The following is a 72,089-nucleotide window of genomic DNA, read 5'->3' as shown; positions in this document are numbered from 1 at the left end:
GGAGTTATGTTACCCTTAATGCATCCAAGGTAGATGCTACTCAAGAGGTACCACTGAAGGTGCAATTATACATTAATTGATGACACCCATGAACATTTGGTGGCCATAATTAAAGTGCACATGTTGGGGTCAACCATTAACCACAAAGAGATTCTAGATGATATAGTATCAGTGGAACTTCTTGATGTTAGAGAGCACAATGCTCGAGTTGTGTCTATAATAAAGGTTAGACAAGGGGTAAGCCTTGTGTACCTTTATTTTATTTGTTGAGTAGGTTAACTTGGGCTCACGTGCCTACACTACAAGAAAAATGTTATTTCCCGACGTTTTACTTTTTACCATGTTTTATCCTTACTTGCGCCAATTTCTGGAAAACTTTCCAAAAGGTCACCCATCCCTATATTACTTCAGGTCAAGCATGCTTAACTGTGAAGTTCTTATGAGATAAACTACCGAAATGTATATGCATGTTGTTAGTATAACTTATACAAATTAATTAATTTAAGTCATCTTCAACTATATAATCTCATATTTGTACTATAATAATAATATATAATAATTTTATATTACGAATAATAATAATAATATATTTAATTATTCTTTATTTATATGTACTTACTTTTATAATTAACAATCTACTTTTTCTATTTAAAATTATAATTTAAATTATTTAATTTTATAATTTATAATGATAATATAATTTATAAAATTATAAATATTTATTTATTACATACTTATAAATTAAATTTTAACATTTTAAATAAACTATTAATTAATTTAATATATTTATTTATCTTAAATCAAACATATAAAATTCAAAAAATGTATTTATCCTTGTTTTATTTTCTAATTATCAACCATTAATAACATACTAACTTAAAATCTTATCTAATTATATCATAATATTTTCATATCAAATTTAAAACCAGATATTAGTTATACAAAAATATTAAGATCATATAGTAAATTGTCAATAATTAAGATTTTATTTAAATAATTTAAAATAATTAATGTTTCAATTATATTGTTAATTAGCAAATAATTTATTCCAAAGTTAATTATTTTTTTATATTAATTATTAGTAAAATTTAATAACTTTTAATTTAACAATTTGATCGATCAAATTCAACAAACACCATGAGTTATTGAGCGGAATAACTTTACTAAGAGTTATTTTGTAAGTTATTTGATTCCTCATCTCTCTCTCTATCTCAATCTCTCTCTCTCTTTATATATATATATATATATATATACACAGAGAGAGAGAGAGAGAGAGAGAAGGGTTATACTAACACTGGTATAACTTTTACTAAGTATTACACACTACTCAATAACTTTATATTAAAATGTGAATTTTTTAAATTCAACCGTTAGATTACTATAAAAAATATAATAATATATAATAATTATATTACGAATAAAAAAATTAATAATAATTATATTATTATATTTAATTAATCTTTATTTATATATATACTTACTTTTATAATTAACAATCTAATTATTTCTATTTAAAATTATAATTTAAATTATTTATTTTTAGATCAAATATGCAAATTGTCAGAAAATTTGAAAATTATTTGATACTTCGTTTCATTAATTTGAATCAATGTATAGAATGATTTTATGATTATCCGTCAATTTGAATTAATGAAATGAAGTATCAAATAATTTTCAAATTTTCTAAAAATTTGTAGATTTGATCTATGCATTAAGAATTTTAAATTGAATAGTTGGATCGTTGAAATTTAATGTTGAACATGAGTTATTGAACGAAGTAAGTCTAGGTAAACTTAGTACTCTTGGAGTAAAAAGGATCTCTCTTCATATATTAAATTAGGTTATCACGTACCATTATATATACTAGGAGAAAGAGGAAACACACACTTCGTGTCTTTAAATATTTTTAAAAGTAAAATAATTAAAAATTATTTATTTATTTCTTAAGAATTAAGGGTATAATTATCCATAATTTTGGAGACAAAAATCAGTTACAAGATGACGTATATTTCCCTTTATCTATTACCGTTCTTACCGAAAATCTGCTGTAGAGCTGATCCGCCAGGTAAGATCGGTGAGCCTCCTTCACTGGTACGTTTGTGTTCCAAGATGGGGGTGGTACCTGCAAAAGAGACTCCGATGCTAAAGTTAGGGTTTGTATGAGTATGAATCTCGTATATGTAATGCACGTACCTTGGTGTGATTTAGGGTTGCTTTGGGCCTTGGGCCTGAGATAAAATATGATAAGATTAGATAGTGGATCTCGTCCGAAGCGAGATCCCTCGAGATTAGTTATGATCTGCTTAAATGCCGAGCTGACGTCGCGTAGCGCGTGCCTGACCTCATCTTGTGCTGTGATGCCGAGCTCGGAGCTCAGCTTCGTAGTACGGACAGTACACTAGCCCCCCGAGCTCCGAAGATCGTAGGTCGAGGAGTTAAGACCGAGCTCGCTGGGGGAAAGTGACCTTTCGTGTACGTCTACCTGTTGAGATGCCATGTGTCGTAACTGTTCATTTTTCGAAAACGTGCAAGTGGTGGTGCGTTAAGGGAAATGACGGTTATGCAATGATGGTCTTGCAATTAACGTGTTGTCAGCGTGCCCTTAGGCTGACACGTGGCATGGCCGTTTTGAAATTTGGGGAAAAAGCCCTTTTCTCTTTCTCTCCCGCGTCTCTCCTCATTCCCTTTGCTTCCCTCCACTCTTTGGCTTCTTGAGTACGATAGTCCTCTTTGCCTTCTCGTTCCTTGCCTTCTCGTTTTCGTTCGCTTTTCGTCTCCATTTTCGGTAACCCCGTCACTACTAGGGTTATTTTCTGAGGAGGAGTACCAGGTACTTCCTTTCTACAGTTCTCTTTTTTCTTTTCCCTAGACCTTCTCTTTCTTTAATGACTGGTGGGAGTGGTGTCGGCTCTTCTACGCCTGCTAGGGGCAAGGCGCGCGGTAAGGCGGTGGCTACCGGGAGAGCCGCCACCGAGAAGAGGGATCCGTCTCCGCCCCGGGGACCGAAGCCAAGCATCCCTGGCTACGACTGGGTCAAGCGTGAGATGGCGGGGTCCAGAGCTTTTTTTGGTCCTTTCTTGAGGTTAACGAGATCCCGCGGTCGTGCAGGGTTTGTGACCCTTCTATTTCCCGGATGATCCGGCTTGAACCTTGTCAGGCCGGTGAGGGTGTGTACATGGGGAAGTCTACTGACCCTCCCCATTTCTATATGTATCATTGTTTTTTTAGAGATTTAGGTGTCTGTCTTCCCTTCACTCAGTTTGAGTGTGATTTTTTGAACTTTCGTCAACTCGGCTCCTTGCCAGTTGCACCCCAATAGTTGGGGTTTTTTGAGGGCTTTTCAAGTCCTCTGTACAGTTTTGGGGATAGAGGTGTCTCTTCCCGTCTTCCTTCATTTTTATCAGTTGAAGTTAGGCGTTCCGTCATACGGCATATTATCTCTGAGTGGGAGTAGGGATGGGAGTTTGTTTACTCTCTACTCCCAGTCGTACAAAAATTTCAAACAAGAGTTTTTCCGAGTTGCTCTTGTGAACGTTGACCCCTTGGAAGATGGGGCGTTTTATTTCGGGGGGTTGCCGAGATTTCCCTTCTATTGGTGCCCCCGACCTTCTAGGTTTCATGGGGTAGGCCAAGTGAAGCTGACGGCTTCGAAGGCGGCTGCCATCGGGAACCTCGTCGCGCTTCCACGTCCGTTGGATTGCAAGCTTGTTTTGTCGCTTGCGAACTCGGGGTACAGGGAGAGGGGCTTGGAGAGTGAGTATTTCGTTTTTTGGTGGCTTGGAATTTGTGTAGCTTACTTTTGCTGATGTGTTTTGTTTCTTGTCTGTAGGTATCATGGGGAAGAACTTGTGGCGCGAGCTTAAGCATCGCTACCACGTCACCGAGCTCGAGGTCCCCGAGCCCCAAGAGGAGGATAGCTCAGGCTGCTGAGCAGTTTGTTCAACCTGCCGAGGTGGTGAGTTCCTTGTCTCTTCGACTTTTTGTTGTCTTTTATTGTGCTTTTTCTGTTTTCTGACCTAGGGCTGTCTTCCGTAGGCAGGAGAGGCTGTCGAGGCGGCGACTCAGGCTGCTGAGCAGGCCGCTCGGGTTGCCAAGGTGGCGACCCCAACTGCCGAGCAGGCTGCCCACGCTGTTGAGGTAGGTAGTGTACCCTGCTTTTTGTGATTCCCCGTATGTTGTCCTTTTCCTTTTTTGACATGGTGCTGGTTTTTACAGGCGAGGTCAGATATTCCTATCGCCGACCCTCCAGTTGCCGAGCAGGGGACGCCAGCTTCTGCCTCTGCCGAGGCTCGTGGCAAGGAGCCAAGTTTTGAGGTCCTCGCGCCCACACCTGCAGCTTTGGCGTCGCCGTCTGGTTCGTCGCAGGGGGCTTCCCGGAGCCGGTATATAGCTCACCGCTTCGGGAAAGGTCTCTCCAAGGTGCGATTGGATCATGTGAGCGCTTCGGCTGACATGGGGTCGTTATGGGGCGCGGGGGCGACCGCTGAGAAGTTCTTCCCTCCAGGCTGGCTAAGCTCTGAAGACCATGGGCTGATAGATGAGGCCGGGCCTGTGGATGGCTTTGACGCTGCCCAGGTCCTTTTGTAGAGGGCTATGGCCATTATGGGCCACTGGAAGCCTCACTGGTCCAAGTAGCAGGAGGACCTAGCCAGACTGAGGGGCCGGGTTCAACCTCTGAGGGATGAGAACAGGGTCCTGAAAGGGGAGAATAAGGTCCTTAAGGAGGAGAGCAAGGTCTTAAGCTCTAAGCTGTGAGCCGCAAGGGGGGATCTTGCAAGGGTGCAGAAGTCCCTGGAGATTGCTCTACGTTCAAATGAAAGCTATGCTTCTCAAGTGGGCGAGCTGCAGGGGCTGGCCTCCTCATCCCGAAGTCGGGTGCGCTTCCTCGAGGATGAGGTGACGTCTTCCCGTGGTCGGGTTCTCTCTTTGGAAGACGAGGTAACCTCTCTGAAGAGCGAACTGGCGACGGAGGCCGAGAAGCGCCTCTGTGACGAGGTCGTGATTGGGGGCAAAGAGGAGGAGGTCACCACCCTGAAGGCGGAGCTGGCGAGGCAGGAGGCGGAGAGGAAGGTGCTGGAGAAGAAGCTGGAGGAAACTGAAAAAGCTATCATTGTCGAGCATAAGCGAGGTTTCCTCAAGGCAGCTCGCCAGGCCAGGCTTCTCGCCCTGGGGTTCGACTTCTCTACCATGCACGTGGAGAAGGTAGTCCGCTTTGGGAAGTTGGTGAAGGAGGACGACCTCGAGGGTAGCTCAAGTGAAAACGCCTCTGCGTAGGGCGGTTAATATTTTTGTGTTTTATTTCTCTTTTGTTTTGTTGAATTCATGTAGTGAACTCTGTAAACATGGCTTTGTATATACGTATTTTCTTTGTTTGCTTACGTTTGCTCTTGATTTTTTCTGTTTGCGCATTTTGAAGCACGCGTTTGATGTCTGTTGTATGTTTTTGTATGCGGTGATGCCTTCGCCTTGTGTTAATCAAGTCAAGGTTTGAACTCGCCCTTGGTTTTTCGTTAAGTGAGTGTTTCCGTGAAGGTTCGAGTTCGACCTTAATTTATTAGCGCCGAGTGTTCAAAGTCAACCTCAAATTGATGTAGAGTGAATTGCGCTAAGGTTCGTACTCGACCTCATAATTTTAACGAGGTTCGGACTCGGCCTCGGATGAGCGTAATAGAGTTAAGTGAATTTTCATGAGGTTCGAATTCGACCTCGGATGAAAGTGTTAAGGTTCGTACTCGACCTCATAGTTTTGACGAGGTTCGGACTCGACTTCGGATGAGCGTAATAGAGTTAATTGAATTTTCATGAGGTTCGAATTCGACCTCGGATGAAAGTGTTAAGGTTCGTACTCGACCTCATAGTTTTGGCGAGGTTCGGACTCGACCTCGGATGAGCGTAATAGAGTTAAATGAATTTTCATGAGGTTCGAATTCGACCTCGGATGAAAGTGTTAAGGTTCGTACTCGACCTCATAGTTTTTGCAAGGTTCGGACTCGACCTCGGATGAAAGTGTTAAGGTTTGTACTCGACCTCATAGTTTTGGCGAGGTTCGGACTCGACCTCGGATGAGCGTAATAGAGTTAAATGAATTTTCATGAGGTTCGAATTCGACCTCAGATGAAAGTGTTAGAGGTTGGTTCGATTTCGTCCTTTATAAAACCAATAAATAAGAATGTGGATTGAGCAAAATGGGTGATTTTATTGATCATTTTTGTGTGCCTCTTTAAAAACCCTCTCAGTCAAGGACTGAGGCGGGAAAAGAGTGCACAACTTCGTTTATACAGAAAAGAGAAATGGAACTTAAGGAGCTACTGTGGAGGGACCCCCCTTGCTTTGCTTGCCGGACGAGGAGATCTTCAGACTCTCGACATAACACTGCCGAGCTATCTTCTGATTTGCTTTGATGGAGATGATCTTACCGTCATTCCCTGGGAACTTCATGGTGAGGTGTGGAGTGGATACCACCACTCCGAGCTGATTCAAGGTTGGCCTCCCGATAATGATGTTATAGGAGGTGTTGGCCTCCCCGAGGAGGTATCGAACCATGATTCTCCTTGTATGCGGAGGTACCCCGAAAGTTGTTAGTAGGTCTACGTACCCGCGAGTGTGAACTCACTCTCCTGCGAAGCCAACTAGGGGCTCCGTGTGAGGTTGGATGAGAGAATGAGGGATGTCTAGCTTGAGGAACGTCGGCCAGTACAAGAAGTCGGTCGAACTCCCTTGGTCAATGAATGTCTTCTGTACCTCCCAGTTGGCGACTTCCACCATGATAACCATGGGATCATCTTGGTTGGGGCTGACACCCGCGTAGTCCTCGTCAGAGAAGGAGATCGGCGGTGAGTTTTGTGTGAGGTCGAGGTGGTAGAGTGGATGCAGTTGACATTCCGTAAGTGCCTCTTTCGGGCCGAGCTGCTGGCGCCTCCCCCAGCGAAACCACCTGCGATTGTGTTAATCACTTCCCGTAAGGGGGCTGTCCCTGTCTCCTGGCTTATCTCGGCCTGCACTACGCCGCTGGCATTTTGTTGGGAGCCAGAGGGTTGGTCCGTGCGAGCTCCCGAACCTCGGCCTCTGCCACGCCCCCGACCGCCATAGCCTCCTCGATGACCTTGCTATCACTGGATGTATTGGCCGAGGTGGCCTGCCTGGACGAGCTCTTCGATACGGTCCCAGAGTGTTTGACACTCCTCCGTGGTGTGACTGTGGTTCCTGTGGTACCGACAGTGCTTGGACTTGTCGGCGTTGTTGGGTGTGTGACCTAGTGGTGGAAGGGCGAGTAGGTTGTTGTTGCTGGCTTCTTCCAGAATGTGGACTCTGGGTGCGTTCAGGGGAGTGTAGAAGTCATACCTCCCTCCTCTGTTTGCCCTAGCCGACTTTTTGAACTGGGTGTCATTGTTGACTTTGACCTTATCGTTGTGTCCCTGCTCTGGCTTCGCTGGTCCTTTTTCGCGAACCTGGTCACGGAAGGCGGAGTGCTCCTCCATCTGGATGTAACCTGCAGCGCAGGCACGGAGCTCGTCCATGTCGCGGGGAGACTCACGACACAAGCTGTCGACGAATGGCCCGGGCTTGAGTGCCATAAGCATGGCATGTAGGGCGACCTCGGGATTCAGGTTCCTGATCTTGATCGAGGTGGCAGCGAACCGTTCCATGAATGCCCGGAGCAATTCGTCGTCGTTTTGCCTGAGACTGGCCAGGGCGGCTGAAGTGACATGGTGAGGTCGGCTCGTCGCATATTGCGCGGTGAACCTTCAACCTAGGGTGCCGAAGCTGTCGATGGACTCGGCAAGCAGTTGGGTGTACCAGTTGAGCGCGGAACCCTTAAGTGAGGTCGGAAACACCCTGCACAAAATAGCATCGTTGTTGGTGTAGAGATTTACCTGTGTTGTGTACAGGTCGATGTGCTCGTCCGGGTCCGTCGTGCCATCGTAGCGGTCGAGGTGGAGAGGCTTCCACCCATGAGGGAGTGGTGTCTCCATAATGCCATCCACAAAAGGGTGGCGGCGGAAGGTTGCCTGATCCCCTGTGGCATGAGTAGGAGCCTTGCTGACTTCATGGGTCGGCTTGTGCGTCGGTGCATGGGACCGATGTGAAGCAGGTCTGGGGGTTGGAACCCTAGTTGCAGTCCGGGATTGGGAGACTGAGTGCTCCTCCTCCTCATTGTGGTTGCTCGTATGAGGAGGATGATCGGAGTGGTGTCGAGGGAGTTGAGCGCGGATTCGCTCGTTCTCGGCGCATAGCGTCGCCAGGTCGGCTTCATTAGCGGTACGCATTGCCGCTAGGTCAGTGTCGTCCTTGGCACGCATTTTTTGTAGGTCGGCGGCGTGTTGTTGTCGCATCTGTTCGACCTGGTCGATTAGTCTCCTCAACGCTGCTTCGTTATCCATGGAAGTTGAGTGGTTTGCGTCGTCTGTTGTGCGTCTACTATGGCTTCTGGTGAAAACCATAAGCGTGGCCGATAAGAGCTGTCTTGATCGGCCCCACGGTGGGCGCCAAATGTTCTTACCGGAAATCTGCTGTAGAGCTGATCTGCCAGGTAAGATTGGTGAGCCTCCTTCACTGGTACGTTTGTGTTCCAAGATGGGGGTGGTACCTGCAAAAGAGACTCCGATGCTAAAGTTAGGGTTTGTATGAGTATGAATCTCGTTATGTAATGCACGTACCTTGGTGTGATTTAGGGTTGCTTTGGGCCTTAGGCTTGAGATAAGATATGATAAGATTAGATAGTGGATCTCGTCCAAAGCGAGATCCCTCAAGATCAGTTATGATCTACTTAAATGCCGAGTTGACGTCGCGTAGCGCGTGCCCGACCTCATCTTGTGTTGTAATGCCGAGCTCGGAGCTCGGCTTCGCAGTACGGACAATACAATTACTATATATAATCAAACAATTATTTAACTATTTATCTTCCATTCATTTTCTCTGTCTCTTTGTCTCTCTCTTTATATATATATATATATATATATATATATATATATATATATATATATATATATATAAAGAGAGAGAGAGAGAGTTTATTATACTAACACCGGTATAACTTTTACTAAGTATTACACACCGCTTAATAACTTTATATTAAATTTAAATTTTGTAAATCGAACCGTTAGATTACTATAAAAATATAATAATACCTAATAATTATATTACGAATAATAATAATAATAATAATAATATATTTAATTAATCTTTATTTATATATACTTACTTTTGTAATTAACAATCTACTTATTTCTATTTAAAATTATAATTTAAATTATTTAATTTTATAATTTATAATGATAATATAATTTATAAAATTATAAATATTTATTAAATACTTATAAATTAAATTTTAACATTTTAAATATAAATTATTAATTAATTTAATATATTTATTTATCTTAAATCAAACATATAAAATTAAAAAAAAATGTATTTATCCTTATTCTATTTTCTAATATATAATTTTGTATATATGATTTAAGAGTAAAGAATTTTCAATTTAACAGTTGAATTTACAAAATTCTCATTTAATATAAAGTTATTGACCGGTGCAATATTTAGCAAAAATTATACCGGTGTTATTATAACCCTCCTCATATATATATATATATATATATATATATATATATATATATATATTTAAAATTTTATTAATTTTTTTTAATATATGATTGTCAATTTTTGTAAATAAATTCTTATATTTTTAAAAAATATAAATTTGTCGGGAATATTTCATCAGTAATTTAAACTTTTCCTATGAATTTTTTTTTCATCAAAAACATAAATTTTCTGATGAATACAAATCTATCAGAAAATTTATATTTTACGATAGAAAAATCCGTTAGAAATTTTTGACAGATTTTTTTCGACGGATTTTTTTGTCGGAAATTTTTTGTTGAAAAATTTATATTTTCCGACGGATCCAAATCCGTCGAAAATTTGCTTTTTTCTTGTAGTGCCAAGGTAATCAATGTTTCAATTTACTGCAATATAAATGATATCCTTAATTATGTTTTACTAACTTAATAATTTATATTTTATAATATTTAGGTTGATTTTGTAAAGGGAAAGCAATTGCTACAACAAATGTAACACCTTTTGAGCTTTCTCCTCTCCATCGGTTGGCTTTGGTAGTACTGGTTCACAAGAAGAGTGACGTACAGCTAACCATACCTCCCGAAGTCGTTGGTAGAAAGAAGCCTATCCCTTTCTTTATATGTTAGCATGATGTAGTGGACATCGTTTCTAGGGATGACCTCTTTTGCATATCAATATTGTAGTTATGAATGTTGTAACTATTAATTGTAATGGTTTTTATTTTAATATATTAAATTGGATATTCCTTACATTATGTTTATTTTCACAATTTGAGGTCTCTTCATTACATCTTTGTGGAGATGCAAAATGCTTTTTTATTATGGTTTCATAAACTTGTTTGTCATCTAGTGTGTTGGGAATAAAGATACTAAGGTGAAGGAGCATTTCATATACTAACTTAAGCGAGGAGGAAAGAAGTTCTACCTACCACCTTATTTGAATGGGTAACCACATCTATTATAGTTTATTTAAAAACAATGTAGAAAAAACATGTCATCCTCCAATTGACTCAAAACAAGTCAATGTCCATCTTTGGTAGATATCTTCCAACTCTTTATTGACAAATAATGTTGGATTTTTAAATACCTATAATTAATTAAAAATAGAAATAAGTTAAACATTAGTCAATCATTAAATTATTAAATTATCATTTAAAGAAATTAAATTATTTTTAAAATGTATTACCTTCCTCCATGAGTCCATAATGTTGTTGATGACAATGTTGGGCACGTGCTTCATCACGTAATAGCCACACTTATGATTACTCAATTGACGTGGAAAATATAATTTAGTGAATATAAAATATAGTTACCATATATTTTCATTCTGACTATAAGTATTATGTTGATAGTTGACTTACTTTTAAGATAATATATTGAAGTTTTTTTTCGAGCTATCGAAGGTAGCCCCTACAAGATCAATCATGCATCCAAAGACCTATGAAAACCAATTATAAATAAAAAATAGTTAAAGAATGAAATTGTTATTTTTAATATAATTATAAAAAAAAACTAATAAAGATTTAAATGAAATACTTACGAGTCAATAAAGTGTCTAACAGATATCTCAATAGTTTTTTGTGTAATGAACACAAGAAAACCACAAGAAATTGTCTCAAAATTATAATAAGAAACTTCTAATATGCCCTAGATTTTGTAATAGTTTTAAAAACTTGTTAGTTATAAGCCAAAGTGACGACAAGGATGTTGTCAACTATGAATGCAAGAAGCTTAGACGAATGAAAGTTAACTGCCCTTATAAAAAAAGGTGGTATTCCATAAAGCAGGCCAAAAAGAGCCTAATGGCTACCTAGGAGGATCTGGATAGCAAGAGTAGTAGTAGTTTAGACAATGAGAAGGCCAACATATGCCTCATGGTAGATGCTAAGTCAGACATTGTTGACATAAAGGTAAAAACTGACTCAAGCTATTTTTTTTGAATCAGATGATGATAATATATTATGAGATTCTCTTGGCCAACTTTCACACGATCTTCCTCGAGTACAAGAAATTAAAAGAAAATCCAAAGATTCTCAAAAAAGAAAATCTTGAATTGAGGAAGAATATGTCAGACACAGAAAAAGAGATAAAATCTCTCAAGGACAAGATCACTAGCTTTGCTCCACTTGAGGTTACAGCCTTATCCTTTTAGGGACACCAAGAACGTCCAAATCCGATATTGGGAGTTCCATATATGGCTTGCACAAGAATAAAGTGTAAAAATGAGTCAAATTGCAAAAATTAATAATAATGTATAATCATCAGTAATTAAACCCACTAATACAAATCACATATAATATATCAATTATTTACACTATTAAATGTCAAATCATCTCAAATTAGTGCATTGAAATATGTGTCCCAAATGCATTATCATGATATGATAATCTTCCATAGGCTATATTAAGTGAATTTTATTAACATCTTTAACTTATCTATCTAGTAAGGATAATCCTCATCATTAAAGGTTGGTACGTAGTCTTGTGAGAGAAACTCCACCAAGCAAGAACTATTCGTTTATGTTGGCTATCTTGGATCCTTTCCTTTAGCATATGTCAGAATGCTTAACCCCTTAAAGGTCGAGATTCGGTACCACATAAAGACACTAAAAGGGGGTTTAATAATGTCATAAATGTATTCATCTTCTCAAATTGTCAACAAACGATACACTCAGAAGATATGAAAAACTAGTAGTAAGGTAAGAAAAGATAGAGGAAAGGTCAGCACTAGAGATTTTATATTGGTTCTTCTTTAACATTATGACTAAGTTCGGATCTTGATTCAAATAGATCAAGTTCCATTAAAACAATTTTACTTATAAACAACTATTTTTTCTTCGCGTCATTCTTGACTCACCTAAGAAAAACCTAAGTATTGTTTAACACAAAGCCACTTTTTGGGCTTCGAACTTAAGTGTTGTTTGCACACAAAGCTTCTTTAGGCTTCCCATAAAAATAAGTAAAAAAAAAGCTACACAAACTTTTTTTCTCTCTTAAAGATAGATACTGTAGAGTAAGAGTAAAGGGAAAAATTTGAGATAGAAAATACATATAGATCATGAGTTGTTGTTCTATATCAAGAGTTCTCTGGTATATATATATAGTCTTCGAGGAGGAGATGATCATTGGAGCTTCAATATCTATTTTCTTCTTCACCTTCAATCTTTTGCAATTTCATCTAGAGATCCATTTTGAATTTTTATTTGAGCAATCAATTACAACATTTAGTGTGCCTCCTTGTCATGTCTTGTCTTATTTGATAGAAGAATGTTCTTATAGTTTTTTTTTTACTTGAGAATGACGTTTTTTGGAGGTTTGGTTGCTCTATGGTAGCTTTTATAGAGAAGTCGATACAAGTTTTGATATTTCCTCCAATCCTTGAGACAATCTCTCTCTCATCTTACTTTGTTGATCCCGATGAAGATATAAGTTGTTATAAGCTGAAGAAAATAATATGATTGAGGCATCTTCAATTCACTAAATGCAAAATAGATATAGCCTATTTGGTTTTGTATGATTAGACAATACCTTCAGATGATGGCTTTTATATGTTGTACTATCCGTATCGCAAAGCCGAGCTCCCAGCTCGGCATCATGGCGCATGAAGACCTTGGATACGCACTATGTGACGTCAGCTCGTCACTTAACCAGATCATAACTGATCTCAGGAGATCTCGGTCCAGACGAGATCCGCTATCTAATTAGATCACAACTGATCTCAAGCCCAAGGTCCAACGCAACCCTAATTCACACTAAGGTACGTGCATTACTTATATGAGACATACACTCATACAAACCTTAACTTTAGCATCGGAGTCTCTTTTGCAGGTACCACCCCCATCTTGGAGCATCAAGCGTACCAGCGAAGGAGGCTCACCAATCTTACCCAGTGGATCATCCCTACCTCGGATTCTCGGTAAGAACATATGCTATACTGTTAGGATATAAAATAAAGGGTAGAAGGATATATGAGTCAAGCCCATCATATCTATAAATAGGTTACTTGGTAGAGGGGAGGTATTTATATCTTTCAATTGTAAATTGAGTTTTAAAGGAGACATCCTTGGTGAAGGGAAAACTGTTAAAGGAGACTTTTCTCTCATATTCTTTGTTCTTTTCCTATCAAGAAATAAAAATTCTTTCTTTTATTTTTCTAATTCAAGGTTTCTAACTTCTACTATACTTTGAAGATGATTCAAAGACATAGATTATGTATATTAGTTTAAAATCATCTATGTCGAAAACACACACGTTCTAATATATATATATATATATATATAAAGAAAAGTAAAAGTTTATGACTGTAATTTTCTTTATCTTCAATTGAGATCCCAAATCCACCCTATGTTATCATCAAAATATCCTTTAATTGAAGGATACCAATTCATCCTTTGAACTAATTAATTAACACTCTTTACTTACATTTCATTATGATAGTAAGTTCTTCAAGAATAAATCCCTTAAAATTAATTCAACTCTTAATTTTTCATGTACATGCGACATTAATAATTGGAAATTTGGATTGATTATGCGAGAATTCCTAATGAAAAGTATCTATATAGCCATATTGAACTTTAAGTAAGCACTTTGAAACTAGAAATAGGGAAGAGATGAACTCAAATATAAAAAACTAGGCATATGGCATTATTTTCTTTATGTCTATTATTATTAACTAACCATTAGATGAATTGAATTTGAAGTAAAAATCATGAACTCTGATGTTACATCGTCTTTGTTGGCCGAATGTTGTAAATTTGGTTCATTATTCATTGATCTTTAAGGTTAATTCTGATGAATCCTCGATCGTGCATCGTCTAAACTTTCATGGAACAAAACTAATTTGGGGGCATGTAACATTGGTGGGTGAGCATGTGTGGTACATAATTGGCTGATGTATGTCTATTCGTGATATCCCCTTCTTGTTTTCTTATTATCTCTTTTTATAAATAAAATTAGTAAAGAACAACGTTACTACACCTATCTTTTTTTTCTTTTTTCTTGATCGATTCTCTCACACACCACACCTGATGTCGAATATATGGTAATGACATTTGTAATAGTACAGGGAAGATATTCTTGATTGATTACTTATATATGTTATATAATATAAACAAATATCAGGGTATCTTAATTAAACTATTTAAATACTTAACTTTACTAGTTATGAATGGATATACTTGTCCATTGTAAAAAGAGAAATTTATTAAAAGAAAATATATAATATTAGTGAATTTCACATCCTATTTTACGAATTTCTCTTTTAAGTTTGTAATAATAAAAATAAATGTATTAGAGTGTGGTCCTAGCTAACAATGCTTTTATAATAAAAATAATCTAATGCCTATCTCTAGACCAATAAACAATCGAAATGCAAGTTGCAATGAAAACAAGAAGATTGTAATGATATGGATGTGAATTGATTATTTGTTAGCATCCCATGAGATCCCCATCAGAGATATGGTGACTCAGGTGCCACCTTTCCTTAATGGACAAACCACGTGCCAAGAAATCATTACATAATTTTTGTGTGCAATTAATAATATTCCTGCACCATCAGGACCACATGTTGAACTATGATCGCATATCTTACAGGTATATCAATTGGTTGGCGGTGTTTCCTGTTGCAGATCTTGTGTGGACTTTGCCAGAAAAGCACTTATTTGAAGCAAGAACGGACATAAAATAAAACAAAATTGTTTTTTGTTTGGTTGTTTTCCATTGGTTTAAGTAGGATCGATTTTGGGGAGAGTTTCCGATGGTTTAGGATGAGTAGAACATGTATTTTATTATTGTTTTTTGATTGTGTGATCACCACTTTGGGGAGAAGAGTGAGATTGAGGGAATAAAATATGTAAGATACCAACAATTTTATCCTTGTCTTTTTACTTGTGTAGTAATAGGAATTAAATGTTACCAAATAACAAGAAGTTTAACACGAAGAGTGTTTTTTTTAACAAGTTTAACACTAATCGTCTCAACTAACTAGAAATCAACATTGATATAATTTTAAATTATTTATTATAAAAGTTAGAAAATATGCATTAAAGGTATTGATGTCTAATTTAGATAGATATTTATTTATTGTTTGGCTAAGCATATCACGTAGCCTTCATGCCCGATTCCTATATTAATATTTTGAGCATTGTGTGATGGTGTTGTTAAGATGAATATGTGTATACATTGAAGTTGATAAGATAAAAAATAGTAATTAAGGAATAAAATTAACATTTTATGGAAAATGAAACTGAAATTTAATGGAAACGAAAATAAAATTTTTGTTTTTATAAAGACAAAATATTCTCAAAATATCGTAAATCGTTCATTGTCACCTGGCATCCATGTGGATATATCACACAAGTTGTCATGTAGCTAACATTTTCCAAATCATAAAAGATGTCTACCTGTATAATATATGCTAGCTTGTAGCCTTATTAGTAAGGTATCCTGTAGTTTTTCAATCATTATTAATTATAAAAATTTGGTTATATATTGTAATAAAACTTAACTCATTTTAAAACTAATTATATTTTTAGTTTCATTCTCATATATTGTTGGTGTAATATTAATGTTTTTTTGGGTCCACTATTCCAAAAAATCATTATAGGCACATTTTTAAAATAATTACTATAAAAAATAATAAAACTGATTCATAACAATCTATGATTTTATGAAAATATCAAAAATATATATAGTGGTTTGTATTCCAATTAAATTGTAATATTTTATATTTTTATTTATAAAAACTTTTAAAAAATTATTTTTTAAATTAATTTTATATTTCAAAATTATTTAAAATCTTGTGTATTATATATTGTTTTGGCATAGAGCCTAAGGTAGTCCTATTTAGAACATAAGAGTGAGATTATCAGTAGAAAACCTAATTCTTTCTTCTTAGTTTTAACCTTATATAGTAGTTGGGTTATATATTTTGATCTTATTAAATCGGATTTATCTTTATTATTTAACTTATTATGGTATTTTTTTTCTTTTATTTTATTTGGATTCACATTAATGATAACACCGGTTAAGCTGATAAAATTATAATAATATATATAGATTTATTGTGGATTAATCGTTATTAAAATGATTAATTTTTCAAATCAATTGGTCATTGACCTAGGAGGTGGATAAACCTTAGAATATAGAAGGATATGCATAAAATTTTTATCAAATGATAAAAATTAATAAACACATATATAATAATTAATATATCACTTTAAGAAAGCAAAAACAAAATAGTTACATAGTTGATAGTTATATCTTAATTAGGAACCTATTAAGTGTAACCAAAAAAAGCAACCTGATAAAAACAAATTTTTTTTATAATTTTGAAAACTATTTGCAAACCAAATTATATAGAACTATTTAAATTTAATTTGTTTAGATACGAATTATTTAAAATTTTCACACTAAATCAAAATATTTAGTTTGCAACCTAAAACTAAGTTACAGATTGAAATTAAAAAACGGGTATGCCTTATTTTATTTTAGTTTTAATGGTGTAACTTTTTATTAGGGTCGAACGGGGTAATTAATGCTACTAAAAACAGTAAAAGTAAACTCTATTAAATAATCTAACTATATTTTAAGATTCAAACTCAAACCTGCTAAATAAGTCAGGAATCCCAGTATAACCTAAAATATTTAACCTCAAAAAAGAAAAAGAAAATACAGCCTTACGCTGTAGTTGAAATAGATACATAATAGGTTAAATATTGTCTAAAAAAAAAAAAAAGAAATCCTGGATCGAAAGAATTTTCAAACATTCTATTACTCTGTGTCCCATGCATGCGCAACCGAACCACGCGTATGTCCAGTGCTTAAGGTTATCTGATGCACATTGTTTTCATTTCCATTCCTTCCTTCGCACGTGGATGTTTCCAAAATCTTTCGGATCAGCTATACTCTGAAGTCAAAATCAACTCATAGTTTCAATTGGGAATCACCAAAAAGGCCATAAACGATCACGGGATCAAATCTTCTTTAATTATAGTAGTTGTTGAAAAAGAAATTCTTCTTTAATTATGTTATTCGTTGAAATTTGAGATTTTTAAATCAACGTTTCTTTGAAGTTTTAGTTTTCAATGATTTAATCGGGCAGGTATTTTGTGATTGAAGCAAAATAATATATGGAGAGAAAGAAAGGAAGGTGGGATCTACTTACTTTTAAGAGTAAGTCTTGATATATTTATTCTACTTAATAATTAATGTTCTACCTCAAATTTCAACAATTTAACTATTAAATAAAATATTTTTCATGCATAGATCAATTATAATTTTTTTTCTAAAATATTGAAAATTGTTTGATATTTTGTTATATAAATTCATATTAATATATAAAATATTTTTAATGATTATCCATTAATTTGAATTAATAAAATGGAATATCAAATAATTTTTAAATTTTTTTAAAATTTGAAAACATCATTTATATATTAAAAACTTTTAATTTAATAGTTGGATCGTTAAAATTTAATGTGAAACATGATTTATTAACTAGAGTATGTCTAGGAGGACTTACTTGATTCAACTATTGAATTAAAAGTTTTTAATGCATGAATTAAATTTACAAAAGTTTGAAAATTTGAAATTATTTGATATTTTGTTTCATTAATTTAAATTGATGGATAATTATAAAAATATTTCATACATTGATTTGAATTAATGAAACAGAGTACTAAATAGTTTTCATTTTTTTTAAAATTTTATACACTTGATCTATGAATATAAAAAATTTAATTGAACAGTTGAATAATTAAAAATTGATGTAAAACATGAATTATTGAGTGGAGTAAGTATAGGTAGACTCACTCTTAGAGTAAGCAGATTATTTCTTTATATGTATATATATATATATGATGGGGTTATTTTATGATATTTTTCTGATGGAATATTTTATAAAAGTTATTTTTATCAGAGGAGCATAATATAATTTTATTCATGAGTCTATTTATAGAGAAAATTTGTTATACAAAATCAAATATTAATATTATCCTATTCTAAAAATAAGGAAACAAATCCTAAAATAATCAAAACAGATTAAATATAAATATTTGAAATATAATTTTCCTAAAGATATTTAGGCATATTCCCAACACTCCTCCTTGATTGAATATCTTTATCACCTAATTTGAATTTCAAAATCTGCCTTTTCTCTTTTTGATTTGTTTCTTCTTTTTCTGATTTTTGTTGTAATCCTTCTTTAGTGGGACCACTTTAACATTTGTCTCGAACGTTTCTTTTGAGGGTGATTTTTCATCATCGTCATTCTCCTTTTGATCATCAAACTTCTTTTGAAGATATGCATTTTTATGTTCTTCACTTATCTTCATTTATAATTGGCTCCTCCTTCTCCAAATTTAAAGCAAAACTCTTGCCTTTCATATGAACATTGGACATTTCTTTGTTGTGAATATCTTTAATCGCACAATTTTTATTTTCAAATATTAGATATAAAAAACTCAACAAATTTTGATTAATATCAGGAACATATAAAACATTAGATATTAATTTCAAACATGAATGACTTTTAATAACCACTGTTCCTTTGCCTTTTACTGTAAGGTGTGCTCCATTCCCCGTTTGGACTTTAAAGATATTAGTTTTGTTGAGTTCTTTGAAGAGTTCTCAGTTATAAGTCATATGGTTTGTACAACCACTATCAATAATCCAAGCTTTTGAGGGTTTTTTGTCATAAAGCATGACATTGAAAGTAGTTGTTCTTCTTTCTCTTCTTGTTGATCTTCAACAATGTTGGCTTCTTCTTGTTGCTCATGAGATTTGCATACATATTTTAGGTTTCCTAATTGTCTGCACTTGTCACATTTTAAATTAGGTCTCCACCAACATCTCTATTGTGGATGATTAGTCTTTTTGCAATAAGGACATGGTGGGAATTTTTGAGTGCTATTATTTTAATGGTTCGATTGGAACAATTCCTTCTTCTTGTTTTTGCCACCATTGTTGTTCTTCCATTTGGCTAAATATACACCCTCCATAGATCCTTCTTCTCTCATAAGTCTCCTTTGTTCTAATGTTTGTAATGCATGTAACACCTCTGCCAAAGTTATCTTACTAAGATCCTTTTTGTTCTCTAAGGCCACTATTGAAGCTTCATATCTTTCAGGTATAGTTACTAGAATTTTTTTCAATAATTATAGAATCAAGAAATTGCGTTCCTAGTAATCATACCTTATTAGCAATGCCAAGCAGTTTGTCAGAGTATTTTTCAGGTATAGTTGCTAGAATTTTGTTCTTCTTGTTTTTGCCACCATTGTTGTTCTTCCATTTGGCTAAATATACACCCTCCATAGATCCTTCTTCTCTCATAAGTCTCCTTTGTTCTAATGTTTGTAATGCATGTAACACCTCTGCCAAAGTTATCTTACTAAGATCCTTTTTATTCTCTAAGGCCGCTATTGAAGCTTCATATCTTTCAAGTATAGTTACTAGAATTTTTTTCAATAATTCTAGAATCAAGAAATTGCGTTCCTAGTAATCGTACCTTATTAGCAATGCGAAGCAGTTTGTCAGAGTATTATTTGATTGTCTCGGTCTCCTTCATTGTTTGTATTTCAAATTCTCTCATTAAATTTAATACTTGCATGTTTCGAATCCTTTCTCTCTAGCATATTCTTCCTTTAGATAAGGGACTTTGTTTATATCCCAACAATCCTCCCCTCAAACATGGGACCTAATCTTTCATGCAGCGGAATCTGTGGGTTGTTACCGCATCCAACCTTGCGGCTCATATACCAATGATGAGGTTATTTTATGATATTTGTCTAATGGAATATTTTATAAAAGTTATTTTTATCAGAGGAGCATAATATAATTGTATTCATAAGTCTCTATTTATAAAGAAAATTTGTTATACAAAATCAAATATTGATATTATCCTATTTTAAAAATAAGGAAACAAATCCTAAAATAATCAAAACAGATTAAATATAAATATTTGAAATATAATTTTCCTAAAGATATTTAGGCATATTTCCAACAATATATATATGTGTGTGTGTGTGTATAAAACCCATGGAAGTTGTGTGTTATTTGGAATTTGAAAGTGCATTAGTGAGAAAAAAAACTGCCACATAAGTTGTTTTGTACCCATAACATCAATTGTACAACCAATGTTGTTTTTGTCATTGTGGTCTCTAATCACGTAAAACATCTAGTGTTGGTCAATGTTACATGCACACTTACAACATTGGTTGTCTCATACCTAATGTAGTATATGCAACATATTGTTGTAGAGTTCACTAAAAAAATGATAAAATAAGCATGACTTCCTGAGATGTACTGAACATTGTCCTAAAAGGCTTATCTACTTATGTAAGTCGTAGGATACAAGACGAACCTCTTAGTGATGTTGACTAAGACTCTAGAATTGGAAAGCTCTCAAGGCTCGAAACCCATAACAAGATGAAAGAAGAGAGGCGAGAAAGAGTAGAGAGAAGTTGTGCTTACTTAGAGATGTCTGTGTCTCTTGCACACACGAGGCAAATCAACTAATTTGTAGTGCATCAAGGCTACCTGGCCCATGTTCATGGGCATGAGACTCACCACTATTTCTAACCTCTTTGTATACCTATATTACAAGTTCATATATAAACTATTCTCTAAAGGCAATACTAGCCAATGTGGGACTCCATGTCACTAGTGGAAAATTGATCTTTAAAATCAGTTATTTTAGGGTTACAAAATTGATTGTACTTCTAATTTTATTTCTCGTGATGTTGTATGTGAATACTTTTGAAATAAGGTATTAATCGATTTAAAAAAACAACATGAAATTGATTGTTACAACTAATTTTATATATACACTTTAACCTAGCTTGACCACCCTCCCCACACCCACAACCCCAACAACCCCTAATGTGTATTCTCCAATCAAGATGGTAAGGAATATATATTGAACAAATTATTCACTATAATAGCCAAATCCATGTTCAAGGAATCACCAACATACCCAACTAAAGGAACACTTGACAAATACAATAACTTTTCATAAAGAAACATCCCAAAGTGGATCTAAAGGATTAACACGCAGAAGAAAAAAAATTCACAGTGATTGCATCTACAAGCTTGCATTCAACAAAATGAAGCATCAAGATGTTAATTATGGTGGCATTGGAGAATGTGGTGGAAAATCTCGATGATCACAATTGGAAAGAGTGTTGCATCGCATTCCTAATTGCCTCCAATTAGAGCCTCTACTTCATGAGTCATTCACATTCAAAGATGACCACATAACTCTCGTATGTTTGATATGGACAAAGACACGAGGGGTCGCATCAATAGAGGAACTAGCAAGAGGGGGCAACATAGAGAGCAAGGAAAATGGGCAAGGGTGAGGAGGCTATCAAAATGGCACCATTATCGAATTACTATAAAAAAAAAACTACTAGATTTTCCCTTAGGTTTGTAATATAAAGAACAATCTAGGTCATTCTTCTTAAAAACACAAATCAATATGATCCAAAATTATCAAGTAAGGTTAGAATGAGGATTTTGTGAATTTCGAATGGAAATAAACAATTAAGAATGTAAGCAACAAATTGAATGGAAATTTTAATCAAAGATTGCATCGATTCAAGATTTCAATTCTTATGGTAAAATTTCCATGATTCAAAATATAATCCAAATTTAATCGGCCTAAATCAACATGAACATAATTAAAATATAAATCTATATCTATATCTATTGAATTTCATAAAAACATGAAACATAATCATGGTCTCACAATTTTTGTAAAACTCAAGAATGGTGTATAATTGATTTAGACAATTTAGGTTATTTTAGGTCTAGATCTAAATCTAAATCTAGATCCAAAAATAATCTTCAATCTTTTAAGATCTAATTAAAATGAAATTCATAATCATGAAAACAAAAATTAAATCCAGAATGAAGAAATTATAGATAAAGAGAATTTATAGTATAAATAGACTGGGAACTCAAATTTTACCATAATTCATGAAACTTTGAATCGAATCAAAGGTTTAGCTATGCATCTTCATAGAGTTGTTGCAATCAATTCATGTAAAAATGTGGAGAGAAAATTGAGAGAGAGGGAGAATTTAGAGAAATTTGTAGAGGAAAAAACTTTAAAATTTGAAAAATGAGCATAAAGTGTATATAACAAGTCTGACAACATCTATTATTAGACCAATATAGGAGGTCTAATCAAAATATTTGTAAGGCTTAACCCATTAATCAACTAGTTAACAATGTTAGACTACTAATACAATAACTTCTTAAAGTAATTATCCAAAATGAAATGCAGAGGTGTAACATTGAGATGCATTTTTGGACCCTTAAACATTTGAATTGAGTGAAACTCCCAACAAAGAAGTCGTATAGCTCTGTCTTAGCTTTCCAAGGACACCAAGAACTCTGATTCTGAGTTTGGGAGCTCTAGATATGGTCTACACAAGACAACATGTCAAAGTGGAAAGAATTATGAAAATTAACTAGAATTTAGAATTGAAACCAAAATAGTCCACTAAAACAAATGTCAACCAATTCATCAATTCAAGACACTTTTAAATGTCAAACAAGCCTATGTAATGTACTAAAAATATGTATTAATTAAGCCCTATCAATGATGCATGTACAGAAATATGTGTGTGATAGTGTTATCAAAACACTTCTCAACATTTAAGGAAAAACAAAATATAATAAAACTTTTTATGGCAGGTGTTGATTCACTTGTCATAGAAGTTCTTTCTATGTCTCATTACATTCATCATAGAATGTGTTGGATAGGGTTAACTTTCTATGACAAGTGTAATGACCCCAACCTTTCTATGATAGGTGTAATGACACCCAACATGATAAAAAAAAATTTTGACAAGTGAATCAACACCCGTCATAAAAAGTGTTTTGAAATTTCAAAAAATGCAATTCGGGTTTTTCAACACCAAACCCTTGTTTTTGGTTTAGTTACCTTTCCTTTTTCTGCATTCTCTCCTCCTCACACATTTAGGTAAATAATTTCCCTCCTTTTCATTCTAATATTATATCTATACTTTATTTATTTTTATTTTATAAAAAAATTACCTTTGCCGGTGAAAGAAACCAAATCCAAAAATTACAAAATTCCAAAGAGATTTTCATGGACAACATAAGTCCTTAATATTGTTGTATAAAATTGCGGATGCAGCTATGAGCAATTTGAAACACCGAATAAATGTTAGTAAAATTCCCCTGAGGCGTGTGATGGCACTGACCTTAAGGACTTATCCGCGGGATACGCGCAAGCCCTCCAGGATACAACAGGGTCGTCTCAAGGAATTGAGGAGCAGAACTGGCAATTAGAAAATTTGAGAACTCATAATGAAGGAAGAGAGAAATGAGTTTTGGGTACTAAAAAATCACGTAAAGCATCCGACAATTAAAGAAAATTAATCTGAATAATTAAGGAAAATAAATCCGAATAATTAAAAAAATTAATCCGGTAATTAAAGAAAATTAATTCGAATTTGTAACGGTAAGATTTTAATGATAAAATCAAATTTGAATTTGAAATATAAAAAGCTGTCATTTTCAGATAAGATTTCCTTAATTAATTAAAATTAATTTAATATAATCAAAATAAAAATATTTTCAGATCTCATTTTCGTTTGGAATATCATATATGTACAACAAGGTAGTGGTGTTAAAAAATGAGAAAGGAAAAATGCATCGTGAGAACGTATAAGTGTGCATTGTGAAAAAAATCAAAATATATATATAAATTTAATATAAAAATAAATAAAATAATAAAAAAAAATAGAGCACCCCTTTTTATTATGTGAAATTCACATAAAAAAAATGAAATAATCATTTTCTCTTATAAATTGTTATAACTTAACTTTTTTCGTAAAATTCAAATTATTATATAACCAAGTATGTAGATATCCTAGTAGCACTTAAACCATGTGTGATCCCACCAAGTGCTTGTTAAAGTTCTATCTGAATTGGGCCTATATAATTCAATTAGGGCAGATGATAAACACACCTCCGCTCTCGTATAAACACACCTCCTTTTTAAAAAAAAATATATAAAATATCTAAATTACCCTTAAAAAAAATAAAATTCCTAAACTTACACCTCCCTTCCCCGTACCCCCGTTCCCCGCACCCCTCTTCCCCGCACCCCACACCCCCTTTCCCCGCACCCCCACACCCCACACCCCCTTCCACTTGTGATTTGTGGCAATTATTTTGGCAGTTTCTGGCGGTTAAAAACCGCCACAAATTGCATTACCCGCGTTTAACCGCCGGATCTACGATCCACACAAATATAATGTCAAAAAAAAAGTATTGTTTAGCAACACAGATCAAAAGGAAAAGTGTACTTGCCTCCTCTACAACCAGCACCTCTTGAGCCATATCCAAGTTCTGGAGGAATCTTCAGTGTACGTTTCCCTCCTATGTTAGGAAAAAGCAAAACAATTTTACCTGGGCATGTCATAAAAAATGAATTCCACTGATAAAAAAAGTACCTGCAAGCATGGGGGGAACTCCATCACCTCCTAAAATGCCTTCATCCCAACCTTTAATGACCTATTTGGTTCATGGATAACTTTTAATTCCTGAACATGAGAACTCTATAATATGACTTACTTGTGCTCATTAAATAAACATGGAAATTTACTCTATGGTTTTCATTAACAATTCTTAAGAAGCAATCCCAAATGGGGATCCACCCAAATGGAAATTTACTCTATGGTTTTCATTTACAAAATGTCCACCCCAAATGGTTTTTGGCGATCGTAGATCCGGTGGTTAAACGCGGGTAATGCAATTTGTGGCGGTTTTTAACCGCCAGAAACTGCCAAAATAACCGCCACAAATCACAAGTGGAAGGGGGTGTGGGGTGTCGGGGTGCGGGGAAGGGGGGGTGTGGGGTGCGGGGAACGGGGGTACGGGGAAGGGAGGTGTAAGTTTAGAAAATTTATTTTTTTTTAAGGGTAATTTAGACATTATATATATATTTTTTTAAAAAAGGGGTGTGTTTATACGAGAGTGGAGGTGTGTTTATCATCTGCCTTCAATTAGCCCTATGGCCCACCATTCTTTACCCGCTCCGCCATGTCCAATTAGCCCTATGCACCCGCTTTCATCCACCGCTCACTTTGCTTATGGATGATCCATCCTCAATTATTTGTCAAGAATATACAATTACCTGGATTTATTGTCCATTGTACAAAGCCGGGCTTTTTGACCTGAGTAAATTAAAAAAAATTAAAAATACACGAAATAAATTAAAAAAAAAATTATTTACTGAAATAGGTGATTTTGGACATGTCAGCGTACATGTGGCACTGAAAATGCCAGGGGGGTGGGCGTTTTTCAGAAAAAGCCTCCCCCCAGGCGCCTTCTATTGCTGATGTGGCAGGGGGCAAGCGTTTTGCACAAAGAGCTTCCCCCCAGACGCCTTCTATGCAACGTGGCCCTCTCCAATTGAAAGAGCAAGGGGGCAGGCATTTTTAGAAAGAGCCTCCCCTCTGGGCGCTTTCTATTTGTGGCAAGTTTGAAAAGAAAGAGCCTGTGGGGTAGGCGTTTTCAAGAAACCACCTCCCCCTGTTGCCAACTGGGTACGTGCTTGTTGTTTGCAATGCGCCTCTCCCCTAGGCGCTATCAAATTCAAAGTAGTTAAATGTGGAACGTGTTATTAGGTTGCACAAAATTCATTTCTTCGGTGTGGTCCAGCTGATATTTTATTTGGTGGTCCAGGATAGTGTGCAAGTAAGTAATATATTTAATTTTTTGTAATTTTAAATTTTAATTTTTATAATATATTGTATGTTTGTATCGTTGTTGATTTTGTAAAGTAGAGTGGTGTAATAATTTTAAATTTTTTTAAAATAGGAAGTTCAATACGTAAGTTATAAACGTGGAACGGTCCGTTCTGAAAAAGTACGTAATCAGAATGGGTCGCTCCGATTTTTAAAGAAAGGAGGTTTATGTACAATAAGAACGGGCGTTCTAAAAGCAGAATGGGCCGTTCTAATTATATTGAAGAATTGTTAATTTATGCTGTCGAACAGCCCGTTCTCCTTTTAGAACAGGCCATTCCGGAACAAAAATTAACCTCTGATGAGCTCTCTGAGAACGGGCCGTTCTGAAATCAGAACGGCTCGTTCTGGATTCATAGATAAGACACCTTTGTTGCATGAGAACGACCCGTTCTGAAATTAGAACGGGCCGTTCCAGTGACCCAATTAAATTTTTTTGAAATGAAAAAGTTATATAATTTGATTTTTATAATTGAATATATGTATTTATTGCAGTGTTAAAAATTATGATATTATACTGAATATTTGAAATTTTAAAATTTGAGAAAATATTAATGGAATATTTATTTTGATTTGTATTTTATCAGGAATGTCTCGTAGAGGTATTGATTATGTACCTGATAGTGACGAAGAAGCAGAAATTGTTCCATCAAATGAAGTATGGACAGATGAACAATTTTTGTCGTCAATGAGAAGTGCAATGGCAGCTAGACAGGCTGAAGAAGCTCGAGAACAGGAGCCATTGTCTCCGTTGTCACCCCCTACACCAAAACTTGGGGATGATGACGAAGAGACATCTAGTACACGTTACATTGGCCGTGTTATTCCTGGTCCAGCTGGTTTGGTCCAAGCTACAATGAGGAACAGGGAGTCTGAAAATCCCTTGCCAACACAACAGTGTTTGTCTGATCTTAACGGACCTGTGATGTTGGTGTTCAACTCTAACCCTTGGCGTTATGCTATTCATTATGTGAAATCTAGAGGTTTGTTTAGCATATTAAGTTTCATGTGCGTAAATTTAATGATGCAAATAATCTTAACTTTAATTTTTATTTTTTTAACAATAGGTCTACCTGAAGTGACAATATTGATTAATATCAACCACAATTTAGAAAGAGTCCCAACAGTTGTTGCTTTTGAGGAGTCTATGACCCCAACTGGACAGGGAAATTATACTATTAATTTAAAGGTATGGTTAGTGAATTTGTTATACATTAAAAGAAATTGTTTTGTAATTAATTGTAAATATTTATTCCAGGACCCAACTGCAACGATTGGTGCAAGCTTACATTACAAAGTTAAGAAACACCAACAATATGGGGAAGACATTGTTGTGGGGTGTGTGTTAATTCTGAAACAGGTAAAATTTGTTGTATAAAATTAAATTATATGTTATTTATGTGTTGAATTGAATTTGTTTTTTTTTTCTTCAGGTTGTCGTGTTTGTCCCCAGGCGTTTCCGTGGTCCTTACTTGCTTAATATAACTAAAAATAATGTAAAATGGGTGAGTAGTGTTAGTTAAATATAATTTATTTTGTAAGTAATATTGTTTAACAAATGTATGTTACATTTTTTGCAGGTTATTCCGAAAGATATCTGATTTGATGAGAAAAAATATTTGTAATTTAGTTTTAGGTTTATTGTTAATTCGGATGGTTGTAATGTAAATTTTATTGTGGATTGTAATATTTAAATTTGGATAATATTATTATTAAATATTCGTAAAATTATGCACTTTAGTTATATGTATTTGTTGTTGTTGTTTTTTAATTTTGTAATGAAAAAAAATTGTTAAATTATGCACTTCATATTATTTTATTATTTTAGTTAGGGTCCATCTGCCTATAAATATAAGTGTGTGTGTGTGTGTGTTTTATGTTCAGACATTTTCTCTTCAACTTAAGATAGAAATATTGTAGTAGTGATTTCGAAGAATGGGTTCAGCAATAGTGTTTGCTCTTGTGTTTCAAAATGTTCAGATATTTGAAACTCAGTACGGTCTTGATTATGCCATACAAATGCCATCTAGTGGGAGAGTTATCAAACTTAACGAAGACATGACACTTGTTGATTTGTTGAATGAGGTACATAGGAGGTTGATCAAAGGGGATAGCAAACGCATAAGTCAAGTTCATTATCGTTGTCCAGTTAGATACGAAGATAGAGGAAAGCAATATACTCCATATCCTTTAACCTGTGATGAAGATGTGGCATTCATGTTTCACAAATTTACAGAAGACCCGAATGAATTTCTACTGAATTTGTTTGTTACTTTTGAAGATCTGGAGCCTCAACAATTGCAGATGTGGAACATGGTTAATTCATTTGAAAGACAACTAAACTTCATGTAGGTTACCGTATATGTTAACAATCAATGTTTTCTTGTTTGTATCGTTGTTTATTTTGTAAACAGTCAGTGTTTACTTTGTTAACTTCATGTTATTGTTGTCGTTGTTGTTAAACGATAGTTAAGTGTTTGTTGAATTTTAAAAGTATTGTCTTAATTTGAATGTAGTACTAAAGTGTTGAAGTATGAATAATATTTACGTGTGTGATTAAGAAATGTCATAATATTTTCCTTACAATGAAAAATAACAATTGAAAATGTAAAGCATAAAGTAGGTTAAACTAACGGCCTTGATCGCACCGACAGAATGAATGGTGTAGATCATCTTGAATTTATAACAAACACTGTTCATGGGTCAGAAGTGTTGTCTCCTAGTAGAAGGGGAAACGAAAGGCCTTGATCGCACCGACTGAATGAACGGTGTAGATCATATTGAATTTATAACAAACACTGTTCATGGGTCAGAAGTGTTGTCTCCTAGTAACAGCGAAAACGAACGGCCCTGATCGCACCGACAGAATGAACGGTGTAAATCATCTCGAATTTAAATCGATCACTGTTCATGGGTCAGATGTGTTGTCTCCTAGTAGCAGGTGAAACGAACGACCCTGATCGCACCGACAGAATCAACGGTGTAGATCATCTCGAATTTAAAGCGATCATTGTTCATGGGTCAGATGTGTTGTCTCCTAGTAGCAGGGGAAACGAACGGCCCTGATCGCACCAACAGAATCAACGGTGTAGATCATCTCGAATTTAAATCGAGCATTGTTCATGGGTCAGAAGTGTTGTCTCCTAGTAGCAGGGGAAACGAACGACCCTGATCGCACTGACAAAATCAACGGTGTAGATCATCTCAAATTTAAATCGATCACTGTTCATGGGTCAGATGTGTTGTCTCCTAGTAGCAGGGGAAACGAACGGCCCTGATCGCACCGATAGAATCAATGGTGTAGATCATCTCAAATTTAAATCGATCACTGTTCATGGGTCAGATGTGTTGTCTCCTAGTAGCAGGGGAAACGAACGGCCCTGATCGCACCGACAGAATCAACAGTGTAGATAATGTATTTTGTAGACAGATGCACTGTTCGTGGGTCTATAAATATACGAATTCCATTGAAAATATTTCACCATCCAACTTATTTGGCTTTTGTTTGTTTTGTTATGTGATTTGTTGCATAGCTGCTGTGTTTGTTATTTAGTATCTGTCAAATTTTGTTTAAATCATGTCTTTCATTTGTGTAGTGTATTACAATGGTACAATTAACCAAACTGCTGAGGGTTGTTCATTCGTGGGTAGTCATAAAACAATACGTATTAGTCGTGGTATTGATGTTGAATATTTAAAGAATAAAATTCATGCAAAGTTACATCTTAATGCTAATCAAATTATCTCCAACATACAATGTAGATATTTACGTTCTCTTGATCCTGTATCATATGAAAATGTTGATGTATGTGATGATGAAGATCTTGAGTGTATGTTTGATAGCTTTGAGAGACAATATAAAATGAATATGATTGAATTGTATGTTCATGTAGATGTGGTTGTGCCATCTTCAATTCATGTTAATGAAACTCAGGCAACCACTAGTCATCATGAATTTGAACAAACAACATCTTATCCGACAACTAACATCCCTAATTTTCAACCCAGAAATGTTTCAATCTCACCACCAATAAATCATCCTGACTCAAACATTGATTTTGAGACAAACTTGAGTGACGATGATATCAATCTGGGACAAGGTGATGAAGCTGACGATTTGAATTCATCTGATATAGAGGATGAAGAAGATGTCAATGCAAACAACAATGTGAGGGTGCAATCACCATATGAAGTTGAACCTCCCCAGCCAACTGAATCAGGTTTATTTCAAGTTCTATTATTTTGATAAATAATATGGGTACTTACTTAACATTTTTTTTCCATGTAGGACCTTCAAATAATCCATTTTGGACAGAAACTCCACATTACAGTTATATTGACTGGACTCATCCAGATCAAGAGAGTTGGTATCTTGGTTTAGATGTCCCTAATTCTTGGAGAGTTGGCGACGAGCTGTATATTAGGCTTCGTTTTCACACAAAAAATGATGTACAAATGGCTGTTAAACATTATTCTATGAATGCACATCAAACTTTTTTTGTTGTTAAGTCTGGCCAAAGGGTTTTCTCTGTCAAATGCCCTAACAGCAATGAAGGTTGTCCTTGGAAACTAAGGGTAATTATGTCTAGTAAATTGAACAACAAATGGGTCATCAAGAAATGGGGCGGGACACAGACATGTATTAACCCCATGCTATCTCAAGATCACAACAAATTGGACTCTGAGTTCATATGTTGTTGTATATTAGGTAAGTGCATATTTAACTTTGCAGTTAAAACTTATCATATCACTTTTTCTAACATGGTTAGCATTTATTTGTAGGCATGGTTAGGGAAGATGCTTCCATTTCGATTTCTCTAATTCAAGAACGAATTAGTGGACAATTCAACTATAAGGTGTCATATCGGAAGGCATGGAAAGCCAAACAAAAGGCAATTGAGAGGGTTTATGGTGACTGGAGTCACTCATATGATCTTCTACCAAGGTGGTTGGACAGGATGGTTGAATGTTGTCCTGGGTCTGTGTATAAACTTGAAACCACTGAGTACGTGTCAAATAATATAGTGGATCCAAATTTCCGTCAATTTCGTCGAGTCTTTTGGACATTTAAACCAGCATGTGATGCCTTCAACTACACTAAACCCATTATACAAATAGATGGGACATTTTTGTATGGAAAGTACCGAGGCACACTACTAATCGCTTCGACACAAGATGGAAATGCTCACGTGTTACCACTTGCATTTGCAATAGTAGAAGGAGAAACACTAAGCGATTGGTCATGGTTTTTGTCTAACATTCGTCGGTATGTTACGAGAAAACAAGGTATTTGTTTAATAAGTGATCGACACCAAAGCATCAAGTCAATAGTGGCAAATGCCCAAGGGTGGCAACCACCTCAAGCATATCATGTATATTGCATTTGACACATCGCTAGCAACTTCAGCCACCGATTCAAGAATACTAAACTTAAAGAAGAATTGATTAACATAGGTACTAAAGGATTTATTGTTTTTTATATGGTGTACTATTTAGTTTAATTTTATAAATATTAATACATAAACTTCATATATGGCAGGGTACACAACCAACAACCATAGATTTGAAAGAAGGTTGGAAAGGTTCCGTGAGGTGAGCCCTGAAATTTGTCGTTGGATTGATGGCATTTCCCTTGAAAAATGGGCAATCGCACACGACGAAGAAGGACGTCGATATGGACAATGACAACAAATTTGTCTGAGGTAGTGAACAAAGTCCTTAAGGGTGCACGAAACTTGCCTATAACTGCACTAGTTAAATGCACGTATGCTAGGTTGGTGGAGTATTTTATTCAAAGGTTAGGTTAGGCAAACACTGACCTTGCTCTGGGTAAACGTTACTGTCAGAAGTTAAAGGATGCTATGGAAACAAATCAATAACAAGCAACCTTTCATTTCGTTCGCAGGTATGATTATGAGTGTACAAGATTTGAAGTTGAAGAAATCTTCAATGCAGTAACACAACGAGGTGGAAAGGTTTTCAATGTTTTTTTAACTGAAAAAAATGTGAGTGTGGTGCTTTTCAGGCATATAGATATCCATGTTCACATGCAATAGCAGCTTGTGCACACGTTCATATAGATCCATTAATTTTTTTTGATGCCGCATATACTAACGAATACATCAAAGCGGCATATTCAGGTCAATGGTTCCCACTTGGAAGTGAAGAAAATATTGAACCTAATAATGGACCTCGTATACTCCCAGATGAGACAATGATACGTGCAAAGGGACGCCCAAAATCCACCCGCATTAGAAATGAAATGGATTGGACTGAATCCTAAAGGAGGCAACGATGTGGACATTGTAGGTGTGAAGGGCATAATAGAACCAATTGCCCTGTGTTGGCTGAAGATATTATCAATAACGCATGAAAAGTTTGTATTTTGCTGTGTATTTAAAGAATAAAATTCCTCCAAAGTTAAATCATATGTCAATTCTAGTTCAATTAAACTGTTCTGTTATACAATAAAATAATGACAACAACGTTTACAGTAACTATTAAAAAAATACAAATTACTTCTTCAACGTATTATCGTATTTCTGGAGCGTGTAACCAGCATGGTCCGGTGGCATATCAACTATAAATAAAAGTTAATATTAGTAAACATTTAGGTAAAAAAATAAATATAGAACGATGAATTACGTTTAAGTACTAACAACTTATTATTCAAATTACCTATTCATTTCTCCGTATGTGCTGCTCATGGGGACTTAGTATACATTGTCGTTGTCTATGGCGAGCACCACGATCTAGGTTCCTTCGAACTACCATCACCATCTCCCTCAGGGCTTCCAGCTTCCACTGCTAATGTTGTATTCAGATCATGCCCTAAACCTGGATGTTGGGAAGACGTAGCCCCACCAAAATATCCTCCTATCATAACTGAGGGCTGTCTAAATCGATAATCTCGATAATCCATCATAGGTGCTGATGGAGAGATCATGTCTGGAACATATGGAGTAGGTGTAAACTGGAACATACTACCACCCGACATACTCGGGACATGACCCATCGACTCCGATGCTGGGAAATTACTTGCACCAGACACTCTTGCTGTGTCAAACCCAAAAGATGTGTCTTGTGCAGTACCATACACATATTGTGTCACATCTGCATCCGGGGTCAATGTAGTCGGATAATATGTCCCAGTTGGTGGCTCAATCGGAGGAACTGGCATATGTAAACCCTGGTGATCAACTCGCCTTCATCGACGACTTAGCCCCTTTCCTTCTCGTTGACCCGCCCCAATGTGCTCCACCTGAACTGCGTCTGGTTGTGGTAATGTTGTAGCTGGAGCCGGTGTAAAAGGGAAACTAACCCTGCTCACCTCGTCTCGCAACTGCAAGCAGTGACCGATCCTCTCATGCATCATGGTAAAATCGAAGGAATCCCTATATTCTTCACTGGTGCCATGATACATGTGTTCCAGAACATCGGTCTACAAATAACATAATAAATATCATCAAAATACTAAATTTGTAAATATGTCACAAGTAATTATTAAAATACATGCGTAGATTTGTACTCACCACATATCCTTCCTTTGCACTAGAAGGAGAAATCCATCGCCTTGTATGTTTCCTATACCACACCATGTATTCTGAGCTATTGCTCAAGTGTGGTGTATCACACGCAGGTTGTGTCCATACACGATGATGTCGTGACTGCCACTCCTGCACAAATTGAACGTGCATGCGTGACCAGTCCGTGTTATCCTTGCCTCTCAACGAAAGATCATGCAATTTCTCCGGATGAATAGGAGGCGCAGGAATGTGTTGGACCATCCCAAATTGTCGCATGACACGATCTGCGTAATGATACTCGACGATGTAGAAATTAATCAATGGGACAGTTGACCTCCATACTTGTGAGTCCTCAAAACAGTAAGGAGGTAATGTAAGGAGTAACTCCAAGTATGGTTGCCATACAAACTGCAAAACAACAAAACAATTAAGTACTTAGCAATTATCATTTATAATCATAATTTTTTAATCTAAATCTTCAATATAATATTATAAATTAAAACTTACATCCTCTCTTTTTAAACGGTCAAAATACTCTCTATACTTCACAATTTTTTCTTTTGTTTCCTCTCTAGGTTTATGCAAGGCATAATTCCACCTGTTATAAAAACAAAAAAACCATTAATTCTTCAATTTACAAATTAATTCTATATATATTTATTCTTAAATCGATCACAAGTAATATAGTTACTAACCTTGCCCCTAGAGGAACATGAAATGTAGATAAAGGTGGATGAGGTGGTGCAATAAATGGAAACCAATACCATGCCCATAATTTGCAGTAAAATACCTGAACCACCAATTTCCTTGTGATCATAATTCGTGGCCACGCACAACTCCCTGTACATATTCGCCAGGACGCATGACCCCCAACTCATTTGACCACAAACATCCAGGTCTTTGAGGAAACTCAGGTATCTGAGGGATACAAGCGAGCTAGAGTGATCAGTTAATAAATATCCCCTGATTATGCGTAAAATGAACGCTCTAGTATAGCGTTCCAACTGTTCCTGGCTATGTATATGCTCAGAAACATTAGAAAAGTGTCGGTCAATCCAGCTCATCCTCAATCAACCGCCAGCAAGCATTGACTCAGGGGGTGTCATGCCAAGAAGGCACTGCACAAGAGCTCCCCAATCCATAGTTGCCTATCCAGTAATGGGTGCCCTGGAGATCTTCAACCCAAGTAACATTGCAACATCCTCCAACGTGATAGTACACTCGTCGAAGGACATGTGAAACGTGTGGGTCTCTGGTCTCCATCGCTCAACTAACGAAGAAATTAAATGATTGTCCACAGGAAAGTAACTAATCTGCGCCATCCCCATAAAACCAGCCCTCTATAGAAGATCCTGAATAGTAGCTGGAATCTCACCACCACGCAACTCTGATTGTTTTGCACTCCTAACCTTCAAAAGCCTATCTTCAGCTCCATTCCATATATGCTCAGATATATGGAATGGTTGAAGCCTTAATAATGAATCATCGATAGGTCCTGCATGAATCATCTGTGTAGACATCCTGATATAATTAAACAAACAAACAAATTAAATATTAAACTCAAACAACTAATTAATTATAAATTTTATAAACGCCTAAATACCTAATTTAATCCCTCATAATGATTCAAAATTTTCAACTGAAATCCTTCATGACTGCAATCAGAACGGCCCGTTCTGAACGGGCCGTTCTCATTGCACAAAACGTGTCTAAAATTGGGTTCTGGAACGGGCCGTTCCGAAAGCAAAATGGGTCGTTCTGATCCCTTCCATTTTTCACTAAATCAAACAACCAGAATGGCCCCACAATGGCCCGTTCTAGATCCAAAATAACAACCAATTTGTTCAATCGGAACGACCCGTTCTGTTTTCAGAACGGGTCGTTCCACACCCAGAAACCATTAATGAATCATCCCTAAACATTTTCTATTTTAATATTTATTTCTAATTTTAAAATAAATAAAGTAAAAAACATACCTGATAACAACGTGAAAAAAAAATTTTGTGGGCGGATCAAATTTTTCAAAATCAACTGGTAGAACCGTTTTCTCAGAGCGTCGGGACTTCAAGCGTTTTCTCAATCAAAAATGTTTCTGCCCCTTTACTCTCTCGGATAGCACTTAAACACAAAATGGGGGGAGGTCTGCCACGTGTCAAATGGAGAACAGATGGCGCCTCCCCCCCATGCTCTTTCAGTTGAACACTGCCATGTGTGTAGAAGGCGCCCAAGGGGGAGGCGCTTTCAGTTAAAACCTGCCACATCAACAAAACGCCTAGGGGGAGGCACTTTTAGTACAAAAATGCCACATCAGCAAAATGCCTAGGGGGAGGCTCTTTGTGCAAAACGTTTGCCCCCCTGCCACATCAGCAATAGAAGGCGCCTGGGGGGGAGGCTTTTTCTGAAAAACGCCCACCCCCCTGGCGTTTTCAGTACCACGTGTCTGCTGACTTATCCAAAATCACCTATTTCAGTAAATAGTTTTTTTTTTTATTTCATGTATTTTTAATTATTTTTTTTAATTTACTCAGGTCAAAAAGCCTACAAAGCTGTATTTAAAGTTTTTGTCCATTGATAACCAATTCCATGTCGACACCTTTATATCCTACAATATTTGTCAATACTGAAAATTTTTTCCTTTAAAGACACAATTGTTCCTAGTTTGCCAAATATTCCATATTATTGCACACCAAATGACAACCCACTTTCTAGTTACCTCTTTGGACGGACTTGTAAATGGCACCTAGAGAAAATGTTGCAATGTGTTAGATGGTAATACAACTAAAAAATAACTCCAATCGTAACACTCTTTCCATAAAGTGTCTATAACCCTACAAGAGAAGAAAATATGAGAAAGTGGTTCTGTTTTCTCATTGCAGAATTTGCATGTACTGTCAGCTCCCTGTGCATGTATATGGATTTGCCTTCTTAATTTGTAAATTTTCCCATGTTGCCACCCCATTCCACCAAAGTCTCCATATAAATACTGCAACTTTTGGGGGATAGTCAGTCTCCATATCCTTTGCATCATCATGTTAATTTGTGTAGGAACGTGTATGAATATTAATAAAGAAAGAGAAAAGTGAGAGATTTGTAATTCATGGAGGATCAAAATGCAAACCCTTTCCCATGAGTGTAGACCCCTAAAATTGTCCGGGTCGGAAATAAGACTCGAAGACTCTCAAAGATCAATGGAAAGTCAGCCAGAAGGACTCCCAGAAGACCATAGGATGACTATCTGTAGGTTTAGAGGTCTTAGAGTAGCTAAAAATAAGAAAGTGAGAGGAGTGGAGCTCAATACGGCCTCTTTGGAGCTCAGTACGGCCCGTATTGCATTTTTGAACTGCAATACGGCCGTACTGAAACCAATACGGCCGTATTGATATTTTTGAACCTCAATACGGCCGTATTGAATTCAATACGGCCGTATTGAAGTTCAAAACTTCAATACGGGCCGTATTGACACCAGGGGCCGTACTGCGCCTCACCCCTATAAATAAGACGTCATTTGGACGTCATTAGACACTTTTTCACACTTCTTGGACTCTCTTCTTGAGTATTCTGGGGTTTTTGAGCAGTGTTCTGCCCTAGAATTCTCTCCGAGAGCCGATCCGACGAAGTTCTTGAGTTCTGAGCATTTAGCTTGAGAATTCGAACTAGTCGAAGGGAAATCTTTTTGATTTCCATAGTAAAGATTAATTTTTAGGGAAGGAGCGAGCGAGCGTGTAGTGGGAGGGAGCGCCAAAAAGCCTCCTAACATTTGAATATATAAAAGCACGCTTCAAAGGTTTCTTCTTCAAAATCCTTGCTTTTACTGCTTTCTGATTGTTGCATCGCATGTTTAATTTATTCATCATGTAGATATCTTATTCATAGCCGTTTCTAATAAATAGGGGTAATTTAGTAATTTTACACTGTTATTTATAAAATAATCCGTCATAGGGAACCCTAATGGGGCGTTGTGGGGTGCTAACACCTTCCCCGCACGTAACCGACTCCCTTACCCAACTCTGGTTGTAATGGCCAAGGTTGATTTATAAAAATCAATTGCCTTAAATCTTTTTCCAATGTTTTGAGTAAAACATTGGTGGCGACTCCAAGAACCCTACCTTTTGCGAAAACCACTAATCCATGGAGGGTCCCGCTTGGGGTTAACATGGATTGGTGAACCATTTTAATAAAATTGTTAGTTCGACAAGATCTCAGTTTGAGAATAAGTCGTTCTAACAATCCATCATTTTTCAAAACTTTAAAAGGAGTCCGACCATCGTCGCGAATGCCAAGGTCCGTTTCGGCGGGTGGCGACAATGAGAATAGTGTTAAATGAGGATGTTATGAATGAAAAAACTAGTGAATGTGTTGTGCGTGTCAAAGAAAAAGGTGAGTGGAGTGCGATGTTGAGTGATGAATTTGAATGTGTGGTGTATTAGACCACAATTCTACAATTAGCAAAATTAGTTAAGTTAATTATTTTGTTTGTGTTGTTTTTTTTCCTTCAGTTTTGCTGGCTGCCCTTATATATATACATATCCAGCCTATCTTTTCTTTATGTTTTTTTGTACAAACAGAACAAACATTTAATCAATAAGAAATTTTCCTTTCTTTACCACTTTATGGTATCATGAGCCTCTCAATGTGAGAGCTCTGCCACTGCTTCCATAAGCGGATCCTGCTATCCACAACTATGGCTGAAAAAGAAACCATCAGCAGCAAAGGAAAAGATGAAGATCCCCAAAACCCTACAAGCCCTTATTATCTCCACCCGGGAGAAAACCCAGGCGTTGTTCTTGCTAGCCCAATTCTTGATGAGTCAAATTACCATTCTTGGAGCAGAAGCATGATGAGGGCTCAGCTGCCAAAAAACAAATTCAAATTTGTTGACGGGTCCATTCAAGAACCACAAAAATCTGATCAACTCCATGATGCTTGGGTAAGATGCAATACCATGATTCTTTCTTGGATAACAAAATCTGTTTCTGAAAAAATAGCACAAAGTGTCATCTACATCAACAATGCTCAAAGGCTTTGGGAGGATTTGAAGGAAATATTTTCAAAAGGGGATTACTTTAGGTTTTCAGACTTACTATAAGAAATTCATTCCATCAAGCAAGCAGACCGCACTATATCAGGCTATTTTACTGAGCTAAAGATCCTATGGGAAGAATTAGAGTCATTAAGGCCAACGCCAACTTGTACCTGTGATGTTAGATGCTCATGTGACCTTTCCACCAAAGTAAAAGACTACAAGGACACCGAATATGTCATATGCTTCCTCAAGGGTCTTAATGATCAATACAACACTGTCAAGAGTCAAATTCTTATTATGTATCCTTTGCCTATGATCAACAAAGTTTTTTTTCTCTAGTATTGCAGCAAGAAAGACAACAAAACACACCCAATCTTGGAGACTCAAGAATCTTTAGCCTCAACACACAATCTGGGGGGAGATCTCCTTTTAATGGTAGAGGAGGAAGCTCAAGAGGAAGAGGAAGAACAGGTGGTCGAGGACCTTTCACTAATGCAGGGAAGGTCTGCACCTTTCACTACAAGAAATTTTGAAATTACAGACGACCAAAATTCATGGGTAATCCAAAAAATCCGTGGTTAACACTTCATTTTCGACGGATTACATACGGACAATAATCTGTCAAAAAATTGCTCGTCTGAAACATTTACCAATGGATTATAATTCGTGGGTAACTTTTCGACAGAATTACCCACGGATAATCCGTGGGTAATGACCATCTCTCATATATGACCTTTCAACAGCTCCACTCCATGACACTTCACGCAACTCCTCGTTGGTCAGAACCCTTCACCAATCGAAGCTCTCCATGGGTAACCCTTTTTGAGATATTCGTATGCTTTTGGGATCAAAGATTGACCCCACAAACCCCATGAATTAACACAAGACTTTTCAGCATGCCTTGTTGTCACTTGCAAATTTTTCTGGAAAATTTTCCAGAAGGTCACCCATCCCTAAATTACCCCATGTAAAGCACGCTTAACTGTGAAGTTCTTAAGGAATAAGCTACCAAAGAGTAGATGCATCTCATTGGTATAAATAGTACAAATTAATTCCTTTAAGTCATCTTCAACTATATAATCTCATACTTGTACAATCTTTGGATCCCTCTCATTCCAATATATTTCACAAATTACAATATAATATAATACTATAATTTTTTATCTAAATTAAAAAATATTAATATTTTAGTTTGTGTATTTCACAAGTGACATTTTTATTTATTATATTAAAATTTATACTGAATTATATATAAAAATAAATATTATAGTTAAATCAATAAATCATATTTAAAATTTGTATAAATATATATTAAATGAAAAATAGTAACTAATCAAAGAATAATTAACTTTTATATATAAAACACAAATGTCTTTCTTGTATCATAGTGTTTTTAGAGACTTTTCTTTAACTATAAGAATTTTATATATTTTTAAATTTTTTTTATCTAATTTAGTTTTTATTTATCATTATTACTTATAAATTAATTTTATTATTTTTAACATAAATTATTAATAAAAAATAATTACCCACGGACACATCCGTGGGTAATTATCTAATTTAATTTTTATTTATCATAATTACTTATAAATTAATTTTATTATTTTTAAAACAAATTATTAATAAAAAGTAATTACCCACGGATTTATCCGTCGGTAATTACTCACGGGGTAATTATCTAATTTAATTTTTATTTATTATAATTACTTATGAATTAATTTTGTTATTTTTAAAATAAATTATTAATAAAAAAATAATTACTCACGGATACATCGTCGATAATAACGTCAGTAATTTTGTGGGTATTGTTGATATTATTTTTAAAAAATTATTTTAAAATTGTATTAAATATTAATCTTGTTTTATTAAAAATAATATAATGTAAAATTGGTAAAATTATTATAATGTCAATAAATTATCTTTTAATTTTAGACTATCATGCATCAATATATCATTTCACTAATTATGTATTTCTCAATATAAATAAAATTAACTATATACTATTAAAATATATTGATAGTAAATTATTATTTTATACTATCATTTAATTATAAATTATATATATATAATAGTTGGTTTGGTAAATTAATTAGCATGAGAAAATTAGTTAAGTATTTAAGAATTTAATTTGTCAATCTTTTATCATTAAATTTGTTCTTACCGGAATTTGGTCGTAGAGGTGACCCGTCCAGTAAGATCGGTGAACCTCCTTTGCCTGATGTATTGGTGCTCCAAGATGGGGGAGGTACCTGCAAAAGAGACTCTGATGCCAAAGTTAGGGTTTGCATGAATAATAGTCTCATATATATAATGCACGTACCTTAGGGTGGTTTAGGTTTGCCTTGTGCCTTGGGCCTGAGATAGGGTATGTTATGATATGATATAGTTGAAGGGCGGATCTGGTCTGGGGCGAGATCATCGGGTTCAAGTGTGATTTGCTCAGATACCGGGCTGACGTCGCGCAGCACGTGCCCGGGGTTGTTTTGTATTGCTAATCCGGGCTCGGAGCCCGGGTGCGAAGTACGGTTAGTACACTAGCCCCCCGAGCTCCAAAGACCGTAGGTCGAGGAGTTAAGACCGAGCTCGCCAGTGGGAAGTGACCCTTCGCGTATGTCCGCCTGTGAAGATGCCAATCGTGCAAAAGTCATTTCGTATTTCGAAACGCGAGGTCGGCACGTTAGTGGTCATGACGGTTATGCAATGATGGGTTCCTCTGTCATAATGGGTCTCATTTAATGTGTGGTCAGGCGCGTCCCTTGGGTGACACGTGTCGTGACCGTTTTGAAATTCTACGGGAGAGTTTTTTCTTTTCTCTCACTCGCGCCCCTTGGCCTTTTTCACTTTGCTCTTTTCCATTCTTGTGGCTTCTTGTGCACGCCGTTGCTCTTGCTTTTCTGCTTGTCTTCCGTCTCCGTCTTCTCCGTTTCAGTTACCGTTTCCGATAACCCCTTCGTTGTTAGGGTTATTTTCTGAAGAGGAGTACCAGGTACTTCCTTTTTACTGTCTTCTCTTCTCTTTTTCCCGGTTTTTCTTCGATTCTTTCTTTTCTTTTTCATGGCTGGGGGGAGTAGTGCCGGTTCTTCTGTGCCTTCTCGGGGTAAGGCGCGTGGTAAGGCGGTGGCTGTCGGGAAGGCTACCGCCGAAAAGAGGGATCTGCCCCGGGGCCCGGAGCCAGGTATTCCTGGTTGTGACTGGGTCAAGTGTGAGATGGCGGGGGTCCAAAGCGTCTTTCGGACCTTTCTTGATGTTAATAGGGTCTCTAGGTCGTGTAGGGTTTGCGACCCTTCTATCTCCCATATGATTCGGCTTGAGCCTTGTCAGGCCAATGAGGGTGTGTACATGGGGAAGTCTACCGACCCTCCCCATTTCTATATGTACCTGAGCTTTTTTAGGGATTTAGGTGACTGCCTTCCTTTCACCCAATTTGAGTGCAAATTTTTGAACTTCATCAACTCGGCTCCTTGCCAGTTGCACCCCAATAGTTGGGGTTTTTTGAGGGCTTTTCAAGTCCTGTGTACAGTACTGGGGATAGAGGTGTCTCTTCGCGTCTTTCTTCATTTTTATCAACTGAAGCTAGGCGCTCCGCCTTATGGCACTTTGTCTTTGAATGGGAGTAGGGATGGGGGTTTGTTTACTCTCTACTCCCAATCATATAAAAACTTCAAACAAGAGTTCTTCCGGGTTGTCCTTGTGGGTACTGACCCCCTGGAGGACGAGGTGTTACACTTTGGCGGCTTGCCGAAGTTTCCTTTTTACTGGTGTCCCAAACTGTCTAGGTTTCATGGTCTGGGTAACCTGGAGGTGACGGCTTCAAAGGCAGCCGCCATCGAAAACCTTGCCGCGCTCCCTCGCCCGTTGGATTGCAAGCTCATTCTGTCGCTTGCGAATTCGCCCTACAGGGAGAGGGGCTTAGAGAGTGAGTATTTTGTGTTTTGGTGATTTGCTAGGGTTCGTGTAATTTCCTTTTGTTGATGTGTTTCCATTTTTGTTTGCAGGCATTATGGGGAAAAACTTGTGGCGCAAGCTTAAGCACCGCTACAACATTACCGAGCTCGAGATTCCTGAGCCTCCGGAGGAGGATGTTGCCCCCCTGAAGGCTAGTCGGAAGAGAAAGAGGGGGGGGGAAGAGGCCGAGGGAACCTCAGTCCCTCCAGGTGCCGAGGAGGTGACCTCCAAGGTCGCTGATGCTGATGCGGTGGATCTCACTGAGAGTCCACCACCCCAGGTGGCTTCTGAGGAGGTGGCTCAGATTGCTGAGCCTACTGGGCAGGCCGCCGAGGTGGAGGCCCTGACTGCCGGGCAGGCTGCCCGAGTTGCCAAGGTGGTGAGTATCGTCTTTCTCGGACTTTCCCTTTGCCTTTTGTTATGTTGTCCGACTGTCCGATCTGGGTGATTTTTTGCAGGCAGGAAATACCGCTGAACCTGAGGTGCAGGCGGGAAATGCCGCCGAGCTGGTCGCCTAGGCTGCTGAGGTGGGTGGTGTTTTGTCTTCTTGTGTTCGTGGTTTCTCGTACATCACATTGTTTGTTTTTGACGTGGGACTGACTTTTTGCAGGCGGGGCCGGGGGTCCCTAAAGTGGACTTTTTGGGTGCTGAGCGGGGAGTACCGTCCTCTGCCACGAATTCGGCGCCGCAGGCGGGCTCGTTGCAGAGGCCTGCCCGGACTCAATACCTATCCCATCGCTTTGGGAAGGGTATAGATAAGGTGCGGCTGGATCACGTGAGCGCCTCCGCCGACCTGGATTCATTGTGGAGCGTGGGGGTGACTGCGGAGGGGTTCTTCCCTCAAGGTTCGCTGAGCTCCGAGGACCGGGGATTGATAGACAGGGTCAGTCCCGAGGACAGCCTTGATGCTGCCTAGGTCATGCTGCAAAGAGTGATGGGTATAGTGAGCCACTGGAAGCCTAAGTGGGGCCAACAGCGGGAGGATTTGGCTAAGCAGCAAGAGGACCTGGCCAAGTTGAGGGGCCGACTTCAATCTTGGAAGGAGGCAAACAAGATCCTGAGGGAAGAGAATAAAGCTCTTAGCGCAGCCCTTGGTGAGGCGAAGTGGCACGAGGCTGAGCTCCGTTCTGCACGTGGCGACCTTGCCCGGGTGCAGAAGTCTCTTGAGATTGCGTTGCGATCCAATGAGGCTTATGCCTCTCAGGTGGGAGAGCTGCAGGAACTCGTCGCCTTCTCTCGAGGCTGCGCTCGCTCCTTGGAGGATGAGGTGACCTCTAGTCGTGGCCAAGTACAGGCTTTGGAGGACATTGTGACCTCTCTTAAGGGCGAGTTGGCGGCGGCGGCTGAGGAGCGCCTCCGTAACGAGGTCATTCTTGGTGGTCGTGAGGACGAAATTTCCACCTTGAAGGCGGAGCTCGCGGAGCTGGTGGCGGGGAGGGCGGCCACGGACAAGAGGCTCGCGGAGGTCGAACGCTCCGTTGTGGTTGAGCACAAGAGGGGCTTCCAAAAGGCTGCTCGTCAGGCTCGGCTTCTTGCTCCTGGATTTGACTTTTCTTCCATGCATGTGGAGAAAGTCGTCCGCTTTGGGAGGCTAGTCAAGGAGGATGATGCCGACGACAGTTCTGGCGGGGATGCTTCAGCCTAGGCCGCCTTTGTAATAACTGGATTTATTTTTCTTTGGCTTGAATTGATGTACTGAATTTTGAGAACTTTGTTTGTATATATATATTTTGCTCTATCTTGTCCGTATTTGCGTTCAATTTTGGCTGTTCGCGCTGTTTGAGGCACATGTTTGGTGTCTGCTATATGCTTTTGTATATGGTGATACTTCTACCTTGAGTTGGTGAAGTCGAGATTCGAGGTCGGCCTTAGTTTTTGTTTAGTAGGACTTTTCGTGGGGGTTCGAACCCGGCCGTAAATGAATGTGTTAAGATTCGTATTCGACCTCGAATTTTGACTAAGTAATTGTTGTGAAAGTTCATAAATGACCCTAGACTGGAGTCAAGGTCTGAATTCGACCTTAAGTTGGTCGTGCCGGGGTTTGAATTCGACCCCGGTATTGAGAGTGGGGTGTGCTTTGCCAGGATTCAAAGTCGTCCTCAGGTTAGCGGTTTGGACTCGACCTTTAACCTCGACCTTTATCGAGAGTGTCGGAGCTCATATTCGCCCTTACAGTTCGATTTTGAGCAACTGAATGATTTTATTGTGGTTCGGATTTTACCGATTTGATTAAGGTTTGGGTTCGACCCCGGACTTCTATTTGGGTGAACATTTCTGTGAAGGTTCGATGACCTTGATTTATTGGTGCCGAGGTTCTGAGCTGACCTCCAACCGGAGTGTGGTGAATTGGATAGGTTGTCCGTATCTGCCCTTAGGTTTAGGGTCATGTATGTTTCGTCACGATTCGAACTCGACCTCAAGTATACGGCTCGTACTCGGCTTTTAACGATAGTGTCGAGGTTCGTACTCGGCCTTAGATTTAGAGTGGTGCGTGTTTCATCGCGGTTCGAACTCGATCTCGGATATGTGGTTCGGACTCGACCGCCGAATAAGTTATTAAGGTTCGAACTTGGCCCTTGACAAGAGCATCGAGGTTCGTATTCAGAATTCGAGTGAAGTGATTTGATTAAGGTCCTGAATCGACCGTTAAAGAAAGCGTCGGGGTTCGTACTCGACCTCGGAAATGTCGAGGTTCGGATTCGACCTCAAATTTGGGATATGCTATTTAGCTAAGGTTCGAACTCGACCTTTAACGAGAGACTCAAGGTTCGTGCTCGACCTCAGGTTCTGAGATAGATTATTTAATTAGGGTTCGAACTCGACCTTAGACGGAAGCATCGAGGTTCGTACTCGACCTCGGATTTGCTATTTGATTACGGTTCGGACTCGACCTTTAACGGAAGCATCGAGGTTCGTACTCGACCTCGGAAATGTCGAGGTTCAGACTCGACCTCAAATTTTGGATATGCTATTTAGCTAAGGTTCGAACTCGACCTTTAACGAGAGGCTCAAGGTTCGTGCTCGACCTCAGGTTTTGAGATAGATTATTTAATTAGGGTTCGAACTCGACCTTAGACGGAAGCATCGAGGTTCGTACTCGACCTCGGATTTCCTATTTGATTACGGTTTGGACTCGACCTTTAACGGAAGCATCGAGGTTCGTACTCGACCTCGGAAATGTCGAGGTTCGGACTCGACCTCAAATTTGGGATATGCTATTTAGCAAAGGTTCGAACTCGACCTTTAACGAGAGACTCAAGGTTCGTGCTCGACCTCAGGTTTTGAGATAGATTATTTAATTAGGGTTCGAACTCGACCTTAGACGGAAGCATCGAGGTTCGTACTCGACCTCAGATTTGCTATTTGATTACGGTTCGGACTCGACCTTTAACGGAAGCATCGAGGTTCGTACTCGACCTCGGAAATGTCGAGGTTCGGACTCGACCTCAAATTTGGGATATGCTATTTTGCTAAGGTTCGAACTCGACCTTTAACGAGAGACTCAAGGTTCGTGCTCGACCTCAGGTTTTGAGATAGATTATTTAATTAGGGTTCGAACTCGACCTTAGACGGAAGCATCGAGGTTCGTACTCGACCTCGGATTTTCTATTTGATTACGGTTCGGACTCAACCTTTAACGGAAGCATCGAGGTTCGTACTCGACCTCGGAAATGTCGAGGTTCGGACTCAACCTCAAATTTTGGATATGCTATTTAGCTAAGGTTCAAACTCGACCTATAACGAGAGACTCAAGGTTCGTGCTCGACCTCAGGTTTTGAGATAGATTATTTAATTTGGGTTCGAACTCGACCTTAGACGGAAGCATCGAGGTTCGTACTCGACCTCGGATTTGCTATTTGATTACGGTTCGGACTCGACCTTTAACGGAAGCATCGAGGTTCGTACTCGACCTCGGAAATGTCGAGGTTCGGACTCGACCTCAAATTTGGGATATGCTATTTAGCTAAGGTTCGAACTCGACCTTTAACGAGAGACTCAAGGTTCGTGCTCGACCTCAGGTTTTGAGATAGATTATTTAGTTAGGGTTCGAACTCGACCTTGGAAGGAAGCATCGAGGTTCGTACTCGACCTCGGATTTCAGCGTTTGCACAGTTAGAGTTTGTTTTCGTCCTTTAGATAATCAGGAAAATGAAAATATGAGATGAGCGAAGGGAGTAGTTTTATTTATGGTGCTTGTGTGCCTCGTTAAAAACCCTCTCAGTCAAAGGCTGAGGCGGGAAAAAAGTGCACAGCTTTGTTCACACTGGGAGAAGAAGAGAAACTTAAAAACTTAAGGAGCTATGGCGGGGGGATTCCCCTTGCTTTGCTTGCTCGACGAGGAAGTCTTTAGGCTCTCAGCGTAGTATTGCCGAGCTGTTTTCTGATTAGCTTTCACGGAGATGACTTTACCGTCCTTGCCCGGGAACTTCATGGTGAGGTGTGGGGTTGACACTACCGCTCCGAGTTGGTTCAAGGTTGGCCTCCCGATGATGATGTTGTAGGAAGTGTTAGCTTCCACGAGGAGGTACCGGACCATGACCCACCTTGTATCCGGTGGCGTTCCGAAAGTTGTCAGCAAGTCTACGTATCCCCGGGTGTGAACTCGCTCTCCTGCGAAGCCGATGAGGGGCTCCGTGTGAGGTTGGATGAGAGAGTGAGGGACGTCTAGTTTGAGGAACGTTGGCCAGTACAGGACATCAGCCGAGCTTCCTTGGTCGATGAGTGTTTTCTGCACTTTCCAGTTGACTATCTCCACAATGATGACCATGGGGTCGTCCTGGTTAGGGTTGACGCCGGCGTAGTCTTCGTCAGATAAGGAGATCGGCGGTGAGCTTTGGTGCGGGACCGAGGTGGTAGAGTAGACGCAGTTGATGCTCTGCAGGTGTCTTCTTCGGGCCGAGCTGCTGGCGCCTCCTCCCGCAAAACCACCTGCAATCATGTTGATTACTCTCCGTAAGGGAGCCGACGCTGTTTCCTGACTTATTTCGGCCTGTATCACGCCGTTAGCATTTTGCTGGGACCCTGTGGGTAAATCTGTGCGAGCTCGTGACCCGCGGCCTCTCCCGCGTCCCCGGCCTCCAGAGCCACCTCGGGAGCCTGGCTGTCGCTGGATGTAGTGGCCGAGGTGGCCTGCCTGGATGAGTTCTTCGATGCGGTCCCGGAGCGTGCGACACTCATCAGTGGTGTGGCCATAGTTCCTGTGGTACCGGCAGTGTTTGGACTGATCGGCGCTGTTGGGGGTGTGGCCGGGTGGTGGAAGGGCTAGTAGGTTATTGTTACTGGCTTCTTCTAGGATGTGGACTCTTGGGGCGTTTAGGGGAGTGTAGAAGTCATACCTCCCGCTTCTGTTGGCTCTGGCCAGCTTCTTGAATTGGCTGTCATTATTGACTTTTACCTTATCTTTGTGGCCCTGTTCCGGTTTTGCGGGGCCCTTCCCGCGAACTTGGTCACGGAAGGCTGAGTGCTCTTCCATCTGAATGTAGCCGGCGGCGCGGGCACGCAGCTCATCCATGTCGCGGGGGGCGTCGCGGCATAGGTTGTCGACGAACGATCCGGGTTTCAGTGCCATGAGCATGGCGTGCAGGGCGACCTCTGGGTTTAGATTTCGGATCCGAACCGAGATGTTGGAGAAGCGCTCCATGAAAGCTCGCAGAGATTCATCATCGTTCTGCCTGAGGTTGGCCAAGGCGGCCGAGGTTGTGTGGTGAGGCCGCCTGGTGGCGTATTGTGCCACGAATCGCCGCACCAAGGTGGCAAAGCTGTCGATGGATTCGGCTGGTAGTTGGGTGTACTAATGAAGCGCGGGTCCCTTGAGTGAGGTCGGAAAAACCCTACACAATATAGCGTCGCTGTTAGTGTAAAGGTTTACCTGAGTTGTGTACGAGTCGATGTGCTCGTCGGGGTCCGTGATGCCGTCGTAGCGGTCGAGGTGGAGGGGCTTCCACCCGCGGGGCAGTGGGGTCTCCATGATGCCATCCACAAAAGGATGACGGCGGAAGGGTTCTTGGCCCTCGGAGACATGGGTGGGGGCCCTGCTAGTACCCTGCCCTGATCTGTGCGTTGATGCATGAGACCGGTGCGTGGCGGGCCGTGAAGTCGGTGCCTTGGTCGTCGCTCGGGATTGGGAGGCTGAATGTGCCTCCTCCTCATGAGTGTCGCTCTCGTGCGGAGGTTGTTCGGAGTGGTGTCGAGGGAGCTAGGCACGAATGCGCTCATTCTCGGCACGTAACGCTGCAAGGTCTGCTTCATTAGCGGTCCGCATCGCTACAAGGTCATTTTCGTGCTGGGTGCGCATGTTTTGAAGGTCGGCGTCGTGCTGTTGTCGCATATTCTCAACTTGGTCGATCAGCCGCCTTAGGGTTGCAGCGTCGCTGTCCATGTTGATTGAGTGGCTTGCGTCGTCTGTCGCTCGTCTGATATGGCTTCTAGTAGAAACCATGCAGGTGCCCGATAAGAGTTGTTTTGATCGGCCCCACGGTGGGCGCCAAATGTTCTTACCGGAATTTGGTCGTAGAGGTGACCCGTCCAGTAAGATCGGTGAGCCTCTTTTGCCTGATGTATTGGTGCTCCAGGATGGGGGAGGTACCTGCAAAAGAGACTCCGATGCCAAAGTTAGGGTTTGCATGAATAATAGTTGAAGGGCGGATCTGGTCTGGGGCGAGATCATCGGGTTCAAGTGTGATTTGCTCAGATACCGGGCTGACGTCGCGCAGCGCGTGCCCGGGGTTGTTTTGTATTGCTAATCCGGGCTCGGAGCCCGGGTGCGAAGTACGGTTAGTACAAAATTTTTTAAAGTTACCGATTTTTTTTTCCATTTTTTACGAGTAATATTTTAGACAGATAATCCGTGGAAAAAATTCGTCGGTAATGTTATTTTTCAGAAGGATATTTATCCGTGGGAAGAAGTTCGTCGGTAATAAGTGTTTTTTTTTGTAGTGTTTTGTGGTAAGGAAAATCATACCATAGACTCTTGCTACTTCAAACATAGATTCCCTCCCAATTTCAAATTCAAGAACAAAGGGAACTCTACTTCCCTAAACACTCTCAGCAGTAAGGCTCCCAATACCCAAGCTAGTGAGATTTCAGGAAAGCAAAACAAAGAGTCCACCTCAAATTTTACCCATGAAGATTATGATCACCTCATTGACATGCTAAAAAGGGCTAAGTTGCAATCACCAGAACATAGCATTAATCAACTTGTCCATCAAACCACTGTTGAATCAGTAAGTTCTTCCAACTCGCAGCAAAATCAACCAGGTAACCCTTTGGAACACACTGATTGGATTCTTAACACTGGAGCCACTGATCATGTCTGTAATTCGTTATATTTTTTTACTAAATATCATTCTATAGATCCAATTCATGTTAAATTGCCTAATGGAATTACCTCCACTGCTTAGTTTTCTGGAACCATTATTTTTTCTGAAAAGCTTTTCCTTAATGATGTTCTAAACATACCCAACTTTCATCTCAACATCATATCTGTGCCAAGGATTGCTGCCTCCTTAGATTATAAACTCATATTTAACAAGAATTCTTTCATCATATAGGACCTCACTTCCAAGAAAATGATTGGGCTTACTGAGGTCAAAAATCACCTTTACATTCTACAACCTTCTTCCAAGGATAATTCTGTTTCAGCGTGTAAATCTAATTCTGTTTTGAATGTTCAACCAAAGGCCACTACTTCTTCCTTTGATCTTTGGAACTATAGGCTTGGTCACCCTTCTCATGTTGATTTACAAACTGTGAAAAGACATTTTGCTTATGTGACTTACAACAAAAATGTTACTTGTGATTATTATCATTTTGGCAAGCAAGCTAGATTACCTTTTCCTACTAGCACTACTAAAAGTTTATCTTGCTTTGATCTTGTTCATATGGATATTTGGGGCCCCCTTGTTATTCCCTCTATACATGGTTATAAGTACTTTCTTACTATTGTAGATGACTATTCTAGGCATACTTGGATTTATTTCATGAAATCAAAAAGTGAAACCAGAAATCTGATTCAAAACTTCATTTCCTATGTCCAAACTCAATTTACTAAACACATTAAGGTAATAAGATCTGATAATGGTGTTGAATTTGCAATGGATCAACTTTATGCTACCTATGGGATTGTTCATCAAACCTCTTGTGTTGAAACTACTCCACAACAAAATTCTGTTGTGGAAAGAAAACATAGACACATTCTAAACATAACTAGAACTTTTCTTTTTTCCATTCTAGTGTTCCTAAATCTTTTTGGTGCTATGCTGTTAGTCATTTTATTCACTTGATAAATAGGCTTCCCTCACCTGTTTTAAATGATTTTTCACCTTATCAAATGTTGTATGATAGACCACCTACATTATTAGACTTAAAGGTGTTTGGTAGCTTATGTTATGCTAGCACTTTGGTTAAAGGCAGATCCAAATTGGATCCTAGAGCCACTAAAGGAGTTTATCTTGGTTCCAAACAAGGCACTAAGGGTTTTGTGGTTCTTGATTTCTTAACCAGAAACATTTTTGTTTCTAGAAATGTTGTCTTTTATGAACATATATTTCCCTTTTTTGAAAAAGGTTCTACTGTTACCACTAATTCACAACAACAAAATGATGCTTGCTTTGATTTTCTATACTTTGATTCATCATCTCATCCTGTCACTACTGTTGATAATTCTTCTCTCCTTGATATTGATTCTGCTCATTATGAAAATGATCTTAATGACATTGATGAATCTGCTCACCCCTCTGAAACATCATCTCCTTCACAACTAAGGAAATCTACTAGACATAAATGTCATCCTGCTTATCTCAAAGACTATCATTGCAACTTGTTGATTGGTGTGCCACCACCAAAAGATAAACACATCAGGTACCCTCTTAATTCTATTTTGGCCTATGATTCCCTTTCATATTCATATTCCAGGTGTGCTCTCTCAGTCACTACCCATGTTGAACCTCATACTTTTCATTAAGCTGTTAAAAATAAGGTGTGGGTTAAAGCCATGCAAGCTGAACTTGGACTATTATGCCTTTACCTCCTAGAAAGACACCCATTGGTTCCAAATGGGTATATAAAATTAAGTACAAATCTGATGGCTCAATTGAAAGGTATAAGGCTCGGTTGGTTGTAAAAGGGTATACTCAAATCCAAGGTTTAGACTATTTTAATACTTTTGCCCCAGTTGCAAAATTAAGCACGGTTAGAATGTTACTTGCTATTGCTTCTTGTCAACATTGGGAACTTCATCAACTTGATGTTAATAATGCTTTTCTTCATGGGGATTTGCTTGAGGAAGTTTACATGGAGATACCCCAAGGTCTTAACATTGATAAACCTAATCATGTTTGTAAACTCAACAAATCCCTTTATGGTTTGAAGCAAGCTAGCAGACAATGGTTTGCTAAACTTTCTTCATTTTTACTATCTTTGCATTACAATCAATCTCACCATGATCATTCTCTCTTCACTAAACATCATGGAACTCGTTTTACTGTGATTTTAATCTATGTAGATGATCTTATCATTGTTGGAACAGATTCTGACGAAATCAATCACATTAAACAATCTTTAGATGTCAAATTCAAAATTAAAGATCTTGGTCCTTTAAGATATTTTCTTATTTTGGAAATTGCTAGGTCCCATCTTGGCATTTCCCTTTCTCAACAAAAATACACGTTAGACTTACTTGATGAAACTGGCTTTCTTCCAGGTAAACCAGTTCTTACTCCCATAATTAAAGCTACAAGACTCAGCCACACCACTGATTCTCCTTATAAAGATCCAGCTGGGCATAGAAGGCTCATTGGAAAACTTTTGTATCTCACCACAACTAGACCCGATATCAGCTATTTTGTCCAGCAACTAAGTCAGTTTTTATCCTGTCCTCAACAGTCTCATTATCAAGCTGCCATCAGGGTACTCAAATACCTCAAGGGCAATCCTAGACAAGGCTTGTTTTATCTAGCAGATTCCCCTCTTCAACTCAAAGCCTTTACTGATTCAAACTGGGCTTCTTGTCCGGATACTAGAAGGTCTCTCTCTAGCTATTCTGTTTCCTAGGAAATTCCCTCATCTCTTGGAAGTGCAAAAAATAGTCCACCGTTTCAAGATCCTCTTCCGAAGTAGAATATCGTGCTCTTGCTGCCACAACTTGTGAAATTTAATGGTTAACTTACTTGCTTCAAGACTTCTAGGTTCCCTTTACTGCTCCAGCCCTCTTTTATTGTGATAACCAATCTGCTAGACACATAGCATTTAATGTTGTTTCCCATGAACGAACCAAACACATTGTGATTGATTTCCACCTTGTTCATGAGAAGCTTCAAGCTGGCTTATTTCACTTACTCCCTGTTCTTCTTCTCACCAATTAACTGACATATTTACCAAACCTCTTGATCTTTCACCTTTTCAATATTTATTGTCCAAACTGGGAGTCATCAACATATACTCTCCAGCTTGCAGGGGGTATTAGACCACAATTCTACAATTAGCAAAATTAGTTAAGTTAATTATTCTGTTTGTGTTGTATATATAAAAAAAAAAAAACACACCAAACAGAATAATTAACTTAACTAATTAATTTTTCTAATTGTAGAATTGTGGTCTAATATGGTGTACGTTTCCTACCCTTGAATTTCGATTTTATGTATGCCTATGTAGGCCTTGAGACCATGCATGAGAAATAAGATAGTGCCATGACATGATGATGTATGGGAGAGGCTAGAAGTTCCTCTCATCTCCGACGCAATTGATTGCTACCTTTCGAAAATGACCTCCTTTGCAGGCAAATCTGTCACCATTAATAACCAAGTCCTTCCAATTCAATATCAAAATATCTCTCTCTTTTTTTATTTTTTATTTTATTTTTTATTTTTTATAATGCTCTTTGAAAACTGATACATGCATGTCAAAGATACATTGCATTCATGTTACTATTATTTGTATTTTCCCTTTTTTTAAGTTTATTATTTTCCATTTTATTATATATTTGTCAAAAAGATTAATATCTTTCTTGGTGAAATTGGATACTTACAATTATATTTAAGATTAGGTATCAAATTTTACATAATTTAAATTTTTAAAAATATATTATTTGACAATAAATATTTACACATATTTTAAATATCATATTATATATTAAAATAAAATAATATAATTAATAATAAATAATTTTAAAATCATAAAAAATTTGATATATATAATCTTGAATATAATATTACATATTTATATTATATAATATTACATATTTCAATGTTAGATTGATTAAATTTATATTATATAAAAAATTATTAAAAATATATAAGATTTGATGTAAATTTTCAAACTTATAACTAGTGTTAATGAATTCTAAATCTCTCTCTTTTTCTTTCTTTATATATATATATATATATATATATATATATATATATATATTATTTTTCTTTTTTTTGGGTGTAATTTTAAATAGGAAAATGGATGAATGTTGACTTGTTTTATTTCAAATACAAGACGCCGGTCATGCAAAGTTGTTATACTATACAAATCTGCTGACTAATTAACCCTTAGAATTCAAACTTTGACACAGTCAATAGTTATGATGTGTTGCGATTTTTCTACTATTATTTGTGAGAATTTAGAACTTAAATTGAAGGCAGTTGAAGTTCAATAGCTATATATTATTAATTAACTTAAAAAAGAAACTATCGTTATCTGAAATTAATTTTGGAATTGAAATGTTCTTTCAACATTTTACATTTTTTTTTCATAACAAAAGTTACTTTTAAATTCTTTTTCTACACACTGAATTTTTTTTTTCCCTTCAACTCTCAACATTTATTCTCTCAAATTAACGTGATATATATTTATATTGAACGACCCAAATTGACATTTTAATCCATGTTAATACCTCCGTTGCACATAAGATATTTCCAAAATCTGTTTAACTTTCTCTCCCTCTCTCTATATATAGCCAACTTCCCATCCAATGCTCACATATTGTAGAACAACAGGTTAAATATATATACGGTTTAGCTTTCTATGTCATTATTATTTTTTAGTTGGGCATCCTTTCTATAGTTTTACCTTCTAAGATGGTTAACTTTAAGAAGCTTCTCTTAAACATGGTTTTGCTATTTTTGATTCTCTTATCAATGAATCTTGCAACAGCAAGGCAACCCCTTTGGATATCTGAGCCTCATCACAAAGCATGTAAGTGAAACTATTAAATCTTGAAAATTAAACTAATTGATATATATTTCTGATGTAGCAAAAATCAAGAATGAGTGCTTCAACTTTCAATTGCTTTATTGTTTCTAAAAACCTTTAATTTCATTATTTGTGTTGTTTTATTTGAATATTTTGTGTATAATGGGTTACTAATTATCGAGTTCCAATTGTTTGGGAACCATTTAGATGGACGACTCCTTGAAGCTGCTGATGATCCACAAGGCCACAATTATCATGGCCCAAATCCATGAGAAGTGAAGGCCCAATTAGTTTTGCTGCCAAAGGCATATGCAAGTTGAGTAGCAAAAACATAAAACTAATAGAACCAGCCTGAGGCAGAACAGGTTTGGGTTTCATGGTCAGAAAACTTTGTCGTGGAGAAGCAGATAAATAACTGCATATGTATTAATAAATTATTTTAGTTTGGTTTGGAATTACGATTTTGTGTGTAATTAATTATATTGATAAATTCAACTGCACTGTGTTAATTGCATACATTTTTCTTTTGGTTTCTACAGTTCTATCATCTGCGGTGTTATTACCATACTAGTGTAAAAATATTAATTGTTCTACCTCGCAATTCTATGTCGGTAGTTTTCTTGTCATTTTTTAATTATTTGCAATTAAATATTTAGTTTGGATGATAATCAATTTTTGTGAACTATATATGAATGAACCAGTCTAGGATATCAATTGTAGTACCTGATTTGAGCCTAAAACAAAATGAAGATATATATATATATATATATATATATATATATATATATATATATATATATATATATATATATATATATATATATATATATATATATATATATATATATATAGAGAGAGAGAGAGAGAGAGAGAGAGAGAGAGAGAAAAGAGAGAAAAGAGAGAAAAGAGAGGATATATAGATTAAATAAGATTGGTGTAATTTTTACTAATTATTATACCGTTCATTAAATTTCAATTAAATATAAATTTTGTTAATCTAACTATTGAATTATAATTTTATATTACCTTGTATGTGTATATCAAATTTTATTAAAATTGAATAGTTTAAAGGCACTAGTAAAAAAAGGGTAATTTACGTTACTATATTCTTGTCGGACAAAGAAAAATCCGACGATAAAAAATTGCGGTAGCATTTTTGTAATTATAATCAAGTTTTTTACGTCGGACCTCATAGAGACCAACGTAAAAAAGAAAATCCATGTCGGATATAACTTGTGTCCGACATAGATTTTCCAATTTACGTCGGCCCCTACGAGGTCCGACGAAAAATATCTACAAATTTCAAATTTTTTCGCGTGTGCGTCAATATTTAAACAAGAGAGCTTTGAGTGTATGTGCAATTCAAGTCTTCTGAGTTAAGATTTCGTTTGAGTGTATTGCATCTGAGTGTACGTTTGCGCGTTTCGGTGGTTCTTGAGTTTTTGACCGATTGCATTGGCTCGCGTTTGAGGTTAGTTTGGAAAATCCTTTCTTAATATATTAGCTAATATGTTGAAAATAAATGTATGTATTGATCTATTAATATATTAGTTAATATTATCCTCTTCTTCGCGTTTGGGTGGATCATCGTTTGTTAATATATTAGTTAATATTAAGTAGAAAATTCTTCGCGTTTGGGTGGATCTCCAAGCAGAACGGATCGTTCTCCATGTAGAACAGGTCTTTCTGCTTGGAAAACGGGCCATTCTGCTTACACGCATTATGTTTTTTTTTTTTGGTTTACAACTTTTTTATGTCGGCTCTTGTGAGTGTCCGACATAAGTTTACATCGACTATCACAACCGACGTAAATTTACGTCTCCCGCATTTACATCAGACCTTTTTTGACATAAAAGCTTAAAGTAACCGACGTAAATTTAACCTTTTTATACTAGTGAGATAATCAAAATATTCACATTTTAATATATTTTGTCAATTAATTTCGTTTTGTAAAAATAAGGTATCGCAAATCATCTTCAACTAATATAAAATTTTATACATATAATCTAAGAATAAGGTACTTTCACAAATTTTAAAAAATTCATATTTAATCAAAAGTTATTAATCAATATAATAATTGATAAAAATCATACTAATATCATTTAAATCTTTATATATATATATATATATATATATATATATATATATATATATATTACATCTATAATTACAATAACCGACATATAAAATTTTTTTTTTTATGTTAGTTATTATAAGTTACTCTTTCTTTCTTTATTATATAATTATAAATAAAACACATTTTAGCAATTAACAGTATTAGTGAATAATTATGGGAAATCGGATGCTAGACTTTTTAGCGACCGAAATCGAGATTGAAATAAGGTAGTCACGAAAATGCTAGTTGTTAAGTCAATTTGCGATTGATTATAATTTCATCGTTTTAGCGATCAATACTTTTGGTTGTTGACAAAAATAATTCCATCACCAAGATATTGGTTGCTTTAGTTTATGGAGATCATAATAGATACTAATTATTTCGGTCACAAAATTAGTCGTTGAAAGGTTACACATTATAGGAAAGGGATTTGAAGAGAATATAAAGTTAATTAAAATTTACTTATATTTTAAAGACATATTTTTTTTCTTATGATAAAGAGTGGGAAAAAATACTTAACATAGGAAGTTGATTTGAAACTTAACATAGAAATAACCAACATTACATGTTGCTTGTAACTATGAGTTCTTTAATCAACATAAAAGAACTAAACTAACCGACACAAAAGGGCCTTATCCCACTAGTGTCATTTTCATTATTTGGCTTATATTTTTAGTTTCTTAAATTTAGGATAAATTTATTTTTGGTCTCTTAAATTTAAAAATATTATTTTTAGTCATTGTAATTTTTAAAAAATCTTGTTTTAATCTCTTAGGTCACTAGTAATATATTTGAAAGTGATAAATTGGGACAATTATACACAATCAATTATATTTAATATAATGTTTTCACTAATAGAGACACTAGTAGGTAGAATTTATGTGTGATACCTTCTACCTTGCATGTATAATTAAATAAATATAATAATTGTAAAAGAAAAAATTGTATTTGAATAGCTTCAAACAAAGTTAAAAAACATCACATTTGAAATTCAAATAAGATTAAACCAACGCCTAGCTATTATAAACGTAAAGAAGATATGTTTTAAGGAAAGTAAATTGTAATTCTTAAAATAGAAAGCATAAAACATAATCCAAGATCCCCTTGTATCATAGTTATCAAAGCTATCCTTACAATCAACTAGATTCCTCCGAAAAAGAAGCCTCCTACAACCACATAAAAAAACATCAACAAGGAAAACAGTGGAGTGAGAACATATCTCACTTTGGCTACCAGTGTAGAATGAGACTAGGTAGCCATACACAGTCAAAACATAGTTCAAACACAAGAAAAATGTTATAGTCATACACAGTCTAAACTCTCGTAAATTATATGCATGTGATGCCAATAAAATCATTTTTCCTTGTCCAAAGGTTGAATAGTCTAGGAGTATCGGTTCAAATTATCACAATACTCTCACTAAAAGGATATACTATTAGAGTCTCATTGGGATAATTGAGCCTTGAAAGATATGTCTCATGCACACAATGAGCAAGATTAGGGCTTTCAAAACCAAACTATCCCAATGACTAATCTCCAAGCTTTTACACAAGGGGGTTTTCCCTAGTAGTGTATTATGCATCATACCCATCACAAAAACACAAATGCACATGATGCATGACATTCAAAACTCAATGTATTTACCACACATAATCACTTATCACTTATAATTCATAGTACATCATGTTTTGTCATTGATCGCTTTATCACTTCAAAATTCATCACTTATCAGTTTATCACTTATCATAATAACTTATGTACATAGATCCCTCACACATACACACATAAGAAATAATTTCAGACATAGGGCGCGCCTGACAAGACACATACTGCGCTTGGCACACTCGAGGCCATGAGCCTCTAGAAGGAATCAGGCCTGACATTATCCTCTCTCCACTTGACGAGATGCATCTAGAGGACCTCTAGAGATCTCATGCCTAGGCAACTACACTCACGCATAGCATCAATAATGTCGCAAGTATTTTGGGCTTACACGCCCAACAAGGCCAAGCCCAGGCCTAATGTGGTCAGGGCTACAAGCATTTTGTGTTACTCATGCCCAACAAGCCTAAGCTATTACCCGATGAGATATCAGTAAAGAGATTTTTTTGCATAATTTGCGATTTTTCAAATATAAGACTCTTAAGATTTCTACAATTTCAAACTGTTAAATGGGTTTCTATAGTATAATTGATCCGTGTTTTAGTCATGCAATTTACAATTATTTTGAATTCACTCTTACTCAAGGGTTTAGGTACATCCCTAGGGTTCACCTAGGAACCCACAAGAAGTCATAGGTTCATGATCACATTCAAGTATTATAATTAACACATCAATACTCACTTTTAACATGTTCAAAACATCTAATTTCATAACAAATTACACTTGGTTTGAATGTAATCACTCACCCGGATACATATGCACATAACCTATGGATATTGGGGGCCAATCCTACTATTCAATAATTACCCTACACCCTAGAGCGATGCTCTCATTCTCACCCTTACCTTGATTGATGCTTATTTCAAGATTCTGATCTTTGAGTTCCTCTCTTGTTGCCTCTAGTTTGCCTCCTCTTTCAGATCACAAAGTACAATCAGACCACATGTGAGGCAGACCTAACACTACTATATTTAAATAAAATCCTGACTATCCCCCGCACACATAGTTTGTCAATAAAAAAACAACTAATTATCCTAACATATTTGAATTTGAAAAGATATTTACCAATATCGCCTTATCAAATCATCAAAATTTTTATTTTCTAATTAATTAATTATAAAATCTTTTATTAATCTATTTGAAAAAAGGTGGGATGTCATATTATGCGACATTTGACGAATTTCATAACAAATTTTGAATATAAAAACTAAAACAAAAGATTTTGCAATCACAAGAATTATAAATACTAATTTTAAATTTGAGAGAAAAAAATAAATTTACCTTAAATTTAAAATACTAAAATCATAATTAATCCTTTTCATTTTATCTTTTGAAATTGGTGCAGTAAATCATTTCACAGCTGCTATGAAGGATCCAGACCAGCCAGGCACTGGGTCAGTGATTCGTGGCTCTAATGTAGTAGGAACACATGATGTGCTGCCATTATTTGTTCCAGCTGCTGATATGGCTACAGTACAGCCAAAATCTTTTGATTTGCTACGGCCAGAATTGGAAAATGCTGCAGCTGCTGCACCCGTGATTGGTGGTGCGGGTACAACAACTTATTTAGCTGGTGCGGCCAGTGATGCAGCTGCTGAACTTGATGCAGCTCCAGATGATCTCTCTGTAGTGGATGCTAAGGAGTCTTCATTGGAGGGAATTCCATCATTAGAGGATATATCTAATGAACAAAATCAGGATGCTCGGTTCAAGACTCTGGTGTTGTTGGAGCTATTGCAGGTGCAGTAAATGTTGCATCCAAAATCAATATGACAGCCACTAGCAAGTGTCATTCAAAATGGGACTTTGCAGCAATTGCTGAAGCTGCCTCTGAATCATAAATGGAACAGGAGGATCTCATCCCTCATGTGCCTAAAACACAGCCAATGCTACCGAGTTCGGAGCCTAACTTTGAGATAGTTGCTGAACCAAAGTGGGCTGAATATCACCCAGATGTCCAACATGACTTACGTGTCTTTGAAGCAGCATATAGATATGGGTCTCACACTCCACAAAAAGTTCAGATTCTTAAGCTTAAAAAAGCTTCTTTGGATAAGCCAAGGACTAGATCACGAAGAGCCAAGTCTTCCAAACTTTCTTGATGTATGCACAAGTTTGTTTGATTTTGGGTATTTGACTAGATTTCATACTTGGATGTTGTACATTGGCTTTGGCCTATGATCCATTTTTTTTCTTTATTTTTTACTTTACATTTTTTAGTGGGTTTTGGTTCGGTCTCCCACTTGTACCTTTACATTCTTTTATATTTTAGTCCATTCTGATATGCTGCAGATGAATGGTATGGGTTGAGGTGCTAACCTAGTTAGGATTTCTTGCCCACATAGTGATGCATTAGCATATATATCTTTTTAAAAAAAAAATGTATAATTGATTATAGTGTAAAATTTACATTCCCTCTCCATTACTCCACTTGTTTATTTTTTTAATAATATTCTCCAAAACTTAGTTCTTTTTAATTAGCTAAAAGTGTATATAATTATTTCGAAAGCTTCTATATTATTTTATAAAACCTAATTAATTAATTAAAATATCTTTTATTAATTTAAAAAAAAAAACTTGAAGTGTTACACTCTCTAGATTTTCCCGTATGACGAAATGTAACAAAAAAAAAAACAAATATTCTAAAAATTTTGATGTTACATTGATGAATTATTTCATACCCTTGAGTTTGATAACATCGGTTAAAAGAAAGCTTTATCCATGACACATTGTATTTAAAAAATGAGGTAAGGATGAAACAACAAAGAGAGAAGAGAGAAGGAAACTCTTTTAGTTAAATTTGTTTAGGAGAAAACTTTTGAGGAAAATGCATCGTTGGTCCTAGGGAAGCTATATAAGAGAATCATATTTGTTTATTTCATATCAAATTTCGGGGATGAAATTTATTTTAAAGAGGAGAGAAAGAAAATAAAATAAAATAAAAATTATAATTAATGATATGTTTTTAGAAATTAAAAAATGTTATTTTGGTTTTAGTTAAATATTATTAATTTAGACAAATGCTTTCAAAAATAGTTGTTGGGTTTTAATTAAGTAAGAGTTGTATATTTATGATAAAGAAAAGGCTTTTAAAAATAGTTTAGTCTTTTTATTCAATAAGAATAGTTTTAAAAATAAAAGTATTTTTTTTTTATGTTATTGGCTTAGTTTAGCCTTGTGTTAACTTAAAAGATATAGTATATATTATGTTAAATGACAACTTTAGATCCTTTAGGAATAATGATAACAAGCTCAAATATTTTTGATAAAGAAGTATTTTTAAGAACATTCAACTAAGACGATAGCATAATTAAGATAATTCTATGAAATAATGTCTTTTGATAAGTCTCTTAGACGAAACACTTTATCTCTCTAAGACAAATGCATTTAATATCAAATTTAGTATATTTCATGACCATATCATTAGTTTCAATGTTATTACTTAATATATCAAAGGAATAAAAAAAGTTGGTACTTGAACTTCGTGAAGAAACAAGAGTTTTTTGTCAGAAAAAAGACAAATGGATATCTCGAAGTGTACAAAATCATCTAAAAAGTCATTTATGACAAACACATGCAATAGTTCTTGATCAGATAAGAAGTGACAATTTGGTGAAGCACATTTAATGCACCAACAAACATCTTTTTGTACAAGGAAAAAAGATGAAGAAAGACGAAACTAGCCTACAAGTGAAGCTCAAGGATTTGTAACAGTCATCTTTATCATGCATGTATATAAAGAAGCTTGAAGAACTCAAGAAGAAGAGAGAACAACCTTAATTGTTTTATTCATTCTTTCTTCTGTATATGCATGTCTCTGTACTTAAAAGTTATATCACGTCTTTTGAGAAAGATAAAAACAATTGTTATTTTGAAAAGGGTTTATTGTTTAAATAATACTTGGTGGTTGAAACCTCGAGAAGCTTTATTGTTTAAATAATACTTAGGTAATTTTCTTAAAGAGACAAGTCAAAGAATACTTAGATTGAACCAAAAGTGGCTTGTGAAAGAATACTAGTATCTTTGTAAAAAGATAGTGGAACTTGATCAAGTTAATAAAAAAAAACTAGCTAGAAGTAGTCTTGATGGTTGAGATGAACCTGCATAAAAAGACCTTATGTTTTTTGTTTTTGCTTCATCTACATTCCTTAACACTTACGCTACTTTTCTATTTTGAAAAAGTATTGCATTTTTTATTGGAAATTTTCAACCCCTTTATAATGTCTTTCTTTTCTCTATAGTTTGGTATTAAAGCTCAACCCTTGAAAAAATTGAGCATTTAATCATGCTAAAGGAAAAGATCCTAATGAGAAGTAGTGAAGGGCAATACTTGCCCAAATGAGCTTCTCTTACAAGGCCTCCAACTTTTAATGGAGAAGACTACTCATATTGGAAGGACCCTCCTAAGAATTGAGATGTACATTAAGTCCACTCAATATCACCTCTGGAAGATCATCACAAGCACTGATGTTCTAGTAACCAAGATAGAAAACGAGTACATGCAAGAAGAGTACAATATGTTACAACTCAACACAAAGGCAAGAGACTTGGTTGGCTTGCTTTTTATCGAGGACAAAGTACAACAAGTTTTACATTTACAAGATTGTTAAAGAGATGTAGGAAGCCATGAGTGTAACTCATGAAGAATTGTAGATGTAAGGCACATAAGAGTTGTTAGTCTTTAGAAACACTAGAAGTTGTTCTCTATGAAAGAGAACGAAGCCATTGATAAGATGCTTGGAAGATTGCAAACTATCCTTAATGGATTAATATGCCTAGGAACTAAGTTCTCCAAAGCTTATAATAACTTGAAGGTCTTAGACAGCCTTTTGAAGGTTTGGGATCCAAAGGCCACCACCATCTTAGAGTCACGTGACCTTAAAAATTTGATGTTGGATGAAACTCTTGAGAGCCTTAAGAGGTCATGAAGTCCATTTGAACCACAAAGATCATAGAAAAGTAAATGACAGTACTACTTTAAGGATTGGTGAAAGCAATAAAAATAGGGACAAAGGCAAGGCTCTAAAGATGGAGGCTAAGCACAATAACTCAGGAGAAAGTTCTGAAGACTCAATAGACAATGAAATCTCTCTCATGTCTAATAAGTTCAAGAACTTGCTAAAGAAGAAGAGAAGGCTCAAAAGATTCCACAAAAAGAGAAAGAAGTTAAAGAAATGCGTTAAGGAAGACAATAAAGAGATCATCTATTATGAGTGTAGGGAAACTTGGACGCATGAAATTTGAATGTCCTACACTCCAAAAGAAATGGTCATGCAAAAAGAAGGCTAAGTGAGATGGGCACCTGGGAAAACTTGGACAATAATAGTACTAGTAGTTCAAACAATGAGAAAACCAACATCTATCTTATGACAAATACAAAAAAATCAATGATTGAGGTATAATTTGACTCTAACTCTCTATGGAGAAAAGACACACACTAGAATGAGGATTGAATAATGTGTATAAAAAACTCACACGTTTGTGCAGTGAAAAGAAAATAACTTATGAGACAAAGTGCTGGAGAAGAGTCAAATAAAGCACCAAATGTCACTCAGGGGATAAAACGATGTGTCAGTCAAATTAGTCGTGACAATAATTTTAAAAAAAAATAAAGGGGATAAAATCTTTAAATTAATGAGTAGCATGACCGTCACTCAAGGATCTTCTTGGAAAAGACATTTCCCTCATCCAAAATTTAATGCAAGTCGCACGTTTCACTGAACGAGGAGAACAAGGGGTGCCACGTCATAATGATAATAATTGAAACAAAAAAAAAAGAAATTTCTCTGCATCAAAAATCTCTATATATTCCCCTGCACTTAGTATCCTACTTCACACGCTTAAACACTCAAGACTTCAAAATCCTTTCTGAATCCCAACACTCCATTCTATTCCAAATGTTTCTCACCCACTATAATGGATGCACAAGTGGAAAACACTGCACCAGAAATCATCCCTGCTGAAATGCGCGAAGTCATCAATTGTGCCTATACCTTTTCCTCGAAGGTAAAACCAGTAATTATCTGGAGCATCACTTTAACATAAGCCAGATGAACGAATTGGGAATAACCATCTACAAAGGGTTGTCCAACTGTGGAATCCTCGGGTATTTCAACATCAAGGAGCCACAAAGGAGGCCACAGCACGAGATGGGTAAAGAAGTGAAAACAATTGTTCCGAAGTTAGTGCTGAGGAAGCAAAAGAGGAATGAGAGTTGGTAAAGAAGTTGTGAAGTGGAGAGAGCCAAAAAGCATGATAAGGAGTACGATGAGTAGGAGAAGGAATTGATTAGGTTGAAGCGTGAAGGGCAAAGCCAAAATGACCAACTTAATCGTTTGTCTACATCAGCCTTCATTTCCTCTACCAAGAATTCATTTTGACACCCTTAAACTTCTGTCCTAAAAATATTGGCCATATTTGTTCTTCCTAAGCGTCTAACCACCACAACTAGAGACCATTAGCATCGTGTATAAATACACCTATAGCGTTGCCTGCCCCTTCTAAAATACCTTCCTTTGCGTCTAAACTTGCACAATAATATGCATCTACTAGACACTCAACAAGATCATATAACAGACTAAGATAGGAAGTTGAATCGTCTATTCAACTTGATGGCATAGCAACCTTCCAAAAATTTGCTTCCGTCTTTATGACCACCTTAGGGAACTTAGAATAATAGGAATAACCATGTTAGAAGAAATTTTCTTTGACTATGTAGGTTCTTCATGGTGTACATATTTCTAAGTCAAATCAATAATATATATACATTTTCTTATATAGAATTATTGGTTGACATATGGAATAATCTGTTCAATACTATTCTTGTTAGATATAATAACTCTTCTAGTATCAGACTGCTTCTTAAAACTTATCCATTTCTTCTGAATGATCATAGTAGGAAAGATTGAATAACAAGAATATAATCATAATAGAAAAAGAGTTTCCGTTTGATTATACAGACTCTTCATGTGGAACATATTTATGATTCAGATCAATGCAATTTTTTTTATTATTGTTTGATGTATAAATTGATCTGCTCATGACTACAGGTTCTCTTACTCTCTAAGCATCTCGCTTACTGTATAAATCTCTCTGATGTTTGAATACTCTTAGAAACTCATCTATCTTGATGACTACAAATGAGGAAAATAATAGTGTGCTCCTCTTATCGTACACATGTTTTTTTTTTCCGTGTACATTTGTATTTCAACTTAATCTAATTTTACTAAGTATATATGTTTCAATTAGAGGTATCATCTTGATAAATGAAATGCTCCGATTAATGTTTTGATATCTATGGTGATCAAAGTTATGATAAATATCCTTGCATGGAATCTCACTTGTTATATTACTTGTTTTGAAATAAAGGTTTTCTTAAAGACTATCGCTCTGTCTTGTTATGCTCCTTGGTATCAATTTCTTTTTTATGATTACAAAGGAGGAGAAATAGAAAAGAATTAATCAAATAATCTAAATCAAAACAGTCAGACACGGCTAAGGGACAACCTAGTAAGGGGGAGAGCATATACTGAGGGGGAGAAATACAATGAACTTGCCATAACATACAAATACCTTTGCTATAACATACAAATACCTGTAATTTAGTTTATCTGAAACCATTTGATCAATTATATTTGTCATCATCAAAAAGGGGGAGATTGTTAAGTCAGACGAAGAAATTCCTAATAAGGTTTTGAATGAGACAAATATCACTACAAAAAAATATGCAATTTAGCGACCACCAAAATCAGTCGCTAAATTGCTAAAATCGGTCACTATTTACCTTAGCGATGAAATTAGTGACCAAATTTAATCAGTCTTTAAAACCCTGGTCGCTAAGCTATTTAGCGACGGAAAAGTTTTTGGTCGCTATCTAATTCAGTCGCTAAATGGTTGCAATGATTTTGGTCGCTGAAGTGTATGAGACCAAATTAGTGACTGAATAAATTGGTCGCTAAATCAGTCACTAAATATTTATTTTTTATTTTATTAAATTTTATAGACGTCGCAAATTTGGTCGCTACGAACCACTCATATTTGGCCTCTTAAGGATTTTATTTCACAATACTTAACTTTTTAGCATGTTTTGTCCTTAATTACACAATTTCTGGAAACTTCCTAGAAGGTCTCCCATCTCTATATTACTCCAAGTCAAGCACACTTAACTGTGAAGTTCTGATGAGATAAGCTACCGAAAAGCAGATGCATGTTGTTAGTATAAGTAGTACAAATTAATTCATTTAAGTCATCCTCAACTATCCAATCTCATACTTATACTATCTTTGGATCCTTATCATTTTGGTCTATCCAGACTGTTATAAATATATAATAATTATATTACTAATAATTATTATTATATTATATTAATTAATCTTTATTTATATATATACTTACTTTTATAATCAACAATCTACTTATTTCTATTTAAAAATTTTATGATACAATTTAAATTATTTATTATAAATTTAAAAGTTTAAGTAATAATTTATATATTTTAAAATGAGAAGGGTTATAATAACACTGGTATAACTTTTACTAAGTATTACACCACTCAATAACTTTATATTAAATGTGAATTTCGTAAATCCAACCGTTAGATTGAAAGTTCATATCACTTTATATGTTTATATCAAGTTTTGTTAAAATTGAACAACAACTTAAAAGTAATCAAAGTGCTCATATTTTATTTGAAATGTATATATTAAGTCAATTTTGTTTTACAAGAATGAAGTATCAAATCATCTTGAATTCATATAACATTTTGTATATATGATCTAAGAGTAAAAAGCTTTCAATCTAACGGTTGAATAATAAAATTCTCATTTAATATAAAGTTATTGAGCGATGTAATAGTTAGTAAAAGTTACACTGATGTTATTATAACCCGTCTCTTTTAAAATATTATTTTTATAAATTAAATTTTAACATTTTAAATAAATTATTAATTAACTTAATATATTTATTCATCTTAAATCTATGACATAAAATTCAAAAAAATGTATTTATCCTTGTTTTATTTTCTAATTATCAACCATTAATAAAACACTAATTTAAAATCTTATCTAGTTATATTATAATATTTTCATATCAAGTTTAAAACCAGATATTAGTCATACAAAAATATCAAAATCATACAGTAAATTATTAATAAGATTCTAGTTAAATAATTTAAAATAATCAATTTTATCACACAACAATAAAGAAATCCTAATAGTTAAGAAAATACATTTGTACTCTTCCTATTAGAAAGAGAAAGGATGTTATAATTCTTTTTTATCTTAAGATATCACATCTCTTCTATCAATAAAATTTAAATATAAAAATTTATTTAAAAAAAAAAGATATCACAAGTTAGAAATATATAGGTTAAATACCTCTTTTGGTCCCTTATAATGTTTTTGTTTCAATTTAGTCACACTTTAATTTTTGGTCTCAATTTGGTCCCCAATAATTTAAATCGTTGCAATTTGGGACTTTCGTCCAAATGATTTAGACGGAGTTAACTGTTAGCCACGTGACATCTACGTGGATGCCACGTGGATGCGCACGTGGACGCCAAAATTCTGGAAAAAAACCTGAAACCAGAATGGCTCATTCTGAAACCAGAACGGGTCGTTCTGAATTTAGAACGGGTCGTTCTGCTTTTAGAACAGGCTGTTCTGATTTTAGAACGGGCTGTTCTACTTTTAGTACGGGCCGTTCTGAATTCAGAACTGCCCGTTCTAGAACTCCATGCTTTTTATTGTATTTTTTTATATCTATATTAATAAATATATAATAAATAAAAAATACAATAAATTAATATTCATTTATGAATAAAACTTAAAAAAAAATCAAATAAGATAAGACCTTCCAAAATATTTCTTTGATTTGAATTTATCTAGTTCAAAATCTTGACTAAAATGCCGCAATGTATTTCAAAAATTGAAAATAAAAATTCATAATATATCATAAATTCAAAGACAGAAACATGGTTCAGAAATTGAAAACAAAAATTCAGAACATAACATATACTAAAAAAGTTCAAATAAATTATTAAGAAAGGAAATTATCTGGGTAACACTGAAGGAAAACTCTAAACCACAAAAATTCAGGTTGTACCTCCTCAATAGGGATGGAAAAATACCCGCACCCGCGGGTATCTGTGGATAAAACCCGCTACGGATAATAAATGGATAGGCTAATTGGGTACCCGCGGATAATGGGGACGAATAATTTTTTACCCGTTTATAAATGGGGCGGGGGCGGGTATGATGATATCCATACCCGCGGGTACCCGTTTAATATTATTTCTTAAATATCCTAATTATCCTTGTACCACATAATCCTAAAACTACACTCTCTCATCTTATTTTTCTACAAAAGTGAGGTTGATGAAGTTACCGACTGTAGACCCCTAAAATTGTCCGGGTCGGAAATAAAACTCGAAGACCCTCAAAGATCGAAGGAAAGTCAGCCAGAAGGACTCCTAGAAGACCATAGGATGGCTATCTGTAGGTTTAGAGGTCTTAGAGTAGCTTAAAATAAGGAAGTGGAGGGAATGAAGCCCAATACGGCCGTACTAAACTTAATACGGCCGTATTTAAGCTTCAACACGGCCGCAGTGAACTCAATACGGCGTATTGAAGTTTCTGAAACTTCAATACGGCCGTACTGAAATCAATACGGCCGTATTGAAGCTTCAATACAGCCGCAGTGAACTCAATACGGGCGCATTGAAATTTCTGAATTTCAATACGGCCGTATTGAACTTCAATACGACCGTATTGAAGTTCAAAAATTTCAATACGGCCGTATTGATTCTGTAGCCCGTATTGCGCCTATTCCCTATAAATATGACGTCAATTGGACGTCATTCCACACTTTCACACTCAGTTTTGACTCCCTCCTTGAGTATTCTGGGGTTTTTGAGCAGTGTTCTGCCCTAGAAATCTCTCTGGGAGTCGATCCGACGAAGTTCTGGAATTCCGAGCACTTAGCTTGGAGATTCGAACCTAGTCGAAGGGAAATCCTCCGGATTTCCATAGTCAAAATTTTATAGGAGGGAGCGAGCGGGCTTGTAGAGCGAGGGAACGCCAAAAAGCTTCCCAGTTTTACGAAATATATAAAAGCACGCTTCAAAGGTTTCTTCTTAAAGTCCTTCCTTTTACTGCTTTCTGTGTGCATATTTAAACTGTCATCATGTAGATAGTTAATTTATAATTGCTTAGAATAAATAGGGGTAATCTAGTAATTTTACACTGTTATTTTAGAAATAATCTGTCATAGGGAACCCGAAAGGGGCGCTGTGGGGTGCTAACACCTTCCCCACGCGTAACCGACTCCCTTACCCAACTCTGGTTGTAATGGCCAAAGTTGATTTATAAAATCAATTGCCTTATCCCTTTTTCCAATGTTTTGAGTAAAACATTGGTGGCGACTCCACGAACCCTTTTACTACGAAAACCACTAATCCATGGAGGGTCCCGCTTGGGATTAACATGGATTGGTGAGACATTTAATAAATAAATTGGATAAGATCGACAAGGTCTCAGTTTGAGAACAAGTCGTTCTAATAATCCAATACATTTTCAAAACTAAAATAAAAGCGAGCTCGACCGTCTTCGCGACCGCCGAGGCCCGTTTCGGGCCGGTGGCGACAGATGGCGACTCCACTGGGGAAGCTTCGAGAGTCAGTCCCATTTAGTGACAGATTATTTTAACAAATAATAGTTAAAATTACTTCATTACCCCTTGTTTGTATAAACATGCTTTATTTATATGGCTTTAATAACTGTTGTATGTTTAAATTCCGCAATTGTTTGAAATACAAACTGTACACAAACCTTTGCACACAACAGTTCCCTCTATACCCGGGGGCATGAGTGATTAACCATAGGGAGTGGATGTTAGTACGGCCGGTTGTCGAATGGGTCTATAGGTGCCCGTAGACCGTTGTCGGAAAACATCACTCAAGGTGATAACCATGAACTTGAGTCCGACGGTGCGTTGGAGCTTTCCATCGACCTACGATGAGAGGAATTGGGTCCCTATAATGGGGGCACCTTGGGGGCCTCAGACCGGTGAGAACAGTTAGATCCACCTTGAATATGCACTTTTCTGCAGGATACCCCTACCTCGTGATTCGCTCGTGACTGTTCGTGGATGAGTGAATTGTTTGTGTAAATGCTTATGTGCAATTGTTTGTGCATTAATAAATAACCTCGTGATAAGGTCTAAAGAATAATCCCCATGCATGAAAATGTCATGACATGAGAGGAAAAACCAATGTGTGAAAATATAATAAAAGTAAGGAGCATAGGCATCATTATCAATAAAACCTCATGCATCCTCATCATCATTTATAGGTTCACTAATACCCTCTCGATGTGAGTGAAAGAGACCCGTGACTATTGAGATTCTCCGTTGTGGAGAGATAATAGCCTAGGGAGGGTGATAAACTTTCATCTTAAAAAGGCAGCGCCTCAAAGATGAAAGATTATCAAGCTCACGTCAAGAGTGTATTCATATCATAAATAAGCTAATTAGATTAAAAAAATTCATTTTAGAAAGTGGCTGGTCATCTCTCTGTCCTCACGCGCGCGCAGAAAATCAAGAAAATGGAAGCGCTAGAGGAACAAAACAAGAAGCTTACGACCGAGCTTTCACAGCTCAAAGAGCAGATGGCGCAAATGTTGGAACTCATGCGTCACCATAACATTCATGGATCTCATCACAGTGACCATGGGTCCCATCATGAGGGAGAGGAGGAAGAGCATGAAGAAGATCCTCCACATGCCATACCTATTGGGGCTGGAATCATGATTAAAGAGCCCGAAGTTTCAAAAGAACAATTCCACGCCCTAGAGGATCGGCTAAGGGCTATGGAGGGGCATGATTTTGACATCAAAGATGCCGCCGACATGTGCTTAGTGAGGGATATTCAATTCCCTCCCAAATTTAAAGTGCCAGATTTCCCGAGATACGTGGGATCGACTTGCCCCAAGAGTCATCTCACCATGTACTGCCGAAAGATGGCTGCATATGCCACAAACGAAAAGCTCTTGATCCACTGCTTCCAAGAGAGCTTGGCTGATACCGCGCTCAACTGGTATATGCAGCTAGATGGAAATCAAGTATGTACATGGAGGCAGTTGGCCGACGCCTTTCTCAAGCGCTACAAATACAACATCGACCTAACACCCTATAGGTCAGATCTTCAAGCCTTGAGTAAGAAAAATGATGAATCTTTCAAGGCGTATGCCCAACGATGGAGGGAGTTGGCGGCACAGATAGAGCCCCCGCT

At 36.6% G+C, this 72,089-nt stretch overlaps 3 protein-coding genes across 3 annotated transcripts; 1 reads left to right on the top strand and 2 right to left on the bottom strand.

The window, feature by feature from the left end:
• Positions 1-33,565: 33,565 nt before the first annotated feature.
• On the bottom strand, positions 33,566-35,206 carry LOC145952339 (serine/threonine-protein phosphatase 7 long form homolog). Its single transcript, XM_083064685.1, has 6 exons — positions 35,076-35,206; positions 34,675-34,802; positions 34,580-34,586; positions 34,392-34,482; positions 33,891-34,292; positions 33,566-33,799 (listed from the first exon to the last, which is right to left on the bottom strand). Exons 1-6 carry the CDS (start codon positions 35,204-35,206, stop codon positions 33,566-33,568), a joined length of 993 nt encoding a protein of 330 aa, XP_082920811.1.
• Positions 35,207-47,070: 11,864 nt separating this feature from the next.
• LOC145952338 (uncharacterized) lies at positions 47,071-48,921 on the bottom strand. The gene is made up of 3 exons (XM_083064684.1): positions 48,722-48,921; positions 47,544-48,611; positions 47,071-47,116 (listed from the first exon to the last, which is right to left on the bottom strand). The coding sequence occupies exons 1-3, from the start codon at positions 48,919-48,921 to the stop codon at positions 47,071-47,073; spliced, it is 1,314 nt and encodes a 437-aa protein (XP_082920810.1).
• Positions 48,922-49,289: 368 nt separating this feature from the next.
• On the top strand, positions 49,290-51,814 carry LOC145952337 (uncharacterized). The gene is made up of 5 exons (XM_083064683.1): positions 49,290-49,434; positions 49,819-50,162; positions 50,403-51,112; positions 51,196-51,711; positions 51,766-51,814. Exons 1-5 carry the CDS (start codon positions 49,290-49,292, stop codon positions 51,812-51,814), a joined length of 1,764 nt encoding a protein of 587 aa, XP_082920809.1.
• Positions 51,815-72,089: the final 20,275 nt, after the last annotated feature.

This window comes from Cajanus cajan, chromosome 10 (assembly GCF_000230855.2).
Source record: "Cajanus cajan strain Asha chromosome 10, NIPB_CcT2T_4, whole genome shotgun sequence".
NCBI lineage: Eukaryota > Viridiplantae > Streptophyta > Magnoliopsida > Fabales > Fabaceae > Cajanus > Cajanus cajan.
The sequence above is the reverse complement of the archived record's forward strand: the minus strand, read 5'-3'. Positions and strand labels throughout refer to the sequence as shown.

Excerpts from the sequence above, each read along its gene's own strand:
- LOC145952339 (XM_083064685.1), bottom strand. The coding sequence starts at position 35,206 with ATGGCGCAGATTAGTTACTTTCCTGTGGACAATCATTTAATTTCTTCG. Across the intron at positions 34,803-35,075 it reads ACGTTGGAGGATGTTGCAAT|ATACCTGAGTTTCCTCAAAG; the intron begins GTTACTTGGGTT and ends TGTATCCCTCAG. Across the intron at positions 33,800-33,890 it reads GTGCAAAGGAAGGATATGTG|ACCGATGTTCTGGAACACAT; the intron begins GTGAGTACAAAT and ends TGTTATTTGTAG.
- LOC145952338 (XM_083064684.1), bottom strand. The coding sequence starts at position 48,921 with ATGCATCAACGCACAGATCAGGGCAGGGTACTAGCAGGGCCCCCACCC. Across the intron at positions 48,612-48,721 it reads TCGACTCGTACACAACTCAG|CTTTGCCACCTTGGTGCGGC; the intron begins GTAAACCTTTAC and ends ATCCATCGACAG. Across the intron at positions 47,117-47,543 it reads GGAAGCTCGGCTGATGTCCT|TGTGAACAAAGCTGTGCACT; the intron begins GTACTGGCCAAC and ends TTCTTCTCCCAG.
- LOC145952337 (XM_083064683.1), top strand. The coding sequence starts at position 49,290 with ATGCAGGTGCCCGATAAGAGTTGTTTTGATCGGCCCCACGGTGGGCGC. Across the intron at positions 51,113-51,195 it reads AATCTTTTTGGTGCTATGCT|ACCACCTACATTATTAGACT; the intron begins GTTAGTCATTTT and ends GTTGTATGATAG. Across the intron at positions 51,712-51,765 it reads CCAAAAGATAAACACATCAG|GTGTGCTCTCTCAGTCACTA; the intron begins GTACCCTCTTAA and ends TTCATATTCCAG.